Source organism: Chiloscyllium punctatum, chromosome 2 (assembly GCF_047496795.1).
Source record: "Chiloscyllium punctatum isolate Juve2018m chromosome 2, sChiPun1.3, whole genome shotgun sequence".
Taxonomy (NCBI): domain Eukaryota; kingdom Metazoa; phylum Chordata; class Chondrichthyes; order Orectolobiformes; family Hemiscylliidae; genus Chiloscyllium; species Chiloscyllium punctatum.
In genome coordinates, this window is record NC_092740.1 from 139,539,056 (window position 1) to 139,611,144 (window position 72,089).

Here is a 72,089-nt window from a genome sequence, read left to right on the forward strand (position 1 = left end):
TGGGCCGGCATGACACCAGTTGTTAAAGTTCACTTGAGAATGTAAGTCTTAAATGTTCTGTGATTTACATATGGAAGAACTGAAACAAACATGTTCATTCTAAAAGATGAGAGATTTAACAAACAATCCAAGTCTTTTTCAATATATAATTTCAGTTACATCACACTGTAAACTTTTGCTACAAATTTTGTGTCTTACGATCTTATACTCCACAACCACCTGATGAAGGAGCTGCGCTCTGAAAGCTAGTGCTTCCAAATAAACCTGTTGGACTATAACCTGGTGTTGTGTGATTTTTAACTTTGTACACCCCAGTCCAACACCAGCATCTCCAAATCATATCTCTAGACTGACATTGTGAGACCTGCTGCATATTTCCAGCATTTTATTTATATTTCAGATTTTCAGTATTCACTCAGCACCTTACTTTTCTAAGGTAATGAATGTCTTTGGACAATCAACCAGCTCTCTAACATTAGGCTGTACATTACTGGGCACAGTGTAAAACTCCAGTTGTTCTATCACGATCATGAAGATTTCTGATGTTGACTCACTACTTTATGTTTCTAAGATTGATAGTCCTCAGGTTTGTGTGGGTAACATTGCTAATTCATGCTAAATTGTACTTTAGGTCTATGTCCACCTGAAAAATGGGAATTCAGAAAAAGAGAAACACAATCTTAAGGTATTTAGGAATGAAATCAGTAAATACATTTTTCAGCGAGAGGTTAGTACAAGTTTTCAACTCCCTTCTGCTCAGCCTGAGAAAACTGGGCTAAGGTTGAGCCATAATCTAGTTAAATGTTGGAACATACTTGAGAGAAGGAATGTTTTATTCCTGTATCCATGAAGTGAAGATGTTAAGTAATATCTTTGAGTAGGTCATTACATGTAACATACAGGGCAGTCACACCAGCAGTTTGAGTTGAACTTGAACCCATGGTATGTCTAATATCTATGCCACTGCATTACGTGGTTGTATTTATTCAACACAAAGTTCTGACACGCAGTATAGGATATTAATTTACTTCGCAGCTGTACTTTTAATGTTATGGACATTTATAGCATTTTTGTGTTTTTTGATGCATGAAACTTCCAAGAAAAACATCAAATTCTGCACATTTGTGAATCATCAATAAATAATCCACAGATACTGTATTTTAGAGGATTCTAAATGCTGATCAAGTAATAGAAAACAATTGTGGAATAAATGGTTGTTATCCATTATACCTTCTTTAATAAGGAAAAATCCCTTCAGAAGCTTTATTTTTATTTATTCAGTTTGGGCACAAAGGGGTAATATTGACTTCTCACGTTGGTGCAAAGTGGGTGAGATAATATTGACCACCTAATTAGACTCCTTTCCTGGTTTTCCATATTCCTTTTTCATTTTATGTAAACAGCAACTAATTTGATTTGACCCAAAGTCAAAAGGATTCCATGCAGATATTCTTCAAATCAAAAATATAACAGCTTGGAGCCAGGCCCAGGTCTGATAGCAGGTATTTGATCTGAAGTATTAAATCTGTATTTCTCCCAGCTACTGCTTAATCAGCTGAGTAATTTCAGTATTTTTGGCTTTATTCAGAATCCCTCAATCATGGTGTCAGGGACACTCATGGCCTGCATAACTTCTGCTGGCTCACTAAATTGAAACACAAATCTGTTGTAAATCACATAAAGAAATGAGTCTTTAAAAACTGTTTTACTAAAGCAGGAAATAATAATCAGAATATATTTCACTTAAATTGATTGAGCATTCATGGAACTTTTCTGATTTATGATGAATTTTGCCTGAAGCAACATATTCAGCTGGGGTCCCTGGACCATGACTCTATCAGCCCCATGTACTGTTCAACTGTATTTATATTGCGAGTTCTGCTCCTGGATCATATTCATGAACCAATAATGGAATTGAATGTCTACTGCTATCAGATCATGCTGCCTTCTTCTCACTCTCCTGCTCTGAAAACAAATGGGATGAACGGAGCCACTCCATTTGTGGCTTTTTTGACGTCATTGTTCATTCAGTAGTTACATCTTGGAAAATAAGCTCCCTCTACAATCCAGTTTCCTGCTTCACCCAGTCTCTAAGAGCAGTAACACGAGTATACACTCCAGGGATATTTGGTTTCGCACAGTCAATACCAAAGCTCACGATCCCAGCTAGAAACCAAGTATTATTGGATCTCCGACAGACCAGCGGACCTCCTGAATCACCCTGGAATAAAGGAGAGTACACAATAATTATAATTGTGTAATGTGATGTTCACCTATTGTATAATAAAATAGCATGTGCTTCTCTTAGCAATAGGACATTCATCAGAAATATGGATACAGGAAGGAGACGCCTTGCATGCGCAAAATAGTTTTCAGGACATTTATGTTCTCTCTTGTGACATTTCAAATTCCTTGGACCAAACTAATTGGTGCCAGCAGTAGCTATCTAGATTTAAGCTTGCATCATGAATTCTTCATCAGTCACTGACCCCCAGACACAGGTGTAAGCTGCAGGAGGAGAGGAACAAAACAAGATTTGGAGGAAAGCACTGGAGGGAACAGAAAGCCAGGGTAAAGAAGACACAAAGCAAAATATTTCGCAAAAAAAAGAGAATCAAAGAACAAAATAATATTAGTATGAAAATAAGCAAGTATAATACATATTATAAGAATAATATAATAGGGTGTGCGACGAAAATAAAGAAAGCAGGAAAAAACCCCCAGCAATGAATTAGGAGATCAAAAGGGGGCCCTTGAAATGACCTTGGTAATAGGCTTAAAGAGAATCCCAAGGCATTCTATCCATACATTAAAACCAAGAGGGTAACTAAGGGAAAGGTAGGACTGCTCAAGGAAAGAATTTGTTCTTGGAGCCGAGGATGTGGTTGAGCTCCTAAATGAATGCTTTGTGTCAGTATTCATGCAGGGAAAGGATATGGAGGATAGTGAGATTAGTGTGAAGTGTACTAATACAGCTAAGGCATTTTGAGGTCAAGAAAGAAGTGGTGCTCGGTCTCATGAAGAGCATTAAAGGTGGACAAGTCCCCTGTGCCCAATGGTATATATCCCAGATTATTGAGAGAGGCAAGAGAAGAGATTGTTGGAGCCTTGACCAAGATCTTTGTAGTCATTGGAGAGGTTCCAGAGGACTGGCGAGTAGCTAATGTTGTTCCTCTATTCAAGAAGGGAAATAAGGATAATCCAGAATACTATAGAGCAGTGAGTCTCACATCGGTGGCTGGGAAGCTATTGGAGAGAATCCTTAGGGATAGAATTTACACGTATTTGGAAAAGCATGGCCTAATTAGGGACAGTCAGCATGGCTTTGTATGGGGCAGGTCATGTCTTACCAACCCATTTGAATTTTTTTGAGGAGGTGACGAAGGTCATCGATGAGGGTAGAGTAGTGAGTATTGTCTACACGGATTTTAGTAAGGCTTTTGACAAGGTTCCTCATAATAGGGTCATGCAGAAGATTAAGATGCATAGGATCCATAGTGACTTGGCCACATGGATTCAGAATTAGCTTGCCCATAGAAGCCAGAAGGTAGAGGTGGAAGGGTGTTTTTCTGGCTGGAATCTATGACTGGCAGTGTTCAGCAGGGATCCGTACTGGGACCTCTGCTGTTTGTGATATGTATAAATGACTTTGATGAAAATGTATACGGGTGGGTTAGTAGGTCTGCAGACGATACAAAGGCCAGTGGAGTTGCGGATAGTGAAGGCTATCAAAGGATATAGGTCAGTTGCAGATATGGGTGGAGAAATGGCAGATGGAGTTTAATCCAGTGAAGTGTGAGGTGCTGCACTTTGGGAGATATAATGTTAAGGAAAAGTATACAGGTAATGGCAGGATCTTCAACAGCATTGATGTACTGGGGGATCATGGAGTTCAAGTCCATAGCTCCCTGACAGTGGCCACGCAAGTAGATAGGGTGGCAAAGAAGGCACATCCCATGCTTGCTTTTATTGGTTGGGGAATGGAGTACAAGAATCAGTTTGTCATGTTGTGGCTTTGCAAAACATTGGTTAGGTAAATACAATGACTGCAGATGCTGGAAACCAGAGTCTAGATTAGAGTGGTGCTGGAAAAAGAGCCTTCCACATCCATTAAAGTTTTACCTGCATATCCACCAATATCATTTATTGTATCCGTTGCTCCTGATGCGGTCTCCTCTACTTTGGGGAGACTGGACACTTCCTAGCAGAGCGCTTTAGGGAACATCTCTGGGACACCCGCACCAATCAACCACACTGCTCTGTGGCCCAACATTTCAACTCTCCCTCCCACTCTGCCAAGGACAAAGAGGTCCTGGGCCTCCTTCACCACTGCTCCCTCACCACCATATGCCGGGAGGAAGAATGCCTCATTTTTCGCCTCGGAACACTTCAACCCCAGGGCATCAATGTGGACTTCAACAGTTTCCTCATTTCCCCTTCCCCCACCTCACCCCAGTTCCAAACTTCCAGCTCAGCACTGTCCTCATGACTTGTCCTACCTGCCTATCTTCTTTTCACCCTATCCACACCCCCCCCCACCTAACTTATCACCTTCATCCCCTCCCCCACTCACCTATTGTACTCTATGCTACTTTCTCCCCACCCCCACTCTCCTCTCACCTATCTCTCCACCAGTTAGGCTCTCTGCCTGTATTCCTGATGAAGGGCTTTTGCCCGAAACGTCGATTTTACTGCTCCTCGGATGCTGCCAAAACATTGGTTAGGCCACACAAAATACTGCGTTCAAGTCTGGTTGCCACATTACAGGAAGCATGTGGAGGCTTTGGAGAGGGTACAGAAGAACTTTACCTGGATGCTACCTGGATTAGAGGGTTTGAGCTATGAGGAGTGGCAGAGGTTGAGGAGAAACTTGGTAGAAGTCTATAAAATAATGAGATGCATTGATAGGGTTGATGGTCAGACTCTGTTTGCCAGAGTTGAAATGTCTAAAACTAAGGGGCATACATTTAAGGTGAGAGGGGGCAAGTTCAAAGGAGATGTGAGGGGCAGGTTTATTTTTTTGCACAGAGTCATAGGGATGTACATCATGGAAACAGACCCTTTGGTCCAACTCATCCATATCGACTTGATATTCTAAATTAATCTAATCCCATTTGCCAGCACTTGGCCCATATCTCTCAAAACCCTTCCTATTCTATACCCATCCAGATGCCTTTTAAATGCTGTAATTATGCTGACCTCCACCACTTCCCCAGTAGCTCATTCCATACATGTACCAGCCTGTGTGAAAAAAATTGCCCCTTAGGACCCTTTTAGATCTTTCCCCTCTCACCTTAAACCTATGCCCTCTTGTTCAGGACTCCCCCACCCCTGGGAAAATACCTTAGCTCTTCACCCTATCCATGCCCCTCATGATTTTATAAACATCTATAAAGGTCACCTCTTAGCCTCTGATGCTCCAGAGAAAAATAGCCACAGCCTATTAAGTCTCTCCCTTTTGTTCAAACGCTTCAACTATAACAGCATTCTTGTCATTTTTTTCTGCACCTTTTCAAGTTTTTCCTATGACAGGAAGACCAGAATTGAATGGAGTATTCCTAAAGTGGTCTAACCAATATCCTGTACAGCTGCAACATGATCTCCCGACTCCTATACTCAGTGTGTTGACCCAATAAAGGCAAGTGTACCACATGCCTTTTTTCACTACCCTGTCTATCTGACACTCCACTTTCAAAGAATTATGAACTAGTACTCCAAAGTCTCTTTGTTCGGCAGCACTCTTCGGGTTCCTACCATTAAGTGTGTAAGTCCTACCCTGATTTGCCCTACCAAGTCTGGAATGCGCTGCCGTGGTGGTACTGGAGGCAGATGCGATAGGAGTATTTAAGGAACTTTTAGATAAGCACATGAATATGCAAGGAATGGGCGAATATGGACCAAGGGCAGGCAGAAGAGAGTAGTTTAATTTGGCTTCATGTTCAGCGCAACATCATGGGCTGAAGGGCCTGTTCCTGTGCTGTACTGCGCTATGTTCTATGTTCTAAAAGATAGAAGAAAAACAGTAAAAGTTGAAGCACATGATCTGGATCTAGCTTTTTGAACAAAGTGAGTGCATGGATGAAAATGTTTAATTTTGGTGCCCAAACAGGCATGCGTTTCCAGAACAAGACAGTAGATGGGGCTATATCAGTTTATCCAAAACAACGGGCAGAATCTTATACTGTAGTGCTCAGAGTTTTGTAAGCTATGGCAAGATGTATGACAGAATCAGACTAGAAGTCTCGACTGCTGGAGCATCTTGCTGCACCTTTTATGCCTTTTGCTGAGCAGTGAAACAGATTTCTCACAAGGTAGTGAGGAGTTGCCAGTTAAGTGGGATGATATCTCATTGTATGGGATTCTATAAGGGTGGCACAGTGGCTCGGTGGTTGGCACTGCTGCATCACAGTGCCAAGGACCTGGGCTCATTTCCAGGCTCGGGCGACTGTGTGGAGTTTGCACGTTCTCCCTGTGTCTGTGTGTGTTTCCTCCAGGTACTCCAATTTCCTCCCACAATCCAAAGATGTGCAGGTTAGGTGAATTGGCCATGTAAAATTGCCCAGAGTGTTCAGGGATGTATGAATTAGGGGTTTAGAATCGGTTTAACTCAGTTGGCTGGGTCATTGGTTTACAGAGCAGTGTGATGCCAACAGTGTGGGTTCAATTCCCATCACCGGTTTGAGGTTACCATGAAGGACTCTCCTTTTCAACCTCTCTTCCCTTGCCTGAGGTCTGGTGGTCCTCAGGTTTAATCACCATCAGTCACTTTTCTCTCTAATGAGAGCAGCCCTGATAGTCTAGTAAGACAATAGTGACACAACAGCTAGGGGTAAATGTAAAGTAATAGGGTAGGGGAATGGATTTGCGTGGGATACTCTTCAGAGGGTCGGTGTGGACTTTTTGGGCCGAAGGGCCTGTTTCCACACTGTAGGGATTCTATGATCTATGATGATAGCAAGGCAAACACTGTATTAATGTCACAACTCACCTCACTAAGATTCAGCTCCCGATCTTAACAGACATGCTAAAAAAAGCTAGACGTCAAGGCATCTTGACGTTGAAATCAGAGCAGTGCTTGGCAACTTTGGTTTACTGTTTGTTTGAAAGTTCCTCCATGTTGCACACCAGCAGCTCAGGGCATGCGCCAGCTCGTGGGCTGGACCAGGCCGTATCTGCAGGCTCTTTGCTCACTCAGTCACTCTGAACCTACCTGTATGCTCACACCATTCCTGCCTTGGCCTTGCCTTTGCGCACTTAGCTCTAGCTGAATGGGGCAATCAGGCTTGTATTACTTCAGTCTTGCCTTGCCATTTTGCATAGGAACACAGGAAGGAAGCCTCAGTCAAAATTAAGGTCAGGGGAGAGCCTTCACTGAGGGTGGTCAAAGGCAGCCTCCGATACTGGTCCGGGGGCTTGGAGATGGTCAGTCATCAAGCCACTTGTGTGGTCAGAGTCAGGATGCCTTTTACAAAAGGAGGAATGAAATAAATACGGGGTAGCCTGCTATCCTTCTTGAATCCTTTTGTCCACTGTGGGCTGCATTCCTCCTGGAATGAGGCGGAGGTGGGTACTAAAGGAGAGAAAGTGGGTGACAGAGGACAGTTGTCCCAAAAGAATGAGTAGTCAGTGGAGAGTATATGATGTAGGGGGTGACAGTGAGTGAGGGAGGATACCTCAATCAATCAATACTGCGAGTGATATGGCATCAGCTTGTTGGGAGATGAGTCTGGTAGCAGGAGATAGAAAAAGAGTTTGAGGGAGTGGAAAAGAGATGGTGACACTTGTGCTGGTGAAATGGAAAAGATCATTGACCTTTATCCTACAGGGCTGGGCATCCCGCCAGATTGCTGAGACTATACTGACCTGGGTGGCAACCTCAATCCAGACTGGCGTAGTCTGGGTTTTCTCACCTCCTGTGTGCCAGCAGTGGGGGAAAGAGGTCATGTGCATTGGCACCGCTCCGTCCAGCAGGACCCCCAGGTCCTTGCCCATAAAAGCGGCGCCAATTCCCCCCTAGTCTGTAACACAGAATCATTCAGGATAGTTTCAGACTGACAGGGGTTTTCTGGGTGCACAAGCTTATAAACATGGCATGTGCACCAGGTCATTTCCAGGCAACTTCAGGAGTGGTGCGTTGCCCTGGGAATGGCGCGATGGGAAGATAGGAATACGATTGAATGTGAAGGATGCCATCGGGGTGGGGTAAGTAGTTAATGAGGTGAGTTAGATAAGATATGGAGACAAATCTCACTAAGTCCCATGGTGAGAATCCTCCAAAAAAAACTTGCTATAACTCACACAAAGCCAAAGAAAAATTCACATGGCATTGGAATCAGGTATCTTCATCCCAAAATCCAAGCAATTTGAGCTTCCATTTCTTAGTCACTGGCCTGTTCCACCAGGAAGATAATTGCCTTATAGTATAAAAATCCCAGTTTAGAACCTCAAGGTCTATTTACACTGTCCTAAGATAGTTGCAAATTAATAGAAACATAGGAATTGTTAAATGAGAAAAGATCCAATCTATTTAGTTTAACTTATACCAAACTGGTAACCACATGATAATATTGGGGTGTTTGACTAATTGTTCTCAATTAGTCTACAACACTTTCCAAGCTAGCACGTAAAAAAAACCTGCTAGTTTTTTTTCAGCTGGAGGAGAGATGTGGGAACAATATATTCAAAGTCATCCATTCCTCTCAAGCTCTTTACGTTCACTACGTGATGTATTCAATTTCTTACATACAAATCAATGCTTGGATGAAAAGTGAACATGGACTTAAAAATGCCAGATCTTATCTTCAGCTATTGTAAGACTATAGTTTCAGTAGATTCCTGGCTGTGTACCAATTTGTATGTGGTTGAAGGAAGTCTCTGCTGATGACTGTTTCTTCATTCAGGAATTTCCAGTGAGGTGTGGCTCTCAACCGGAACAGTCAGCGTATCACTTTGGACTGAAGCCAGCTCTCCACTCCTTCCTGACACAGCAGGATTGGAGAATCAGAATGAATGGTCAAAGGTAATTTAATGGTCAATCCTAAATTGATATCTTCACTACTTAGTCAATAATCACCTGTCCTTTATAGGACATGTTCACTTCTTGTTTCACTGTCTTTAATACAGGTAGTTCTTCTATAACATGATAGTTGCATTCTTGCGCCACATCACATTATAGCAACATTGCGCTTTAGAAACAGTATTTAAAGTGTTGGCAACATAACTGCATTACAGTGTCCCCAGTTTGTCAATCACATTACAGCGAACTTGCGTCGACGAAATGAGTTATAGCAGAACGACCTGTAATTGATAATGACATGATAGTTGCTGCAGTGTATCTTTACGTAAGTATGTTGATAGTCTGCATACATTATCATACAGGATATGATGTTCAAATCTATCAATTGACAAAGCAAGATATACTTGGAAAAGATTTCAAAATACAAACGTCCCTGATTTAGAAACATCTGACTTATGAATGGTTGAACTTACAAGCACAGTCCCATATAGGGGTGTATTAATATTAATTTTAAAGATTCAACATTCAAATGTTTAATCTATTTATGGTTATTTTATAAAGTCCTGCATTGTGTTGCAACTTGCATACAAATTGACTAGTGAACGGACTCAAGAACCAAGCCTGTTCTCTTGGAGACTGCCAGTAGGGGTTCTGAAGAAGGGTCAGTAAACCTGAAACGTCAACTCTACTTTCTTTCCACAGATACTGCCATATCTGCTGAGTTTTTCCAGCAATTTCTGATTTTGGTACTGCCAGTAGCTTACCACTCTTATTTGAGCAATTGGTAAATTTGTGTTTGAAGCATAAAAGAAAATACAAAAGCAATAACTGGTATCTGTAATAGTTCTTTATCGACTCTATCAGAATAACATGGAATATGTGAATTTGCCCAATTGTATGGATTTAAGCATTGAATGAATGAAATTCATTGTTGTTGACGGCGAGATGTGAGAACAAGAAGCATTCTGTTCTAAGTAAGTTCTAAGTTCTACGCCTTAAAGTTGTTGAAATGACAGAAGGATCTGCTCCCTCTATAAAAGTAATTTAATTTTGTTCCCTATATTTTCAGAAGTATTAGAAATTACCCTGAAATTTTTTTACAATCTATAAAAGGGAGAGAGTGCTTATTCCTTGGTGTGACCATTATCCAGATTTAGTTTGAAGCTACTTGCGACCTGTAGTTTACAACAGTAAATCGACTTGTTGAATGTTAGTTCATGAATAAAAATATTGCCCATTGTAGTACATTCACACGAGCATGACTTAATACATTTTCTTCAAAACGTAAAACTAATATCTCAACAAAATATGAAAAAATTAACCTTCTGTTTAATTTGTCTATGTGAAAGGCAAGACTTCTACTGGCTGACTAGTAAACACTTTCCATTAACATTTTGTGAACAGTAATAACTTTCTACCAATCATGGAGCAAAAGCAGTTCAGCAGTGGGTGTTAAGAGAGTGCAAGCCAGGGAGCAGCCAGGAAGAAATTTTGATTAGGGTGGCACGGTGGCTTAGGGGCTAGCACTGTTGCCTCACAGCGCCAGGGACCTGGGTTCAATTCCTGCCTCGGGCAACTTTGTGTGTGGAGTTTGCACATTCTCCCCGTATCTGCGTGGGTTTCCTCTGGATGCTCTGGTTTCCTCCCACAGTCCAAAGGTGTGCAGGTTAGGTCAATTGGCCATGCTAAATTGCCCATTGTGTTAGGTGCATTTGTCAGGGGAGTGGGTCTGGGTGGGTTGCGCTTCGGAGGGTCGGTGTGGACTTGTTGAGCCGAAGGGCCTGTTTCCACACTGTAGGGAGTCTAATCTAATCTAAAAAAGTGAAAAGGTTACCTGACAAGCATCAACTCCTCCTGCCAAGATACCAGCACACAGCATCCTATCACTAATTTGGTTTCCAAAGGTACGTTTGCATCGTTTGTCGTTGATAATTTTCACTTCTGCTTTTTGAAGGATGGTTGCAGGTGGGCCTGGAGGTAAAAGATAATTAATTAGTTCTTCATTAATTTCTGAATTTGAACAGAAATGTCTGACATTCCAATGTGGCATTTGTTTTAACTCATTCATGGGATGTGGCTGTCACTGGCTGAAGCAGCATATATTGCAAATCCCTAGTTGCCCTTCAGGAGGTGGAACTGAGCTGCCTTCTTAAACTACTGCAGTTCATGTACTTTAGGTAGACCCACAGTGCCATTAAAGATGAAGTTCCAGGATTTCAATCCAGCGACACTGAATGAACTGTGATATATTCCCTAGTCAGGATGGACAATCATTTGGAGAAGAACATGGGGGTGGTGGAGATCCTATGTATACGTCCTTCTAGGTGGTAGTAGTTGTGGGTTTGGATGGTGCTAAATAAGGAGTCTTGGTGAATTTCTGCGGTACATCTTGTAAATGGTACACCTTGCTGCGAGGGTGCGGTGTCAATCGAGCGAGATGCTTTGACTCCTGATTTGTGCTTTGTAGATGATGGACAGGTTGTAGGGACCCAGGACCTGTCCTGCTTTCTGCAGGCTTCCTAGCCTCTGACCTGCTCATGCACCCACTGTATGTGTGTGGTAGTCCTGTTCAGTTTCTGGTTAATGCTAGCCCCCACTATGTTCATCGTGGGAGTTTCAGTGATTATGATGTCAATTAATGTCAAGAGGCAATGGTTTGATTCTCTTCTTTTTGGAGAATGGTCATTGCCTGGTACTTGCGTGGCACAAATATTACTTGCTACTTTTTGCTCAAACCTGGATATTTTCCAGGCTTTGCTGATTTGAATATGAACTGCTTTGGTACCTGAGAAATCATGAATGATACTGAACATTGTGCAATCATTGATGATCATTCACTCTTCTGACCTGATGACAGAGGGTTGGTCATTGATGAAGCAGCTAAAAATGGTTGGGCCTAGGACATTACACTGAGGATTGTCTGCTTTGTACTGTTTTTTTGTTGGGTAGATGCCAGTGTTGTCGTTGTGCTAGAACAAATTGGTAATGTATGCAGCATGCTCTAGAACACAAGTCTTCAGTACTATTACCGGAATATTGTCAGGGCTCAGAGCCTTTACAGCATCCAGTGACTACAACCATTTCTTGGTATGATGTGGAATGAATTGAATTGGCTGAAGACTGGCATCTGAGATGCTGAGGACTTCAGGAAGGGGCCAAGATGGATCATCCACTTGACATTTCTGGATGAAGATTGTTGTGAATGCTTCAAATTTATCTTTTGCCCTGAGGTGCCTAGCTCCCCTTTTATTATTGAAAATGAAAAATGAGTGAGGATCTACTTCCTCCAATGAGATGTTTAACTGTCCACCATCATTCACATTTTGATGGGCAAGGAATACACAGTTTAGATCTGTTGCACTGGTTGTGGAGTCGCTTAGCTCTATCAGTTGCTGCTAATGCACGTAGTATTGGAGGTTGATACATCATTTTTAGGTAAGCCCAGTGCTGCTCCTGATATGTCCTTCTTCACTCTTCATTGAACCTAAGTTGATGTTAGGGATTATACCAAACTATGAGGTTTTAGATTGTGTTGGTGTATGATTTATGCTACTGCTGATAGTGTACCTCAGAAATGCCTACTCTTGGAGTTGCTAGATCTGTTTGAAATCAATCCAGTTTAACAGTGATTGTCTTCAAAACTCCCAAGCACTATGTGAAACATATCAAGTGAGTCAGCATCAAATAAATCCAAAGCATCTTGCTAACTCAAAATGACATAATTAGATGCTGTGTGATAAACTAAATATATTTTAATGCAGTTATTTGATTATAAGGCTCTGTCCTTAAAAATAAGCAATCATTACATTGATAATTAAATTCACAAGCATTCTAAAATTGTTAAGATATATTGGAGTACTTTCTCCAGCAGATACATCACGCTTTTGCATTGAAAGCAGCCTCAAGAGATGGTGGAAGTGAATTTTTAAAGGTATAGATAGGATCTTGAGAAGCAAGGAGTTGAAGGATTATCTGAAGTTGATGAGAATATGGAAGAAAATATGGATGAGAGTATTGGAGCAGGTATGAGGGGTTGCATAGTCTACTCCTGCTCCTAATTCATATGTTAGTGTGGTGCCAGTGTCCTGAAAAAAACGATAGTCAATTGACCACACGCATCATCATAGATTGAAAACTGGTAAAACTAACATGGATAATGGATACACAAAAAACCATCAGGATGAGTATCTGACATTCAACATACTTAAAGAAATAAACATTAAAATAGAAAATGACAGTTTTATTGACATTGCAGGGAAGACAAATCATTCAATTAAAATTGGAATAATGCCAAAATCTAACCTTGAAAGGCAAGCGCTCCCCATCCCGTGATTGTACATTTTCGACCAGCAGAGATGACTTCACTACTCGATGGGAGGCAAATTGGCTGGATGAACTTATTGAAGATGAGAGGAGAAGAAAGCTCCAGTAGTGCGATGTCATTGTTAAAGTTCATTGGAATGCTATAGTTAGGATGGATGTGGATTCTACTGATGGTTCTCGATATACCACGCCGAACAAAGATTGATCCCATGTAAGCTTTCCAGTTTGAAGGGTTGGCGAATGCTCTTTAAGCAAACATGAATAAACATAATTTCAATCATTCTTAAAACATTTAGGTTAAATCTATAATTCTTGTTTAATACTAGCTTATTTTGTGACTCCATGTCTTCGCCATCACAGAGTCTGCTGTTACAGTCTCCACAAAAATTGTGCACCTCTTATCCTACTGAAAACCATTTGTTATTGAAACTCATTCAGCCCTTTGTTAGGACCACACTCCATTACTCCAGCATACCCCCACTTCTATGTTACATACATGCCAACTGTTCTATATTGGCTCCTGAGAATTACAGAATTTGACAGCATAGGAGGTCCTTCAGCTCATTTAAAAGAACAATCCCCAGTTTCCCCATAAACCTGTACATATTTCCAGATTTACATGCAATTTTCTTTTGAAAAATACAGTTCAAAATCTTCTGACATCCTTTCAAGAGTGCAACCCTATCTGTTATGGAAAAAGACATTTTACCCAAGAAAGGAGGCCATTCAACCCATTGTTGCATGTGCTAACCAAAAATAATTATTCAGCCTCATCCTATTTTCCAGATCTTGGTCCAGAACAATCGTGAATTTTTTTTTTGAAATGTTTTTGCTTCTTCTAGCCTTTCAGGTAGTGAATTCTGGATCATTATATTTCTTGAAGTAATTATCCTGTACACACCTCTAATTCTTCTAACAATTACTTTAAATCTACGTTCCTGATTGTTGACTTATCTGTTACTGAGATTATGTCCTTCGTGTACATGTTATTTAGGTGTTATAATATTATATACCTTAATTAAATCCCCTCTCAACCTCTTCTTTTCTAAAGGAAACAACTCCAGCTTATTTGACCTTTCCTTTATGATCAATAGACTATTTATTGTCTATTCTCTCACATTGTTTGCTCTCACCAAAAAGGTATACCTCACATTTTCAGGATTGAATTGTTTTACCACTTTCCTCTCATCTGTCTTCTGGTTCCAACCAGCCCTGCAGTTTTGCAACTTTTAAAATCTTTCCTCCCTCAATTTAATTTTTCAGCCTTGCATTTAAGTCATGGCTTAGCTGTACCTCTTCTACATCTGTCATGTCCTCTAGCCTTACAATTCCCTCCCTGGCCCCATTACTTTCACCTATCCATTCAGTCTCACCTCGAAACCAGGCTTCAGCTGCCCAGCAACTCACTAAGGCTCCTTGACAGCAACTTCTAAACCTGAGGCCTCTGCCTCCTAGAAGAACAAGGTTAGCATCTGCATAGGGAGAAAACGAAAAGCAAGTGCTTTGGCAAGCAGGAGGGAGGATGGTAAATGGTTTCTTGAAAACCAGATTTGTGAAATAGATAGAAGATGCAATTGATTTTTGTTAAGTGTGACATAACACAATGAGAACATGGAATGGAATGTTGCCCAGACTAAATGAAAAGAAGGGTGGCATGGTGACTCAGTGGTTAGCACTGCTGCCTCACAGCACCAGGGACCCGGGTTCAATGCCAGCCTTGAGTGTCTGTCTGTATGGAGTTTGCATATTCTCCCGGAGTCTGCTTGGGTTTCCTCCGGGTGCTCCGGTTTCCTCCCACAATCCAAAGATGCGCAGGTTAGGTGAATTGGCCATGCTAAATTGCCTGTAGTGTTCAGGGATGTGTAAGTTAGGTGCATTAGTCAGGGGTAAATGTAGAGTGACAGGGTAGGAGAATGGGTCTGGGTGGGTTATTGTTCGGAGGTTTTGTTTGGATGTGTAGGGCTGAAGGGCCTGTTTCAACACTGTAGGAACTCTATGAAGGGTATGGATGAACAAAGAGGCTTGGGATTTAAATATGATAATGTGGGCGCAGACAGATAATGGTATTTTCCGAAGTTGCATACGTCTCCCACCACAACCAATGGCACCTTGGGACAGACATTAGGTATAGGACTGAAATAATCATGATAAACTTACATAAAATATTGGTTATGCCACACATACTGGAATGTGCCCATAAAGAGTCCACTCTAGAAAAAAAAATCTAAGAATCTAAAAGGTCAGGGACGGAAAGCTAGGAGACTTGACACATTGGACTGCTCTTCACTTGAGCAAAGAAGGGGACCAGGAGATTTAATGATAAAAGATTTTGATGGGGGCGGCACGGTGGCTCAGTGGTTAGCACCGCTGCCTCACAGCACCAAGGTCAAATTCCAGTCTGTGTGGAGTTTGCACATTCTCCCCATGTCTGTGTGGGTTTCCTCCAGGTGCTCCAGTTCCCTCCCACAATCCAAAGATGTGCAGGTCAGGTGAATTGGCCATGCTAAATTACCCACAGTGTTAGGTGCATTAGTCAGAGGGGGGTGGGTTACTCTTCAGAGGGTCAGTGTGGACTTGTTGGACCGAAGGGCCTGTTTCCACACTATCGGGAATCTAATATAATCTAATTAGATTAGATTACTTACAGTGTGGAAACAGGCCCTTCGGCCCAACAAGTCCACACCGCCCCGCTGAAGCGTAACCCACCCATACCCCTACATCTACATCTACATCTACCCCTTACCTTACCCAATGAATAGGAAAGAATCATTGTCCGGTTAAGAGTTCATCAATTTAATGTGGCCAGTGTGAGTCTAAAGGAGTGAATTTATAGAAACAGGAGTAACCCACTGTATGGCTGATGAATGGAATGCTTTGCTGTTGTGTTACCGTTATGAGGTTTTAAAGCAAAAGGACTGTCTTTATACTTAGGTTACCTATGCTGTAACCTATGCTGAAGCATGCCTGTCGAGGTGATGAGACTATTAAAGATTTACTGAAGCCTAGATTGTTTTACTGAGAAGGTGCAAAATATTCATTCATGTAGACAATAGTGAAGGCAGCTGTGTTACTGGTGGAGAAAATGGGTCACCAATTATCTCAAGGAAGTATTGCCAACAATTGGGAACTAAAGAACAGTCAGTTAGCATCTACACTTGGAAACAAAACCAATGTGATTGACATTACCATGGGAAAGGCAGGAAAGGGAGCCATTGTAAAGTTTGCTTTGTAGGCTTGACTATAATATCACCAAATATCACAGATGGATGAGTTAGTCTACCACGAACTAGGATGAGAAAGAACAGCCAGAGACCAAGCTCCCAAAGGTGTACCATTCTGGAATATGTACAATTCAGATATAGGTTGAAAAGACCACATTTATTTGGCAATAAGTGAGGCTGGAAGATACGCCTAGCTCATGCTGACGAAGGATCATTAGGAACAGTCTCTCTGGGAAGGATAATTCTGGTATCAAAGCTACCAGGATGAGATGCAAGCAAACAAAAATAAACCATTGTGAGTTAAGAATCATTTTGGACTGGTTCAAGGAGAAGCCAATGTCTATTTAAAGCTGAGTGTAAAGTTTATCTATGAAATATGTTTTCTTTTGATTGGACTAGAAGTAAAAAGGGAACTGTTCTGCAAAGTATGAATAGCCTCCAGAGATAGACTTAACCAATAGTCTGTGTCTTTTGGCACAGTAAATGTCTTAAAATGTAATATCTCACTGTATAATTCTTTTGGCTATTAACTAAAGGTTCAAATTTCAATAAATATTTGAAAAAGAAGAATAGTAGAATGGAAGGCACTGCAATTATATTAGGATTGCTGCAAAAGTCACCTGCTAATGACAGCAGGGGAGGAATGGCCATTTTTTTATACTTTAATATTTAATAATTCTAAAAATCTGGATTGAGAGAAAAGCAGGAATGTTTAGTCTGAGGCTAAGAACTCTGCTGATATGTTAGCAAGCATTCAATTATTTGATTTGGATATTGGGACAATAAAATAATATAGGAGACTTTTTGTATGCAGGTCGTTCTGCTGTAATGAATGTTTCATTAATGTGAATTTGCTGTAAAACGATTGATGAATTGGGGACAGTGTTTCTAAAAGGCGAACTTTTAGATTACGTTGCCAATACTTTAAGCACTATTTCTAAAGTGCGATTTTTCTATAATGCAGGGTTGCACAAGAACACAACCACCGTGTTATAGGAGAACTACCTGTACCATACTTTATGACCTTATGAATTTACTATCAAAATTACCATGACATGCTTCCAATCTTAAAAGTTATATTCTTAGTCAAGATCACATGGGAGTCAGATACTTGAAAATTTAAATGAATGAGTTGAGGGGTACTTTGGATGAATGGGTCATAAAGCCAATTTTCTAATTTATCAGTATATCAACAATCCAAGATGAAAGCACTGGTTAGTTATGTAGTAGCTGAAGTTTTAGTTAATATTGCCACATGCTCAAAGCTAAACAGCCTGACTGCAACAGAAAACCAGTGGAAATGTATTTTCCCAAATCTGACGAAACCATTGTCTCAGTTCACTTGGACTCTATAGTTGATGACTCCCACCAAAAACAGCAAATCAGCACATTGACCTGGGAGTACTACAATGGAGTCTTCTGATTAAATATTCATCTATAAATGGGCGTTGACAGAATTGGCATGGCAGCAGTACAAATTACTTTATTTGTACACAGTTTTACCAACAATTTATTTTTATGCATTCATGGGAAGAGGTCATCACTAGCTAGGCCAGTATGTATTGCCCATGCTTCATTGCCCAGAGGGCAGGTAAGAGTATACCACATTGCTGTGAGTCTGGAGTCACACGTAAGTTAGACCAGATAAGGATGGCAGATTCCTTCTCTAAAGGACATGAGATAGATTTTTCTGACAATTGACAATGGATTTGTTTAATCATTAGACTCCTAATCCCAGATCTGTGTTGAATTCAAATGCCACCATCCATGGCAGGATTCAAACCAGGTTCCTAAACTTGGGTCTCTGGATTAATCTTCGAGGAAAAAGTGAGGACTGCAGACGTTGGAGCTCAGAGCTGAAAATGTGTTGCTGGAAAAGCGCAGCAGGTCAGGCAGCATCCAAGGAACAGGAGAATCGACGTTTTGGGCATCAGCCCTTCTTCAGGAATCCTGAAGAAGGGCTGATGCCCAAAACGTCGATTCTCTGGATTAATCATCCAGCGATAATACCACTAGCCCATTGCCTCCCCAATAGTCTATAAAATTATGGTATAATGCAACGAGAATTTCTTCAGAATTAAGACTAAGTTCCAGCCTGACGAGAAAATGTGTCCTTTTTACATTTGGCATGTATCAAAGACAAAGACAATCTTAATAATTACTTCTGAAAACAGTGAGCTGCAGAGATGAGCCATCTGTCAGAGATGATAGAGGCACCACAGACGTGTGATCCGATTTGGAGGCTAACCTGCCAAGGCCATTCACCATTCACAGAGTTTGTTCCACCAACAATCCTACTGGAGAATGCAGGTCTGGAGCCACAAGCTGTGTAACATACAGAAATGTTTAGAGAGTGACATGTATATTTGGAGGATTTTATGTAAGCATTCATATTCCAAAATATCAAATGAACGCAACCGTTGTACCATAAGGTTTAGGTTAGCTTCGATAAAGGATAAAGAAGCAACCAAGCCATCTATGTTTGAGTTGCATTACTTAAAGAGGGAGACTTATGGAAAACTTCAAGCTTCCTGGGATTTGGGGTTGTCTAGTGAAAAAAAAGATTGAGCAAGTTTGGCTTTACTAATTTTTACACTCTAAACAATGAGAGGTGTTCTTATTGAAACATGGAAAACCTTTGACAGGTAGATGCTGAGAAGATGTCTCCCCTCATGGGGGTAGGCTAGAACTTTGAGACAAAAGTTTAAGAATAAGAGGTTTCCCATTGAAGATAAAAGATAAAGGAGGAATTTCATTCCTCAGAGAATGGATAATCTTTGGAATAGTCTTCCCACAGAGCTGAATCATTGATCCGAGTCCAGCAGGAAAGTTGAGAGACAGCCATGCTCAGGTCAGCCATTCTTTAATTGAAGGGCAAGGCAGATATGAGGGGCCAAATGGCCTACCATTGCCCTGACTTATTGCAATCTTAAAATAAGGGGACCGATTTCCATGGGATGAGAGCATATCTGGCTCAGATAAATTGGAATCAAAGCTTAGCAGGCAAAATTGTAGGGGAACGATGGGCCATTTTTAAATAGGAGATGGGTTGGTGGGAGGGGCAGAAGGAAGGACAAGCAGAGCCAGATCTCACTTGCCAATGAAAGAGGGAGAGTAAAACATAGTAGAAAGAGTACACACAATAGACATCATATTGACAATGGGATGCAGGTGAATCTAAAAAATTTAAAGCGGAAATAAAACAATCTAAGGAAGGGAAAAGCATGAGAAGTGACTGGCAAATAATATAAAATGGAATCTAAATGTCCATGTACACAGAAAATGGGTGGTTAAAGAGAGGAATATGGCTAACCTGGGGAATAAAAAGACTTTCATAAAAGAAGTCCATAGTGATGTATTAAAATGAGAACTTTGCATCTGCTTTTACCGAGGAAGATGATGTTACCACCAGGTCCAAGTGAAATAGATAGCTGAAAAACTGCTGGACTAAAAACTGATATAAAAATAAAGAGGGACATTAGAAAGCTACCAGGGAAGGTGACTTGGTAAGTCACCAAGACCTGGCCAGATGTAATCACAGGGGCATGGACCATTATTGTTTATTCCTCCTTACATTCTGCAATGGTCCCAGAGAATTGGGAATTTGAAAGTATTACACCTTGGTCAACAAAGCAGTGAAGGGATAAGTCCAAGCAGGTTATATTTGGTGGTGCAAAAACTTTTGGAAATGATAATCTGTGGCAAAATCATTAGTCACTTGGACAAAAATAAATGAATTATAGAAAGTCAGTCTGGCTGTGTTAAGGGAAATTTTAACTAATTTGACTGAGGTTTTGGGCGAGGTAACAGAAATAGTTGATGAGAGCCCTATGTCGATGGGCTGTACTTGAACTTTCAAATAAGGCATCACATTACAGGTTTGTCAGCAACAAGCTGAAATATATAAGAGAGCCTGAAGCAGCGTAGATGTGAAGTTGGCCAAGTCATGAGAAACAGAGAGCAGTGGCAAATGGTTGTCTGTTTCAATGTAAAGGTGTTACAGTGAGGTTGTCCAAGGTTCATAATTAAGACCACTGCTTTTTATGATCTATGTTAATGATTTAGACTTTGGTGTGCAAGGGGCAATTTCAAAAATCACAGAATCGTAGACTAGGAAGTATTGTGAATAGTGAGGAGGAGGATAGAGATTAAAATCAAAAAAGGTGTGGATAGGATAATGGATTAAGGAACAGGCAGAAAGCGAAATTTATTAAAGAGAAGTGAGATGTGGTATATTTTGGCCAGAATAACAAGGTTAGGCAGTGTATATAACTCTTAACAAGGCACTACAATAGAGAGACTTGACAGTTTGTATGCACAATCATTGAACATAGCAAAGTAGGTTGAGAAAATGGTTAATAAAGCATCTAGACTTTAGAAGTAGGGGCATAGAGAACAGAAGCAAGACTGTATTGATAAAACTGGACTAAGCACTTGTTTGGCCAGGAATTAATGCAGTCAGTCAGCACAAAGATGATGAATCACTCATATTCTGCTATAAATAAAAATGTTATGAAAAGTTTCAACTTACTTCCATTTATCAAAGTCTGGTTTGTTGACCCATGATGCAGGTACTCTGAAGTTTCCTTTTTTAAATCACCTGAAAATTACAGAGATTGTAATGGAGCAAGGTTGTTGTAATCGGACTGGCAACAATTAATAACCACAGCAAAGGAGTGTTATTTTTCTTTAAATAAATAAAATAACTTGCACTTAAACAGAGATTGTCCCAAAATATCTCACTGCAAATTGATTTTGATGAGTAGCAAAAATAGCAGAACAGGGAGTGATGACCGAAGGTGGTGCATGTTTAACCTTGAATTCTAGAAGAGTAAGAAAGCTTATTGCTAAGTCAGAAACACAGTGTCTTGGAAACATCATCACCATGTCTGCCAAATTCCTATGTCTCAACTGGGAGACAGCAAGTATTTTCTCTGAGTTTAAGCTTTTCGTGCATTGAGAATTGTGGTTTATTGATTTGGCAGTGTCGGAATCAGACAAGCCAGCTGCAAGATGAAACCTGCAATAGATGAATAATAATTTCACAAATTAAACTTGTCTGGGCTATCAGAAGGAGAACAAAATGTTGTTATAGTTAATCAATTCGGAAGGATAAATGATGGAGACTGCACTAGGTTCCACCCAATCTGATGGTGTCATACAGTCTTGGGTGGAAGAATAACTCTGGATTTCAAAAGGGGATAGGTGACAGCAAATATCACTAGAAAAACCAAGTTCATAGACAGTTATAGCTTAGCAGGAGGCCACATGGTCCATTGTCTCTGCGCTATCCAACAAAGATCCGACTGCACTAATCCCATTTTCCAGTTCTTGGCCTCTATCCTGGAGGCAATGGCAACACAATTGAATATCTAAATATGGCAATCCCAGGTGGTGAAAAGGGTCCCTTTCTGAGTCCAGTTGCAATTCGATTTGTATGCAAGTCGGAACACATGACGGAACAATATAAAATAGCCAGTTGTAAGTACATGATACAATTGTATGTTGGATCTTCAAAATTACAGAGGAACCTCAATTATTCGAAGGACTCGGGTCGGGAGTATTTTGTTTGGTTAATTGGATTCTGGATTATCAAATGCTGAATAACATAGTTTAGCCGAACGTCGGAACCTTGTGAACGCCAGATAATCCGATATTCGGATAAGCAAATGCCGGGTAATCGAGGTTCCTCTGTACATCCCAACATGGGATCCTGTTCATAAGTATGACTATTCGTAAGTCATAGAACATAACAGCGCAGTATAGGCCCTTTGGCCCTTGATGTTGTGCCGACCTGTGGAACCCAATCTGAAGCCTATCTGTCCTACACTATTCCATTTTCATCTATATGTGTATTCGATAACCATTTAAATGCCCTTAAATTTGGCGAGTCTACTACTGTTGCAGGCAGTGTGTTCCACACCCTTACTGCACTTTGAGTAAAGAAACTACCTTTGACATCTGTCCTATATCTATCACCCCTCAATTTAAAGCTATGTCCTTTCATGCTAGACATCACCATCCAAGGAAAAAAGGCTGTCACTGTCCACCCTATCTAACCTTCTGATTATCTTGTATGTCTCAATTAAGTCACCTCACAACCTTCTTTAACGAAAACAGCCTCAAGTCCCTCAGCCTTTCCTCATAAGACCATCCCCCCATACCAGGCAACATCCTAGTAAATCTCTTTTGAACCCTTTCCAAAGCTTTCACATCCTTCCTATAATACAGTGATCAGAAATGTATGCAATACTCAGAGTGCAGCTGCACCAGAGTTTTGTACAGCTGCAGCATGACCTCGTGGCTCCAAAACTCAATCCCTTTACCAATAAAAGCTAACATACCGTATGCTTTCGTAAAACCCTATCAACCTGTGTGGCAATTCTCAAGGATCAATGTACATGGATACAGATCTCTCTGCTTATCTACACTACCAAGAATCTTACTATTAGCCCAGTACACTTTATTCCTTTTGGTCCTTTCAAAGTGAATCACCTCACACTTTTCTGCATTAAACTCCATTTGCCATCTCTCTGACCAGCTCTGCAGCTTGTCTACGTCTCTCTGTAACCTGCAACATCCTTCAACACTACCCACAACTCCACCAACCATTGTGTCATCCACAAATTTACTAAGCCATCCTTCTACATCCTCATCCAGGTAATTTATAAAAATGACAAACAGAAGTGGCCCCAAAATAGGGCCTTGTAGTGTACCACTAGTAACTGAACTCCAGGATGAGCATTTCCCATCAACCATCACCCTCTGTCTTCTTTCAGCTAGCCAATTTCTGATCCAAACCACTAAATCACCTTCAATCCCATGCCTCCGTATTTAGGGTTTTCCTTGATCCTATCCACCAACAACTTCTCATGGCCCCTCATGACTCTGCTTAACTCGCTCTTTAGGTCTTTCCTGGCTAACTTGTAATTCTCAAGCACCATAATTGAGCCTTCATGTCTCATCCTAACATAAGCCTTCTTCTTCCTCTTGACAAAAGATTCAACTTCTTTAGTAAACCACGGCTCCCTCACGCGACCACTTTCTCCCTGCCTGACAGGTACATACTTACCAAGGACATGCAGTAGCTGTTCCTTGAATAAGCTCCACATTTCAAATGTACCCATCCCCTGCAGTTTCTCCACCATCCTATGCATCCTAAATCTTGCCTAATCACGTCATGATTGCCTTTCTTCCAAGCAATAACTCTTGCCCTGCAGAATATACCTATCCTTTTCCATCACTAAAGTAAACATAACCAAATTGTGGTCACTATCACCAAAGTGCTCACCTCCCTCCAAATCTAACAGCTGCCAGATTCATTAGCCAGTACCAAATCCAATGTGACCTCACCCCTTGTTGCCCTGTCTACATACTGTGTCAGGAAACCCTCCTGCACACATTGGACAAAAACTGACTCATGTAAAGTACGCAAATATAGTATTTCCAGTTAATATTTGGAAAGTTAAAGTCCCCATAATAACTACCCTGTTACTCTCATTCCTATTGAGAATCATCTTTGCTATCTTCTCCTGTCCATGCTATAACTTCACCCACCTTATTCCAGATGCTCCTAGTGTTGAAGTAGACAAACTTCAAACCACCTTCCTGCTTGGAGATGAACTTGTGTGACCTTGAAACCTCATTTCTCACCTTACTACTCTCAACCTCCTGGAAACTGGAATTTCAATTTAGGTTCCTATCCCTGTTGAATTAGTTTAAACCCTCCCGAAGAGGGGTTTGTAAATCGGGGACCTCCTGTACTGCTTAAATGTTCTCATGGGCTCATATTTTATTGACCAGTTTAGCATGAGAGACTTTATCAAAAACCTTGCTAAAGTCCACATTGACTAATCAAATGCATTACCCTCATTAACACTCCTGCAGACATTCTTAACAAATTAACTTAAAAATTTGTCCAAAATGACCTTCCCTTATCAAATCACTGCTGACTATCTCTGAATAATGTGTGCCTCTCCAAGTGTAAATATATTTGTGTCCCTCAAAATGATTTCTGATGACTTCCTCTCCACTGAAGTTTGACTGACTGGTATATAATTTTGTGGTCTATCCCTTCCTCCCTTTTTCAAAATAATGGAGCAATGTTAGCAGTCCTCCAGTGCCTCACATGTGGCTCGATGGGATTTGAAAATTATTGACAGGACCCTTTGCCTCTTAGCAGGCTGGGATACATCTCATCCAGGCCTGACGATTAATCCATTTTTAAAGCCAAAACCTGCTCTGTCCTTAATTTCTTCTAATATTTCACAATCGTCCACCCTGATATCTATATCTGCATTGCCCTTTTCCATTGTGAAGAACAATATGTGCCAAATCTATTCATTGAGAAGACAGTCAGAAATTAACTAGTCCAGGATCAAACTGTTATCATTCAGCAAGTTAAGGGACAGCCTGTAGAAGATTCCACGGGGTTTCCTAGACATAGTGGAACTCAGAAAGGAAGAATATGAATGTATAACCCATTTTTTCATAAGGGAATCAGCTCATACTGTGAAGAGGAAGGGAATCTGTGTTTATACAGGACTGGTTGAAATGTTTGCCATTTCTATCATCATGGAAGAGCCTCTTGATGATAGAAGACAGCAAAGTTAGTGAGCAAAACCAAATACTGACAAAAACAATGAGCAATACTTCAACAAGCCTTTTGAATTCATTGAAGAATAGTTACCCGAAGTTGTTCAGAACCCGAAGCAAAGCAGTATGCAGGACATATTGTTATAGCAGATTTAAATTCAATAAATGACACAAGTTCATGAGGAACATTATCATTCCTTGTCTTCCAAAATAGAATTATTAGTATTAGTGGCAGAGCTAATTCTAAAAAAAAAGCTGCAAAGCTCCAGTGACATGACTGAGGATAGAAAATATCTAATGCACCAGTACAACAAAATCAAAGGGCAAATGGAAACAGCTAATCTAATCAATAACACTAATGTACATGTACTTCAGCATAACGGATTGCAAATAATTGCACAAGATGAAGATGAGATGCTCACAACTCCTATGGGAGTTAAACCAATTTCTACAAACTGGGGACAGGGTCAAAAATGAACTTGTCTTGCTTGGAAATCCAGAATACTGCAAGAGATAAAATTAATTCCAATGAGCAGCAACTTACTGCTGAACCAGATAGCTGTCCCATATCAACATCTGGAGGACTTTGAATTTTCATCGTGGAAGATGGCTGACATCAACTTGAGATGATAAAGGTCACCTTTTATGATGTTTGGGGTCATTGAACCTTCTTTCTCCATTCTCAACTTGACACAAAGTGCAATCTCTTCAGGAAAGAAGGGCCTTTTCGAACACATGCAGACAGCCAACTTGAGTTCAAGAATTTGCTCTTCAAGGAAACTTTCTCATTACAGTTCAATGATCTGAGAGGTCTGAAGGGCTGCACGGTGGCTCAGTGGTTAGCACTGCTGCCTCACAGCACCAGGGTCCCAGGTTCGATTCCAGCCTCGGGCAACTGTCTGTGTGGAGTTTGTACATTCTTCCAGTGTCTGCATGGGTTTCCTCCAGGTGCTCCGGTTTCCTCCCACAGTCCAAATATGTGCAGGTTAGGTGAATTGGCTATGCTAAATTGCCCATAGTATTAGGTGCATTAGGGAAATGGGTCTGGGTGGGTTACTCTTCGGAGGATTGGTGTGGACTGGTTGGGCCGAAGGGCCTGTTTCCACACTGTAGGGAATCTAATCTAAAGATGGCTGACTGATAGAAAACAGAGTATATATTAATGGATCTTTTATTGATTAGCAGCATCTGATGAGTGGGGATCTGAGGAGTCTCAACCTTTCACAATTTGAGACAATGACTTCAATAAGGGGAGCAAAGGCATGGCCATGAAATTTTCGGTTGAGACAAAGATAGGTTATGAAGATGACATAAGGAGGTTGCAAACCAATGTAGATAGGTTGAGTAAGTGGACAAAGATCTGGCAGATGGACTGTAGTGTGAAAAAATATGGAATTGTTCATTTAGGCAGAGAAAATAAGAAAAAGCAGAACATTATGTAAATAAGGAATGACTGTAGGGTTCTGTAATACAGAATTCTTTGTGTTCTTATATACAAGTCACTAAAAGTCAATATGCAGCTACAGCAAATCATTAAGGTGGTTGATGGAACTCTATGCTTTATTAGAAAAATTGAAAATGAAAACAAGGATGTTATACTTCACAGGACATTAGTGATCTCGAACAATGTGTGCAGTTTTGGATCCCTTATTTACAAAGTTTTAGTGAAATTATCTTCTCCAACAGAGATGATAGAATAACATTATTGGTTATTGGGAAAATTACCATTACATGTCCACCTAATAAAATCATTCAATGGAGCAGTTTGATTCAGAATGATATAATGTAAAAATTATATTGAAAGTGCTGTAATTTAGTTATAGATCTAATTTGATTACCTTGATGTCGTAGTTGACCCTGAGCTGAACTTTTGACCCATGTTCTCTCCATCACAGAGAATGCCTAATTCTAGAGATGTAATATTAATCTTGTTCATCCTACCTTCAATTTACCTTCTCTGAAATCTTTATCTCTTCTTTTGTTACCTCCACAATAAACTGTTCCAAAGATCCTCAGGTGAGCATCTCATCGTCCAGAAACTTGAACAGATAAATTCTGTCTTTATTTAATCCACTAAAAAATCCAAATGATCAATAACCCCTGTGCTTGCTGGAACAAAATGTTCCCATCAAACAAAATCACAAATTTAAAAATCCCAATTTTACTGTTCAAATATCTCCTTTTGCTTTCAGGTTCAAGTGCCATACTTTCTCCAGATTTATAATACTCAAAGAGCTTTGTGTTCCTCCAAATTCGATCTCTTGTGCAACCCTACTGCTTTTACTGCAGCATAGTTATCGGTGTCTTCAACTGTCTGGATCGTAAACTCTGGATTTCCTCCATAAACCTTTCTAACTCGCTCTCTTTCTTACGAAGTGTTTTGCTAACCAAGTCTCTAGCCATCCATCCTAATATCTCCTTTTTGGGTTCACGGTCACTTTTTGTCAAACTATACACTACGAATCACATCAGGAAATTTTACTCAATTGAAAGCACCATATAAATGTCAGATTTTATTGAACCCAAACACATTTCATTCCCTTCATGATTGACCTTTAATTTCAAGTCCCTTCAAGTCTAAGCAGCATGAAGCAAACATATTTTCCTCTTACCTTCTGTCAGAAGTTTTGCTAGAATAATAGCTGCTGATGTCAAAAGAATCAGAATAAGGCCCACGATTGCAGACACTAACAGTAATCCTTTTGAAAATTTCATTTTCCAGAGTAAATTTTAAATTCTTATACTTCTCACCTTCTCTGTGAAGAAATAAGAAGGGATATGTGATGATCTATAAATACAATACTCGGAAAATTATCAGTATATATGTTCTGTTCCCAAATTTTACATTGTCATGCATTAACGCTTATCTTTATATTTTGTGGAGCAGTCTGTTTGATGGGAATAGGCCAAACTCTACAAAGTGAAGCAGGTCTTGTTTTCCTCTTCGGTGGTTTCAAACTAAGGAAGTTTATTTTTTGCAAAGCCCATTTATGTTTCCTATCTTTAGTTAGAAAGTTGAGTTCACAACTCAATCCAGAATTTTTATTATATAACCTGGACCGACAATTTGGCAGTGTTGAAGGAGCACTGCATGTCAGAGGTGTCAAAAGACATTTTAAAGCAAAGGCCTGTCAGTCCTATCAGGCAGTTTTAAAGGATCCGATGACGCTACTTTGAAGGAGAAGAGAAGGGTTTGTCAAGTATCGTCAATGTTTATTTTATCCACTAAACATCTAGACCAAACCATCTGGTCATTTATTTCACAGCTGTTTCTGGGATTTTTCTGTGTATACAAACTTACTGTTTATATTACAACAGTGACTACAAAAATACTTCACTGGGTGTAGAATGTTTCAGGGCCTGCCACATTCACAGAAGTCTAAGACTACATTTGAATTAGGTTTTATTGTCACGTGTACTCAAGCACAGAAGTACAGTGAAAAGTTTATAATGTCATCATACATGGCACTATCTTAGGTACAAAGTACCAAGTTACACATCTTAGATACTAAAATAGATTAGGTACAAAAGTAGACAAATAAAGAAAAAAAAGTTACATTACAATTCTTCATAGTGTAAATTAGGAGAATAAAGACTCATTTGCCGGAGGGACTTGTCAATTTAATTAGTCAAATATCATGGCTTCCATATTCTTGGGAAAGTGTATAAAAAGTGATGTCAAACTTCCTGTAGAGCGGTGAGGTGGGCAGAATTTTAAGATTAGATTAGATTAGATTCCCTACAGTGTGGAAACAGGCCCTTTGGCCCAACCAGTCCACACCAACCCTCCAAAGAGTAACCCACCCAGACCCATTTCCCTAATGCACCTAACACTATGGGCAATTTAGCATGGCCAATTCACCTGACCTGCACATCTTTGGACTGTGGGAGGAAACCCATGCAGACACAGGGAGAATGTGCAAACTCCACGCAGACAGTCAATGTTTCAATCTTTCCTAGGAGTTGGAACTGTATGGATTACGAATGGTCAAGACAAATTAAGGGAAGTCAGATTACATTGATAAAGTTAATGTAGAAACCTGTTGGAATAAACATGACCAAGGTAGTTTCAATTAATCGCAAGTTTCACCGTTTTGCACACATTCCACAATTCTGAACCTCCGCCTCAAAACAGGTTTCAGTCTGAAATACCACAAAATAAAATTGTATTCCAGGTTGAAAAATGAATCTTTTGATTGCAAAATCTGTCTTACAGGTGTGACTCAGAGGAGACAGGCTGCTACTCATACCCGGCTGACATTGAACATAATGTACGTTTAAAATTAATTTTCCCAGTGATAAACATAAAGGTTGTCAGGGCCAGGAGCTGAAATAAAAATGAGTGCTGGAGACAGCTTGGTCCCAATGAAAGTTGATATCATTTTAGAATTTAGCCCCGGTCATGAAAGTTACAGCAAAGGAGAGATGCCACAAAGCTTTGTAAAGGGTGCCTTGGTGTAATACAGGGTGATCAATAAATTATCATTGCAATTTTGATCAGAAAATCTATGGTAGAGTTGACTGGTGCAATCTAATCAAGCCATGTCAAGGGGTTTGTTGGAAGTTCAGGGGGCATTTTTGGGTGAGAATAGTCAGGTCAGGGAGGACTTTGATAATCAGGAGTTTAGAAGGGGGGTGGGGGAGGGGGCGGTGTGGGGGAAGGTTGTGAGGGGAAGTACCCGGGAGGCAAAACTAAGATTCATTGACTAACATTTTCTGGGTCACCGTTTTTATTACATAGCTATAAACAAGAATATTGCAATAAATATTACTTTTGTAGAATCATATTTATGTTGACTAGTTTGTATTTACTTAGTATAGATTGTAATATTCTGGAGTCTACATGGAAAGTCAAGTCTGGCCTCATGAGATTGAAGCATGTGCAGTGTTTAATTAATAGCTTTCAAAACTAAAAAATTACTTTAAAAGCTAGTAAGTTTCACATTCTGGCAGGGGCTTCTTGTCTATTGAAAGTCCACACAAACTCCGCACGTGTAGAGTCTATTGTACTTAAATCAATGATGACAGCATAAAGGTCAGGAAAAGTAATTCTTATATCAGCATAACAAGCTAAATTTACAATAGAATTCACTGACCTATAAGCGCTGTCTTCTGACCTGCTATTCAATATGGACATAAAAGAAATCCATATGTGATGCAAATTCTTTGTGCACTGTATATGCACAGAGTCTATGTGTATTTCACATATGCCTCTCTCTCTCTCTCCACCGGGGATATATTTCCCTCCCCACCCCTTTCTGCCTTCCGCAAAGACCGTTCCCTCCGTGATTACCTGGTCAGGTCCACGCCCCTCTACAACCACCCTCCCATCCTGGCACCTTCCCCTGCCACCGCAGGGACTGTAAAACCTGAGCCCACACCTTTCCCTCACCTCTATCCAAGGCCCTAAAGGAGCCTTCCACATCCAAAGTTTTAAATGCACATCCACTAATATCATTTATTGTATCCATTGCTCCCGATGCGGTCTCCTCTACATTGGGGAGACTGGACGTCTCCTAGCAGAGCGCTTTAGGGAACATCTCCGGGACACCCGCACCAATCAACCACACCGCCCTGTGGCCCAACATTTCAACTCCCCCTCCCACTCTGCCGAGGACATAGAGGTCCTGGGCCTCCTTCACCGCCGCTCCCTCACCACCAGACGCCTGGAGGAAGAACGCCTCATCTTCTGCCTCGGAACACTTCAACCCCAGGGTATCAATGTGGACTTCAACAGTTTCCTCATTTCCCCTTCCCCACCTCATCCTAGTTCCAAACTTCCAGCTCAGAACGGTCCCCATGACTTCTCCGGACTTGTCCTACCTGCCTATCTCCTTTTCCACCTATCCAATCCACCCTCTCCTCCCTGATCTATCACCTTCATCCCCTCCCCCACTCACCTATTGTACTCTATGCTACTTTCTCCCCATCCCCACCCTCCTCTAGCTTATCTCTCCATGCTTCAGGCTTTCTGCCTTTATTCCTAATAAAGGGCTTTTTTCCGAAACGTCGATTTTGCTGCTCCTTGGATGCTGCCTGAACTGCTGCGCTCTTCCAGCACCACTAATCCAGAATCTGGTTTCCAGCATCTGCAGTCATTGTTTTTACCTCTCTCTCTCTCGTCTGTCTAGATTGAAGTGAAATTTGTGGAGGTCTGTGAGCCCTACCTCCTATAATTTTGGTCTCTACCACATCCTTTAATTTCATAATTCAACATTTAGGGAAGTACCTTCAGCTGCCTGGAACCTAATCTCTGGAATTTCCCTATCATCCCAAGCATATCTTTCCAACTCTTGCCCTCTCTTTTAACAAACTCATTGAAACTTTCCTCTGACTCCCCTTAAAGTTACCAGTTTTAATATTTGCATAAGTGTGTTCAATTTTGTTTTACAGTATTCCTCTAATACACACACTCATTTTATTGCCTGAAGGTCACTGTTAAAAATGAAAACGTGGAAGCACTGGGTACCTGTGAACTTGTTGTCCTGAAATCTTAAGCTTGTTCATATAACTTGATAAAATTTTACTAGGAGATCTTTCAGTCAATAAATGATTCAGCCGCCAAATTGCAGGACATTTGAATACATTCTTTTTAAAAGAATGCTTGCACCAACTAACACTGCCAGCAATTATAGTTACAGAGTTTATACTTCAACCTCACTGAGCACTTCAGTCCAAAGTACATTTTTCTGAATGTTCATTGGTGATCCAGTGATTTTGAATCAGATAAAACCAAATTAGCAAAAATGCATCTGAATCCTGTGATACCTAGTTTGCTTTAAAGTTTAACCAAGTGTTGTTCACTTATTTAAAGCAGAGTCTAGGCAAAGAAGGTACAAATTAGAAGGTAAATAAGGGTACAACCTTACCTCACACAAAGTAATGTTGTATTAAGAGTGACGGTCCTTAACATCCGCATTCATTCTTTTACCCAGTCCGAAGAGCAAAAATTGGTGCATGTAAATAACCTAATGAAGCACGTAATCATGCATATTAACTTAGACACTGAGTCATTTCAGAGGCATCAGTTAACATGCCTATGTGTGTATGTGTATACACAAGATTGCATGACTGGAAGGGTCTAAAAAGTGGAAGAGATTTTGCATAAAATTGCAGCTGCTTATTCATCAACTGAGACAGTTTTGGTTGTGTGTTGCATTAGTAAGCAAGAGTTCAGTTTTCCACTAAGGGTTTAGTAATCATTGCCAGCCTATATGCTTACCATCATGCAAGACAGTTTTTGAGGATGGAAAACACTTTTAAAGCAGTTTTTAATTATTGAGGTTGAGGTGCAGTTCTGGAAAGGACAACTAGATTCCAAGGTCTCTGTAAATTATTGCCGATATTAAGATAATAATACTCAGTTGTGCTCAAAATAATAGGCTGCTGGACCTACTTTAAAGATTGAAAATGTATTGCAACTGTTGAATAGGATTACTATGCTCCATTACTGGGAGGTTACAAACATCGAAGAAGTTACACTTAATACTAACAAAGATTTGGCCAAAGATTTCAGAATTATTTTCTCTGTTCTGTAACAGACAAGACATCTATTTGCACAGTAAAACCAAAATCAGAATATCTGTAACTGAAACCACAATAAAGTGTTTGGAAAGATGGTCCAGCTCATTCCATACTAAATCAATTTTAATCTACAAAATGTTTTGTTTCACTCATTTAACAGTTAGAAATGTAAACTCTTGGGGATGTTAAAACAAAGAATGAAAAATTACAGAATGAATAAAACAGAAATGTGTCGAACTCCAAAACAATTAGTGGGCGGCACGGTGGCACAGTGGTTAGCACTGTTGCTTCACAGCGCCAGAGACCCGGGTTCAATTCCCGCCTCAGGCGACTCCCTGTGTGGAGTTTGCACATTCTCCCTGTGTCTGCGTGGGTTTCCTCCGGGTGCTCCGGTTTCCTCCCACACTCGAAAGATGTGCAGGTCAGGTGAATTGGCCATGCTAAATTGCCCGTAGTGTTAGGTAAGGGGTAGATATAGATATAGATGTAGGGGTATGGGTGGGTTACGCTTCGGCGGGGCAGTGTGGACTTGTTGGGCCAAAGGGCCTGTTTCCACACTGTAAGTAATCTAATCTAAATTCCTTCCAGGTACTTGATGCATTCTTTATGCATTCTTGGGATGTGGGCATCAGTGGCAAGTCCAACACGATTACTCTTAAACGGACTGCTTCCTCAGCCATTTAAAAGTGCAGTTAAAGGTCGGTCACATTGTCATAGCTCTGGAATCAGTCCAGATAAGGATGACAGAATAAAAGCCAGATGAGTCGTTTGCAAGAACCAATGATAATCTCACAGTGACAAGTTCTGAGACTCGTTTTCAATTTCAGATTTATGATTTACTTTAAATTCCAGAAGTTGCTTTGCTGGGATGTTTTTAATTAATTCACGGGATCAAGGGCGTTGCTGGTTAGGCCAGCATTCAGTGCCCATCCTTAATTGCCCGAGGCCAGTTAAGAGTCAACCACTTGCTGTGGATATAGAGTTACATGTAGGCCAGACCATGTAAGCGCAGCAGTTTCCTTCCCTAAAAAGGACATTAGTGAACCTGATGGGTTTTTCTCCAACAATGATTAAAGCTTTCATGGTCAACATTGGAACCTTCTTTTCAAATTTTATTCCTATTGCTGATACACTGTTACCCATTTTACACATTAGACAACTTCAAAACCTATCCTGGATCCTTCTTATATTTTATAATTACCAAGATGTTATGACATAACTTCGGTACAGGTGGGACTTGAACCTATTTTTCCTGGGCCAAAGGTAGGACACCACCACAACAATCTATATACCCTGGATCTTTAAATTTGGATGAGTCAATTGGGCTGCATAAGTGCTAACTAGCACAATAATGTGTTCAGGGCAAAGCAGCACATACTACTTCCAGTCACTGTTTCACATGTGGAATGAAGCGAAGGTGCCAGTGTTGGACTGAGGTGGACAAAGTTAGAAGTTATACGACACCAAGCTATGATCCAACAGATTTATTTGAAACCACAAGCTTGATGTGAAGCATGATAGTTCAGTTGATTGGACAGCTGGTTTGTGGTGCAGAGGGTTGCCAACTGTGCATGAGTTGAATCTGCATCGGGTGAGGTCACATTGAAGGTCTCTCTCCTGGCATGTTGACCCTCAGGTTAAGCCACCTCCAGTCAGTTCTACCTAATGAGAAAGCAGCCCTCTCTGACTATGATAGTTTTCACCATTAAGGTACAATGTCAGAGTTCAGAAGTCAAGGAGCTCAGTTGCAGGCGAAGTTTAATGAGGAGGATCTCCACATGGGATAATGAGCGGAAATCAGCTGCTGGGGTACTGTGAGGTTAAGGGGGACTTGGAGGCTCTGGGGCAGTACTCAATGATAAGACAGAACCCAATGTTGATGGTGTTCATGTGGGCTGCTGTCCCTCCCATCTGGCCAATTGCAGTGTTTTCATCATTGAACACATAAACAACTTACTTGTAGTCTATGTCAGATGCATTCATATGATAGCATGAATCTCAGCAAGTCATAGGAACTGAGCAACAGGATATAATTATGAAAAAGTAAGTAGTTTGGAAATACAAACATCCATTGCCTCAAATTGTGAAGAATCAGGCACAGCCTGGATTCTGCTTAATTTCCAATCTAAGGTTTATTGAACAGGAAAGATTGAAACCAAATGTAAGCTACTTTGATGAATATTTCTGTTTCTGAGTTTGTCACCATCCAAGTCAATCTGTGGCATTCTTACCCTCAATTCAATAGGTCTCCTAAGTCTCCGAAGCAGTTTGTTTTTATATACAACCATACCTGGACAATACCCAGGTCTGGGCTTATAAGTGGAAAGTATCAATCATAGTACACAAGCACCGGGCAATGACTATCTCAAATAGAGAGAATTTCACCATCACGTCATGACATTCAATGACTTTACCAATGTTGAATCCCCACCATCAACATCTTAGGGGTTTACTGTTGTCGAGAAACTGACATGGACCAGCCATACTAATACTGTGCTTCCAAGAGTAGGTCACAGAATCACAGAATTGTTATGGGGGTCATTTGGCCCATTATGCCAACACTGGCTCTTCAAATATGCTGGATCAGAGGCTGGGAATCTGTAGTGTAACTCAACTCCTGACTCCCAAATGTTTATGTACCACGTACAGGTCAGAAGTAAGGATAATGATGGAAAACTTTCCACTTACCTGGTAGATATAGCTCCAACAACACAAAAGAAATTCTAGGATAGTCTAAGATAAAATAACCCATTTGATTAAGACAACATCGACGCACATTCACTCCCTCCATCATCAGTGCACAGTGGCAACAGTGTGTACATTCTACAAAATGCACAACTTCCAAACCTGCGACCTTTACCATCTTGGAGGACGAGGGCAGCAGATGAATGGTAAAGCCATCACCTGCATGTTCCTCCACAAACCAGATACTACCCTGACTTGGAATATCATCACTTAGAAATCCCTCCTTAACACCATTCTGGGTGTCCCTAAACATCAAGCTTTGCAGTTTCTCAAGGAGGTCTCTCACCTTTTGAAAAACAACTGGGGATGAAAAATAAATGCTAAGCCAGCAATGTACACATTCCAGAAATTAATTAAAAACAAAAGGAGGCTAGAGAAAAACACAAATGGGAACTGGAATTTTGAAGGGTAGAAAAAAAAGGAAAGAGGTGGAGTAGCATTCATAATAAGTGACGAGATCAGTAAGTGGGGAGAAATCATCTTAGTTCAGTGGGTGGAAATAAAAATGTTGGAAAAGAAAGTGGTTTGCTCTTGCTGGAGAGCAAGATTATATGATTCCAGATTATTTCTGTTGCTTCATATCAGAGATGAGAAATGACAGAAAGAGTTCTGCTTAACTGCTTCTAATCATTAACCAAAAGCTTTGTTAAATCTTGGCTAGAAGGTTATTTTTATCAGCTTAACCAATGAACGTGTGCTGTTAAATCTGGTTTAAACCATGTTTTGATTACTGTGGATTAGGTATCACAGAAACTAGACTGCATTCAGCTGAAGGGCACAGTGACAGGTTGCAATAACATTTAGTCACGTAAAAAATAGAAATTATATTTTGCAGTCATTTGTTTTAGTTGCTCATTATGTTTGAAAATTAGAATCTCATCGAATTAGTCCGCAGAATATATCCAAATCCCACCATGACAGCTTGAGAGTAGCTGTGGAGAGAAAAGCAGCTAACATTTAGGTTGTAGATTGATAATCCTTTAACCAGAACTGGAAAAAGTAAACTAGCCTTAAATGACTGCAGAGGTAGTGAAAAAGCCTGGGAAAGCAGAAAAGGTCTGCATTAACATGAAAGGCAGGAGAGTTGGTGGACAGGGGAAGAGCTGAATGCCATGGGAGACCACACCACTAGACAGACAGACAGATAGTCTGCACACAAATTGTAGCCCAGGACAGTGCTTATACCAGGTGTAAAAAGACATCCTACAGGACAGGAAGATCAATGATCCTCAGCCTTCTGCAGTAAAGGGTGTTACCATCTTCTCACATTGTTAAGGGCAACACCCTCTCTAAATCTGTCCTGCACAAACATCTCACGCAGGCTCATTGACTACGTCTCTCACTATTGCATGCATCATGTCCACTCAAGGGCTGTGCCCCATCTCATATTCCCAAACTATTAACCTTTCTGCCCTTCCTACTTACTCACGTCACCACCTCTCCTGTTTACTAACTTCTCTTCTATCCACTTCCATTGTACTCAACCCCACCGCTCTGTCCCATTGCAGGACAAATTGTCTCACCCAACTCTGGTAACTTCTCAGAGAGAAGATGGTGACTCCACAGTACCCTTTCTGACGTAGTCCTGATTGGTTGCACTTGACCTACAGGACTGATCATGGTCCAATTCCCAGAATGCAAAGACAGTATTCAGTACAGGGTTGGGAGGTCATGTTGCGGCTGTACAGGACATTGGTTAGGCCCCTTTTGAAATACTGTGTGCAATTCTGGTCTCCTTCCTATCAGAAAGATGTTGTGAAACTTGAAAGGATTCAGAAAAGGTTTACAAGGATGTTGCCAGGATTGGAGGATTTGAGTTATAGGGAGAAGTTGAATAAGCTAAGGCTGTTTTCCCTTGAATGTCAGAGGCTGAGGGGTGACCTCATAGAAGTTTATAAAATCATGAGGGGCATGGATAGGGTAAATAGACGAAGTATTTTCCTTGGGCTGGGGAGGTGGGGATGGGGGGGGAGGGGGGGGGGGTGTGTGTGTGGGGGGGGGGGGGGGGTGATGTCCAGAACTAGAGAGCATAGGTTTAGGGTGAGAGAGGAAAGATATGAAAGAGCCCTCAGGGGCAACGTTTTCATGCAGAGTGTGGTATGTGTATGGAATGAGTTGCCAGAGGATGTAGTGGAGGCTGGTACAATTGCAACATTTAAAAGGCATTTGGGTGGGTATATGAATAGGAAAAGTTTGGAGGGATATGGACCGGCCGCTGGCAGGCGGGACTAGATTGGGTTGGGATATCTGGTCGGCATGGACGGGTTGGACTGAAGGGTCTGTTTCTGTGCTGTATATCTCTATGAAACGGCTCCTTGAATTCTGGTAGGTCAAAGTGCCTGACTGACTGTGGACAATCCCTTGAATTGCAATTGATCAAGCCCCTCAAGGCGATACTAGACCTCCTCGTTACCCCAGTAAGGATTGCTCCCTGTTGACTTTCATACATTGCCGTTTGCATGAAGCATATGCAGTGTGTTTACCATATAAACATACTGCAAATGTAATGAGGGAAACAGCCTTAGCTTATTCAACTTCTCCCTATAACTCAAATCCTCCAATCCTGGCAACATCCTTGTAAACCTTTTCTGAACCTCCCAAGCCTCATTTCACAATGTCCAGCATTACAGCAACATGTCCACCCTGTTAACTGGTCAGTACTCTCCACCATGACAAACTCCTGGCTTACCTTCTGTGCAAAACGTGATGGAATCCATAGAGCCTATGCCTAAATTGAGCACAAAATACCTTGTTTGTTATGAAAAATCATGTGACCCACACAAAGCCTGGCAGCCCATAGTCAATGCTGAAGTCAATCAGTGCGAGCTGAGAAAACAATATGAAGTAAACAGAGATGGGCAGCTTCCAAGTAAGTGCATGCTGAGTGCACACTAAGAAAACAAACTCAGAGTTGCAAGACACATCCAGTGCAGATGCATATATCAATGCAATTTGACAGAAACCTGCAAGTCCCAAGTGTTTCTGAGTTCCATAGTAAAGTTTTGGAGGCGACATGGTTGCTCAGTGGTTAGCACTGCTGCCACACAGCACTAGGGACCCAAGTTGGACTCCAGCCTTGAGCAATTGTCTGTGTGGAGTTTACACATTCTCCCCGTGTCTGCAGAGGGCTGAAGGAGCAAGCAGCAAGCTAAACTGCTTGCTCTGAATTTCATGTCTGAAATTGTACCCACCTAGTTTCTGTCCTGTGGATGGGAGAATGGGAAATTGCATATCAACAAGGTGCGATTAACTAATAATGATATTTTAATATATGTTAGTATGCGTACATTAGCCTCTTATTATGCACTTGGTTGAAAAATGGAACATTTTGCTCTCAACATCAGCAGTAAGAAGGGACCCAATCTCTGTAAATTTTCCCAATTTCTTTGCCAATGCCCTCATGATTCAGTAGCTGGGAAAATTCAGCCTTTTGTTTCTTGAAGCATCTCCACCACTAAGGTTAAACTGCCTTGCAGTTTCTGGATTTATCTTTTTTCCTCCCTTGATCAAAGATTCAAAACTAGCAATTCTTCAGGTGTTGCGGCATTACCCCCTGAGTCTAAGTAATTTGGATAATTATAGTCAGTGCCACAACAATTTCTGTCACATAGTTTGGTGCCTTTCCTTGGTCCTGATGTCTTCTCAATTTCAGTAACATAGCCTATTTGATAATCTTCTTTTCAAGTTTAAATTGCTTTAAACACCTAAATTACCTCCTCTTTCACATGACCTGTGCAGTACCTTCAACCATGGTAAAGACAGATGCAAAATATTTATTGAATACCTCAGCCCTGCCTACTAGCTTCCCTTTAATGTTAGCTACGAGTCTCTTATCACAAGCTCTATTTGTTTTTATTATTTACATTTTCCACTTCATTTTTGCTTCTTCTTTTTTCAGCCTGGTTCTAGGTTGCATTACCCATCTAACATCTGCCACTTGCATACTTTTTGTTCCTTCTCTTAATCGCAAATCTCTTCTATCATCCAGGGATCTCTGGACGTGCCCTATTTTTACCCTTTGCAAGAAGATACCTCAGACCTTTTATTGCATCAAAGATCATAAGAAATGATACGCAGTGGAAGAAGAATCTCAAACTATGTGCAAGGAATAAACAATCTCCCTACGTTTGAACATGCACACAAATAGGCTGTCATTTCAATGCAGTTCTGTTGGGAAATTTCATCCTTTAGATGAGACTTTCAGATAGATGAACTTGAGGACTGCAGATGCTGGAGATCAGAGTCAAGATTAGAGTGGTGCTGGAAATGCACAGCAGGTCAGGCAGCATCCGAGGAGCAGGAAAATCGCTGCTTCGGGCAGGAGTCCTTCTTCAGGAATGAAACGTCGATTTTCCTGCTCCTTGGATGCTGCCTGACCTGCTGTGCATTTCCAGCACCACTTTAATCCTGAGACTTCCAGTGTCCACCTTCTTAGGTAGACTTTAAGATTTCATAATATGATTTGGCAAAGGGTGCTGTAGCTTTTGCCCTGTCCTGATTTGTCTTTCAGCCAGCCACCTCAAAAAAAAAGCCTTACTGCACTTCTTGGCATTTTTCTGAATATATTTGAACTGCCAAGTGATTATATTTTGAAACAACAATGATATCTGAAAAATAAGTTTAAAGATGCCCTAAGGACATGAAAGATATGATACATATGCCAATAATTTCTTTTTCAATGCTCTGCGTGAACAATTCTGTAGATTTAAATCTTTCAGAACTCTACTGTTTAGTTAAGGAATTGATACAGCTCCCAAGAACTTTTTGACACATTTGGACAGGTATATGGATAGGAAAGGTTCAGAGGGATATGGGTCAAATGCAGGCAAATGGCATTAGCCCAGTGTAGGAAACCTGATCAGCAAGGATAAGTTGGGCTGAAGAGTCTGCCTCCATGCCGTAGGACTCTAATTGTTGCTAGGCCATGGTTAGTAGAAACATTACAGGCTGGTTAGTGGGTTTTAGAAATATATATCAATCATCACAAGCCTGCTAATGGAATACCAGATAGATAGCACAGATTGGAAAATGATAGCGTTCAATGGAGAGGCTCCTGTGACATAGTTGTTGTGTCCCTACCTCAGCAACTAGCTATGTGGAGTTTGTACATACTCCCTGTGTCTGTGTGCGTTTCCTTCAGGTGGCTCTGGTTTCTTTCCACAGACCGAAAATGCGTATTAAGTGCACCTTTCCTCGAGTGCTAATCTATTCATAGAATCATCAAATCCCTACAATGTGGAAACAGGCCATTTGGCCCATCGAGCACACACTGACCCTCCAGAGCAAGCCCATCCAAACACACCCCTGTACCCCTGCATTTCCCATTGCTTATTAACGTAGTCTGCACATCACTGGACACTATAGGCAATTTATCATAACCAATCCAGACAATCTGCGCATCTTTGGACTGTGGGAGGAATCCAGAGTACCTGGAGGAAGCCCATACAGCCATAGGGAGAATGTGCAAGTTCCAACAGATTGAAATCACCCATGCTTATAGCACTTTGTCACAAGTACCCAACACTACTTCTTTTGTACTTCAGCCTACATTTTGGATATCATTAAGGGCTTGTAAGCAAATTATGGCTTTTCTCTGCTAATATTCCTCATGTCCACCCAAACCATCTGCATCCTCAAAATTCAAGATCCAAACATTGTCATCATGCAGCTTTCTAGAATACTGGTCCCAGCATAGAATTGGTGACTGTCCCAATGGTATTTTCACTTTTCCTGGTACAGATGATAGTACCCATGAACTAAAACCTAATTGTCCATCAGCAGTCTTTGAGCCATGCATTCATTTCATTAATCATGTACCCTTCACAATTAGCACATGGCTCTGATAATAGTCCAAAAATTATTACCCTTGAGATTCCATTGTTCAGTTTTGTGCCTAGGTCCACATACTTCCTAAGCAGAAACCCTTTCCTTTTCCTATGTCATGGATACATTCATATACCTTGACAACTGAATTCTCCTCCAGCTCCAAGTCCTGGAGATGATGCTCTGAACCTTGGCACTGGGTTCACAACATTCCTTTCTGAATTCAAGTTCTTGGATAAACAGAGCAGTGTTTATCCCCTTCATTATATAGCCCCCTACTGCCACTACATTCCTTCTTGCTCTCCCCATTTCAAAGGCTTTGTGTACCATAATGCCATGGTCAGTTAGCTCACCAACCCCACAGTCCTTACTCTCATCCAAACAAGCTGAAAGAAGTTCAAACTTGCTGGACAATTGCAAAGGCTGAGACTAACGCACTCCTCACCTGTCTCATTTGCTGCCACCTCTTCTTGACCACTGATTAAATCAGAAGACATTCACACAAATCAGGAGCAAAAGTAGCTCATTCAGCTCTTCAACCGTACTCTGCCAATCAATAAGATCAAGGCTGATCTGATCACAGCTTCAAATCCACATTCCTGCCTTTCTTTGGTGATCTTTTAACCCTGGCTTCTTAAGAACCTTTCTGTCTCTGACTTAATCAAAGTATAAGTGAAAAGTCACATGAATAAAAATCAGTTCCAGCTCCAGAGTAACTGTATAACTACCTCTTTGCTAATCTCACCTTGACTGTTTCTTCTCCCTGACCTGAGTCTATTCCAGATATTAGAATTCCAACCCAGAAAATTGAAGCCATTGACTCTTGTTTAATTCACCACAGACTCTGCCTAAGCTGCTATGATTTTCCAACATTTTCTGTTTTTATTTGGAGCTGCAGCGCCTGCAGTAATTTTGCTAGAGAGAATTATTACTTTAGCTTCTGTCTGCTTGGAGGTGAGCAAAGTTGAACACTTTGTGTTTAACAGCTTCTAATCATCGGCTAAAAGCTTTGCTCGAACTTCGTGGCCTGAAAGATGTGTTTATTAGTTTACCTAATGGGAAGTGCTTCATTAAACCTTGGTTTAAAACATTGTTTTGATCACTGTGGTTTAAATGCCATGGAGACTGCATTGCATTCAGCTGGAGGGCACAATGACACGTTGCAATAACTCTTAGCCATGTGATGCTGGAACAACTTACCCAAATCCTCATTGTGACAGATGGAGAATTTGAATTCAGTTTAAAACTCTGGAAATAGACAAAACAGCACGAGTCAGCATTGATTCTAGTTAAATTGGTTCACTGTGGTCCCTTCATCCTTTCTTGATCTGGCCTACACGTGACTGCAGTCTGGTTTGGTAAGTCTCGAGCTGCAAATGAAAAATACCAAATGAACTGCAATGGTTGAAGAAGGACCATCACTATCACCTTCTCAGGGCAACCAGAGATGGACAATGACTATCACCTTTGTCAGCAACACTCCTCATCCAAAGAGTGAAGTAGGTTACATTCAACTACTTTAGCTTGGCTCAGAACTTTTCATAAATATTATTATGCTCATCATCATAAGAAAGACTTGCATTTACATAGTGCTTTACAGGCCAGAAGACATCTCAATTACTTTATAGCCAATAACAATTTTGGAAGTATAGTCGCTTTTGTAAGGTAGAAAACAAAAACCATTTTGCAAATTCCCACAAACGACAACGTAATTACTACCAGATAGTTTATTTCTTTGTTAGATGTTGATTGGGGGATAAATTTTGACTTGGATACTGGGACATCTTAAATAATATTGCAGATGCTGGAGAAACAAAGGATGCCTGGCAACACCTGCAAAGAGAGAAACAGATTATGTTTTGAATCTGACATGACTCTAATGCAACTTGCGTTTTGAAGGAGAGTTACCTTGGAGTTGAAATGTTAATTACCTATACAGATACTGACAGACCTATGGAGGTTTCTCCAGTGTTTACTGTATCTGTTCTAGATGTATCTACCGTGCTGTTCTTTGAAATCGTGCCATGGGATCTTTTACATCCTAGACAGCAGCTGGGATGCCCCACATTGGACCAAGAAAAATGACCAGAATGATTGCCCAACACCCAACCTGTCCACTCAAGTGCATTGGAAGGTTGATAAAGTTTACCTGACAGATTTCCCATGTAGCAACATGCCCTCCTGCCATTGGTCAAATACTGCAGATGATAAGAGGCTGTTAATTGGCTACTTAAGTGGCTCACCTGGGCTCTGTATATACTGGCCATCTGTCATCTTTTCTTTTTGCTGGTAAAATGGCATGAGAAAAGACAATAATTGTCAAGGCACCTGATGCCAGCCTGTACCATTTTGCCCACCTTTCATCTCCCAGCTTGTTCCCAAAGGCTCCATAGAATTCTGAGTAAGGAATTGAGACAACATCCCAGAACATACTTTGTGCCATGATAGTTCTAACTAGGCCATCATTGTGCATCAACTAAATGGCTAGCTTGAAAGATGTCAAATGGCTTTTACATTTATAACTAAAGTAATGATCTCAAGTCAGCTGATAGAGCAGAGTGGATATGGCCAAGTTACTAGTATATATAAAGAAAAAGAGGTTAGAACATTCAAACGATCTGGGCTAGCTTAACAGGTGAATTAACAATGATGTAAAGTGGATAAAAAGCTATTTTAATAGGAAAATGAACTATGTACGGCATGAATTAGAACAGATCAGAATTAATTTGGTCAGCATTTCTGGGATGATGCCAATACAGTACCAAACACACCTACCTGCAATTTGCCATCATCCAAACCAGTCCTTGTAACTTCATGCAAATTACTGACATGGAGACGTACCTGGGGACTTTGGTACATCACTTTTGAAACGACATAAGCATTTTCTTGTGTTGCCACAAACTCATTTGTGCTTAATAACGGGGATATCAAATACTGGTTATCTCACCTACTTACTGTTCCTTGAAGAGTTATAGACAGAACTCATATCAGCTCCATAGGGAGATGTAAATTTGTTTAAAAAAAAGAGCAATATGATGCCTGAATATGGTCATCTCCTGCTTTCCTGCTCAAAAGTCATAGGTGGTGCTAGTCAGGAGGCAGCCATGACTAAAGGAAACTTCACCTGTTGTTGGGATAAACTGCACAGACCTTCTGGAAATTTCTTTTGTCTGGTACGTGTGTACTTTGACCTTAAAAATATTTAAACTCATGAATGTTTTAGCAGCCTTTCAGTACTAAAATGAAGTGCCAATTTAGATTTTCTGCTCTCAAGTGTGTGGACTGGGATTTGGGCCCACAATTTTCTGTCCACCACCAAGCTGCATCTAGCACCCGATTTCTTCAATTGACTGCAAGGAGAATGAAGCCTGAGGGTCAGAGGTCAAGGACATTATGATGTTGTATGACTGTCTATTTGTGACAGCCCTGGAATTGAAGCCTTGAGACACCATTCTTATGATGTCATCCGATGTCATTAAATCAAGTCATCATTATTACATACTTTCCATGATTTAAATTATCTCCCATTTCTGCCCTAACACTGAGTGACTTGTCAGTCGCAGTAGATTTCCCACTGTATTTCAAAGGTCCACATTATTTTGCTGTTACTTTATTCCCATTTTATGTTTTCTAATGCCAAAGCTTTGTTTTATTTGACGGATTCATTCATTCTCTGCAGCCATGAAGACTCGCAAAGAACGCAAAGGCAGCAAAGGGCCATTATCTTCTCCAGCTTCTACTCTAACATCTGAGGCACCATCACATGAGGAGGAACAGGAGTTTAATTTACCTCATTCCACACCACATGGTGTGCATCCGTATTCTCGACCCCCTGCACAAACATGTACCAATAGAGAATTATCTGAGCCCAGGAATTGGTCTACTGCGAAGCTGAAGGCAGAATTAACAGTTCTAGGAATTCAGATACCTCAAGAGTATAAGAAAGAGCAGCTCTATGTCCTCTTTATGAACTCAAGAAAAGCTTCACAAGATTTTGCGCAAGAATCCGTGTCCATTGCAAATCAAATCCATTCTCTTGATGCTATCGCTGCCATGGTAGTAACGCCAGTTTCAGTCTCCAACAATGCAAATTCAATGCGCCAGCCTCGCCCTAATGTTAATTTGGACTTACCAGCTGAACCTCCTGTAAGTTTACACTGTGTGTCCTTCCTGGTTTGATTGTTTTAAGAGCTCCACTTCCTTTTGTAGCTCATTATCCCTCACCCAGCTTTTGATGTTTTTTTTCATTCCCAGACTAGTTCTGAAGCAATTCCACTTTTCCATACTTCTCCTTTGTGAGACGCTTTCACACACTGTAATCACTTTTCATAATAATTTTGTCTGAAGGCAATTCCTTTAACTTAGCTACACACAAACATTGCACATGGATGATCAGACACAAATCCTATTGGTCAGCTTATAAAAGATTATTCATTAACGAGAATAGAAGTCAGTTAATAATCAATTTGGTAATGTAAGCATAATAGAGGTTAATCTTAAATGCCCTATTCTGCTATCAATATTTTATAATTTGTCAAATCAACATATTGCCCATTTGCACTATACTTGTTAAATTTAAATAATTTTTTGTTTTGATTGGATTATGCTCATAATGCCAGTTTCTGATTATACTTCCTCAAAGATATAGGCCCCTCCATCCTTCTACTCCAAACAGTGAGTAAAAGGAAACATATAAAGAATACACATTTTTGTATAATTGGCAAAACGAATCTCATGAATTAACTGATCAGAGCACCATTGTTCTTGAACATTTACAGTTGTCCAGTTCACTCCTCAAAAAATGAATAGAAAGGCAGAGCCAAACTCTTCATCATTGCAGAGAGCAGCCACTGGCCTGGGGATTGTGAAGGTAGAAGCTGGTCCTGCCTGTCCTGGCCAACAGGAAGGACTATTATGAAGCCAGTTACTTTCTGTTAGAGGCTGTCCTCATTTTACTGCAATGCTCAGGATATCCAAAGGCTGACATATATGTATGTCAGATAGGAAAGGAAAAAAAGCTGCAAAAACTTAGAGTCATAGAGATGTACAGCACGGAAACAAACCCTTTGGTCCAACTCATCCATGCTGACCAGATATCCTAAATTAATCTAATCCCATTTGCCAGGCTTTGGCCCGTATCCCTCTAAACCTTCCTATTCATATACCCATCCAGATGCCTTTTAAATGTTATAATTGTACCCACCAACACCACCTCCTCTGGCAGCTCGTTCCATACACGCAACATCCTCTGCATGAAAATGTTGCCTCTTAGATCCCTTTTAAAATCTTTCCCCTCTCACCTTAAAGCTATGCTCTCCAGTTTTGGACTCCCATACACTGGGGAAAAGTCCTTGCCTATTTATCCTATACAAGCTCCTCCTGATTTTCTAAACCTCTATCAGGCCACCCCTTAGCCTCCGACACTCCGGGGAAAACAGCCCCAGCCTATTCAGCCTCTCTCTATAGCTCAAACCCTTCTACTCTGGCAACATCCTTGTAACTCTTTTCTGAACTCTTTCAAGTTCCTAAAGCAAGGAGACCAGAATTGAACACAGTATTCCAAAAATAACCTAACCAATGTCCTGTACAGCCACAACATGACCTCCCAACTGCTATACGCAATGCACTGACCAATAAAGGCAAGCGAACCAAATGCCTCTTCACTATCCTGTCTACCTGCTACTCCACTTCCAAGGAAATGTGAATTTGCATTCCAAGATCCATTTGTACAGCACACTCTCCAGGATATTACCATTAAATGTTCAAGTTCTGCCCTCATTTGCCCTACCAAAATGTAACCTCAAGTTTATCTAGATTAAACTCAAACTGCCACTCCTTGGTCCATAGGCGCATCTGATCAAGTTCTTCTTGTACTCTGAGCCAACCTTCCTCATTGTGCACTGCACCATCAATTTTGGTGTCATCTGCAAACTTACTAACCATACCTCCTGTATTCACATACAAATCATTTCTATAAATAACAAAAAGCAGTTGGACCCACCACCAATCCCTGTATCATATTGCTGGTCATCAGCCTCCAGTCTGAAAATCAACCCTCCATTACCATCCTCTGTCTCCTACCTTTGAGCCAGTTCTGAATCCATGTGACAGAGATTTCTAATGGCTTTTCACATGTAATTTTCATTCAAAAAATGTCAATGTCTTATACATTCATTGATGCTGTAAAAGCCAAATATTAAATTGAGTGAGGTAATAAGTAGGATCAATGAAATTACTATCAAAAGTGTTTTTTGAACAATTTGATTGACTGGTTTTGAGGCTCCTGATTGGAACTATTAGTTTGGAACTATTAGTTGGAACTATTAGTTAGGATTGATTGGAACTATTAGTTAGGAACTATTAGTTTCTTGATTAGTTACGTTTGTCATGCTTGCTGCTGCATATGTTTTTTAATCAACGAGGTAAAAACAATGACTGCAGATGATGGAATCCAGATTCTGGATTAGTGGTGCTGGAAGAGCACAGCAGTTCAGGCAGCATCCAAGGAGCTTCGAAATCGACGTTTTGGGCAAAAGCCCATTATCAGGAATAAAGGCAGTGAGCCTCCACGCTTCAGGCTCACTGCCTTTATTCCTGATGAAGGGCTTTTGCCTGAAACGTTGATTTTGAAGCTCCTTGGATGCTGCCTGAACTGCTGTGCTCTTCCAGCACCATTAATCCAGAATTTTTTTTTATCTCCAACTGCTGCCGTGATATTGACCACCTCCCTCACCCAGTCCAACCTCTCACCTTCATGAAGTGCAGCCCTCCACTCCAACCCCAACCTCGCCATTAAACCAGCGGATGGAGGAGGAGTGCAGGGGTGGCAGTGGTAGTTTGTCACACCGACCTCTACACAGCTGAAGCCAGGCGCCAACTTACGGACATCTCCTCTACTGCCCCCTCAACCACCACCTCACCTTTCATCACCAAACCATCATCTCCCAGTGCGTCCACAACCTCATCACCTCAGGGAATCTCCCACCCACACCCTCCAACCTCATAGTCCGGGAACCCCGCACCGCCCAGTTCTACCTCTTACCCAAAATCCACAAACCGGACAGCACCGGTCGACCTATCATCTCCACCTGCTCCTGCCCCACCGAATTTATTTTCTTATATCTCGACACCCCTTGGTCCAGGAACTCCCCACATACATTCAGGACACTACCCATGTCCTCCACTTCCCTGGCCTCCAATGCCTCATCTTTACCAAGGACATTTAGTCCCTGTACACATCCATCCACCATAGCAAAGAACTCTAGGCCCTCAGTTTCTTCCTCTCCCGCCGATCAACCACTACCCCTCCACCGACACATTCAATTAGTTTGCCAAATTGGTCCTCATCCTCAACAATTTCTCCCTTGAATCCTCCTACTTTGTTCAGACCAAAAGGGGAGCCATGGGCACCCGCATGGGGCCCAGCTATGCCTTCCTTTTGTAGGATATGTGGAACAGTCCATCTTCTGCAGTTATACCAGCACCATTCTCCACCATTTCCTCCATTACATTGATGACTGTATCGACACCACCTTCTGCTCGCATGAGGAGGTTGAACAGTTCATCAACTTCACTAACACCTTCCACCCTGACCTTAAGCTCACCTGGACCATCTCAGACACCTCACTCCCCTTGCTGGACCTCTCAGTCTCCACCTCCAACAACTGACTCAACACGGGCATCTATTTCAAACCCACCGACTCCTACAGCTACCTGGACTACACCTCCTCCCACTCCCTCCTCCTGTAAAAACACTATCCCTTATCCCAATTCCTCTGCGTCCACCATATCTATTCCTAGGAGGAGCAATTCTACTACAGTACGTCCCAGCTGGCCTCCTTTTTCCAAGGACCTCAATATCCCCTCACACATGATCAACAATGCCCTCCAGCATATCTCCTCCACTTCCCGCACCTCCATACTCGAACTCCACCCCTCCAACCGCAACAAGGAAAGAAGCTCTCTGGACCTTACCTTCCACTCCACCAATGTCCAAATACAATGCATCATTCTCCACCATCTCTGCCATATACAGTCAGACCCCATCACCAGAGACATATTTCCCATCCCTATCTGCATTCTGCAGAGATCATTCCCTCCATGACTCCCTCATTAGGTCCACACCCCCCCACCAACCCACCATCCACACCCAGCACCTTCCCTGCTGCCACAAGGAGGTGTGAAACCTGCGCACACACCTCCCCCCTCACCTCTACCCAAGGATCTTTTCACATCTAGCAGAGACTTTCCTGCACATCAAAACACCTCATCTACTATGTCTGTTGACCTTGATGTGATGGTCTCTACATTGGGGAGACAGGATGCCAACTTGCGGAATGTTTCAGGGAACATCTCTGGGACACACGCACCAAACAACACCACCACCCTCAGGCCGAACACTTCAACTCTCCCTCCCACTCCGCCAAAGACATGGAAGTCCTGGGCCTCCTCCACCGCCAAATCCAAGCCACCCGACGATTGGAGAAAGAACACCTCATCTTTCGCTTTGAGACCCCACATAGCATCAATATTGATTTCACCAGTTTCCTCATCTCCCCTCACCCCACCTCATCCCATACCCAACCCTCCAACTCAGCACTGCCCTTTGAACTGTCCTACCTATCCATCTTCCTTTCCACCTTCCCCTCCAACCTATCACTATCACCCCCTAACTGCATCTACCTATCGCCTTCCCAGCTAACTTGCCCCACCCCCATATTTATCTCTCAGCATCCCACCCAACATTCCTGATGAAGGGCTTAAGCACGAAACGTCGATTCCCCTGCTCCTCGGATGTTGCTTGACCTGCTGTGCTTTTCCAATGCCACTCTTTTCAACTCTGATCTCCAGCATCTGCAGGTCTCATTTTCACCTAGTGTTTTTTATTTGCCTAGATCAGTGTTTTATTTTCATCATTGGAAGCAATCTTTATGACAACTAGCTTACAGGGTTTGCTAAATGTTTGCAATTGTTTGCTCGATATGACGTCTTATTATCACTGATCATATTAAAATTATAAAGGTCCTTTAAATGTTGGCGTTAGATGAGCTTCATTCTTCTCTGAGCCATTTCCTCTCTGCTTCCCCCTACCCCCAGTGGAATTCTTAGCCATACCTTTGTTAACTCAGAGCCAACTTATTTTGGTTAGCTGCAAAGCTTCTATCCTCTATAAAAATCGAAATCATTCAATGCTTTGGGCTCATATTTGATCTCATTCTAAGTTCCTATCACCTCTCATCAGTTCAATGTTTCCTGACCTACTTTGAAATCTGATCTATCATTGTTTCTTATGCTCAAATTGCTCCGTTTCAAAATCTCTCTGTAAAGTGTAATTGTCTCCAGCCTTGCCATCATCTAACCTGCAATTCTTTATAATCTTAACCATAAGTACATCCCTGACTGTTTCACTGGTTGCTTTACCTTCAGCCATCCATTCCCTAACCATTCCCACAAAAGTTCAGTATCTCTTTGCGTCATTCATGGTTTTTAAGCTCCTTAACTTATCGACCAAGTTCTTTCTTTCACTCATCATCACTCCTCGTCTGATTTTTCTCTTATGAAGCATCGTAGGATTTTTTAATATAATTAAATGCGCTACATAAATGTGCATTGTCATAGGAATGGTGCACTTCAAAAGGAGGGAGTGCAAAGATGAGCAACAGAGTCCTCCCAAGTATAAGGCGATGATTTATAAAGGACAGGTCGAGACTTAGGCTCCTTTGTCTCGAAGACAAAAGGTTAAGAAGCGAGATCGGAATTTTAGTAAGTGAATCCACAATATTACCTTAAGTTCCAACAAACCAGCTGAAAAAGTCAAATTGTGAGCAGAATATTTAAAACAAATCAAAAACTAAAGAAAAACAAAATAGAAACTAAAAAAAGTAGGAGAAACTTAGGTTCATGGTAAGAAGTTCCATAGGCTGGCAGAAAACAGGGGAAATGCATAAATGGTTCTTTTTGAAATTGGCGTGATGTGACTACTGGGCTTGTATAGGGGGTTGGATCTTAAATAATTGAATACAAATGATGAAAAATTGGTGCAAGGGTAACAAAGCAATTGTGGGTACGTTGGCAAATGTCAAAAAAGAGTTAGGAAAATATGTTGTAAGGATGACATAAAAAGAATGCAGACTGATACAGACGGATTATGTGAGTGAGGAACTGTCTATTAAATGGAGCACAATGTGGAAAAATGTTGAGCTGTTGACTATGGCAAGAAGAACTTTGTTAAAAAGTAGATTATTATTTAAACAGAGAATAACGGCAGAACTCCAAGGTGCAAATGAATCACGATGTTCGACTGCACAAGTCACAAAACATTAGTCACAAAAGCAAGCAATTCCTGCAAGTGATTAAGACTAATGGAATGGTAACCTTTATTATGAGCAGTAAAGCATGGATCTTATGATTCAGTTATACAGGTCAATGTCGAGACACCTTGAATTCTGTGTTGTGGTCTCATTTGGAGTCATAGCGTCAGAGTTGTAAAACATGGAAATAGACCCTTCAGTCCAACTTCTTCATGCCAAGCAGATATCCTAACCTAATCTAGTCTTATTTGCCAGCATTTGGCTCATGCCTCTGAACCCTTCCTATTCGTAGAGTCATAGAATCGTGGAGATGTACAGCATGGAAACAGACCCTTTGGTCCAACCCATCCATGCTGACCAGATATCCCAACCCAATCTAGTCCCACCTGCCAGCACCCGGCCCATAGCCCTCCAAACCCTTCTTATTCATATACCCATCCAAATGCCTCTTAAATATTGCAATTGTACCAGCCTCCACCACATCCTCTGACAGCTCATTCCATACACGTACCACCCTCTGCGTGAAAAAAATTGTCCCGTAGGTCTTTTTTTTATATCTTTCCCTTCTCACCCTAAACCTATGCCCTCTAGTTCTGAACTCCCCGACCCCAGGGAAAAGACTGTCTATTTATCCTATCCATGCCCCTCATAATTTTGTAAACCACTATAAGGTCACTCCTCAGCCTCTCACGCTCCAGGGAAAACAGCCCCAGCCTGTTCAGCCTCTCCCTGTAGCTCAGATCCTCCAACCCTGGCAACATTCTTGTAAATCTTTTCTGAACCCTTTCAAGTTTCACAACATCTTTCCGATAGGAAGGAGACCAGAATTGCATGCAATATTCAAACAGTGGCCTCACCAATGTCCTGTACAGCTGCAACATGACCTCCCAACTCCTGTACTCAATACTCTGACCAATAAAGGAAAGCATACCCCACGCCTTCTTCACTATCCTATCTACCTGCGACTCCACTTTCAAGGAGCTATGAACCTGCACTCCACGGTCTCTTTGTTCAGCAACACTCCCTAGGACCTTACCATTAAGTGTATAAGTCCTGCATTTTGCATTCCCAAAATGCAGCACCTCGCATTTATCGGAATTAAACTCCATCTGCCACTTCTCAGCCCATTGGCCCTTCTGGTCCAGATCCTGTTGTAATCTGAGGTAACCCTCTTCGCTGTCCACTACACCTCCAATTTTGGTGTCATCTGCAAACTTACTAACTGTACCTCTTATGCTCGCATCCAAATCATTTATGTAAATGACAAAAAGTAGAGGGCCCAGCACCGATCCTTGTGGCACTCCACTGGTCACAGGCCTCCAGTCTGAAAAACAACCCTCCACCACCACCCTCTGTCTACCTTTGAGCCAGTTCTGTATCCAAATGGCTAGTTCTCACTGTATTCCATGAGATCTAAGCTTGCTAATCAGTCTCCCATAGGGAACCTTGTTGAAGGCCTTACTGAAGTCCATATAGATCACATCTACTGCTCTGCCCTGAATCTTCTTTGTTACTTCTTCAAAAAACTAAATCAAGTTTGTGTGACATTATTTCCCACACACAAAGCCATGTTGACTATCCCTAATCAGTCCTTGCCTTTCCAAATACATGTACATCCTGTCCCTCAGGATTCCCTCCAATAACTTGCCCACCGCCGAGGTCAGGCTCACCGATCTATAGTTCCCTGGCTTGTCTTTACCACCCTTCTTAAACAGTGGCACCACGTTTGCCAACCTCCAGTCTTCCGGCACCTCACCTGTGACTGTCAACGATACAAATATCTCAGCAAGAGGCCAATCAATCACTTCTCTAGCTTCCCACAGAGTTCTCGGGTACACCTGATCAGGTCCTGGGGATTTATCCATCTTTATGTGTTTCAAGGCATCCAGCACTTCCTCCTCTAATCTGGACATTTTGCAAGATGTCACCATCTATTTCCCTACAGTCTGTGTCTTCCATATTCTTTTCCACAGTAAATACTGATGCAAAATATTCATTTAGTATCTCCCCCATTTTCTGTGGCTCCACACAAAGGCCGCCTTGCTGATCTTTGAGGGGCCCTATTCTCTGAGGAGAAAGTGAGGACTGCAGATGTTGGAGATCAGAGCTGAAAATGTGTTGCTGGAGAAGCGCAGCAGGTCAGGCAGCATCCAAGGAGCAGGAGAATCGACGTTTTGGGCATAAGCCCTTCTTCAGGATTCCTGAAGAAGGGCTTATGCCTGAAACGTCGATTCTCCTGCTCCTTGGATGCTGCCTGACCTGCTGCACTTTTTCAGCAACACATTTTTAGTTCGGGCCCTATTCTCTCCCTAGTTACCCTTTTGTCCTTAATATATATTTGTAAAAACCCTTTGGATTCTCCTTCATTCTATTTGCCAAAGCTATCTCAATTCTCCTTTTTGCCCTCCTGATTTCCCTCTTAAGTATACTCCTACTTCCTTAATACTCTAAGGATTCACTCGATCTATCCTGTCTATACCTGACATATACTTCCTTCTTTTTCTTCACCAAACCCTCAATTTCTTTAGTCATCCAATATTCCCTATACCTACCAGCCTTCCCTTTTACCCTGACAGGAATATACTTTCTCTGGATTCTTGTTATCTCATTTCTGAAGGCTTCCAATTTTCCAGCCATCCCTTTACCTGCGAACATCTGCCCCCAATCAGCTTTCGAAGGTTCTTGCCTAATCCCGTTAAAATTGGCCTTTCTCCAATTTAGAACTTCAACTTTTAGATCTGGTCTATCCTTTTCCATCACTACTTTAAAACGAATAGAAATATGGTCGCTGGCCCCAAAGTGCTCCCCCACTGATACCTCAGTCACCTGCCCTGCCTTATTTCCCAAGAGTAGGTCAAGTTTTGCACCTTCTCTAGTAGGTACATCCACATATTGAATCAGAAAATTGTCTTGTACACACTGAAGAAATTCCTCTCCATCTAATCCTTTAGCACTATGGCAGTCCCAGTCGATGCTTGGAAAGTTAAAATCCCCTACCATAACCACCCCATTATTCTTACAGATAGCTGAGATCTCCTTACAAGTTTGTTTCTCAATTTCCCTATGACTATTGGGGGCTCTATAATACAATCCCAATAAGGTATATATCTATCAGATGCCTTTTAAATGTTGTAATTGCGCCAGCCTCCACCAATTCCTCTGGTAGCTCATTCCATACACGCACCACCTTCTGTGTGAAATTGTTGCCCTTTAAGTCCCTTTTATATCTTTCCCCTCTCACCTTAAACCTTTGCTGTCTAGATTTGGACTCCACTAACCGAGGTGAAAAAGACCTTGACTATGTACCCTATCCATGCCCCTCATGACTTTTAAGGTTAACCCTCAGCCTCCAACACTGAGGAAAGTAGCACCAGCCAATTTAGAATCTCCCGATAGCCTAAACCCTCCATGACCTTGTGAATCGTTTCTGCACCATTTAACAACATTCTTCCTGTAGCAGGGAGACCAGAATTGAATCCAGTATTGCAAAAGTGGCCAAACCTCTGTCCTGTACAGCTGCAATATGACCTCCCAACTCTTAACATGCAATGGAGGTGCAGACCTTGAGCAGGTCCAGCACGCAGAACAAGCCCTTACTTACTTTTCTGGGGCAAACACAGGACCTGGCATCGGAATCAGCAGCTGGTACATCAATGGAGGCAATGATAACGAGGTCGGCCCATCATCGAAAGCTGGCACCTGAGGATCAGTAACGCTTTCATTGGCTGGGTCTGGTGCTGGTGGAAGGGCATCACAGCGTCAAGGCGGGCCCCAAGAGTGAGAGATACAACTCTGAAGTTAGTTGGTTGTGACACAGGAAGAATACCAGCCCAGCAGCAAAAAATAGCATCTGAGGATTGGCAACTTCTACATTGGTTGGGTCTGGTGTAGACCGATAAAGTGGGGTGGAGTAGGGATGACAGCACAGGTATCATTGGTGTTGATAAGGAGTAGAGGCCTCTCTAAGCAATCGATATCCTTCTTTTTCTTACCTCTCCACACTCTTTAATTAATCAAAATTGCATCAACTCATGGCAACAAATGAAAGATTTTCACTGTATTTTATTGTATTCATACAGTAAAGTACAGACGACCATAAAAAGCATTCATCCTCCTCCTAGAGGTGGCTCTGACCCAGGTGGCAATGTCCGACCAGGCTGCCAGGGTGTGGTGGAAAGGCACCCTTCGCCTGGCCTCTGGGAAGAGAACAGCGTTTACCCCATGACCAGGACCTCCAGTTTCCTGTCAGAGAAGTGTGGTACCATCTTGCTGTTCCCACACATCTTCATGAAATGTTCTTGAGTGAACAGAGGCTGCTTTGGAATGCCAATGTTCATCCAGGTGCACAGTGGCTTTTTAAAGATGGTGCAGGGGGTATTTGACAACTGGCAGTTACTCACTGTGTCATGAGTTATTCTGTTGTGAGGGATGCCATTGGGGTGTGGTAGGTAGTTAATGTAATGAGTTTGGTAAGACAAGGAAAGAGAACTTGTCAGTCCTTCATGGTGAAAATCTCTCCAGAAAACCTGATGTGATTTGGACTCAGCCAAAAAACCATAAGATTCAGCCCCTCATGTCTGTTTTCATAAAAGAGGGCAGCAGAGCCAATAGTATAGTTAAGGTGGAGGAGTGTGACACAGTGGAGGGGATAAACATGACGAAGGAAGAAATATTAAGCTGTCTTCAATCTTACAAGTGGATGTTTTGCCTGGAGGAGGCTTTGACTATCATTTTCCAATCCCCTTTAGCTTCTGGAGTAGTGCCAGAGATCTGGAGCAAGGCTAACATTGTCACATTGTTTAAGGGAGGAAAAGATGCCCAAGTAATTAACTAATGTCAGTCGTATGGGCTAAGTAGGGGAAACAAAATCTGAAAGACAGCATTAGTTGTCATTTAGCAAGGTGCAGATGAACGACGATTAACCACAGTCAGTATGCATTAGATACAGGAAGATTTTGTGTAACAAATACTATGTTTTGAAGAGGTCGTATGAAAGGTGGATGAGAGTGGCGTGCTTGACGTAGATTTGAGTTCATTAAGGAAATCTGACAGGGATTTGTAAAAGACAATGTGCGCTTAACTAAAATAATTGAATATTTTGATGAAGTGACAGATGGTTGATGAAGGGAATACAGTGGATGTTATCTGCATGTATTTTTAAAAAAGCAATTGACGAAATAACTCCTGAAAAAACTCATTAGCAAAGCATGAGGATTGTAAAATTGGAAGATCAGAGTCAGGTTAGAAAAAATTTTAGCTTGAAGATAGAAAGTAATAAGTCATAGTCAAGTGCTAGTTTTCTGACTGGAAGACATGTCTAAGACACAGTGAATAATGAAATTTTGTTTTTCTTTGCTTAAATTGCAGACCATAAGCTATGATTTACTTTGGCTATCTTCTCTCAATGAGCTGTAAAGAGTACAAACCATATTAAAACTGCAACTAACATTCTCAGCAAATACCCAGAAAAATTCAAGTCAGAAAACATCTCAAACCTCCATGATGATTATCATGCTTTGGATATTCCCGTATAGGCATTTATTTGAGCATGCAGTATTTAAAATTTCTTCTTCTTATCCAATGCAGGCGTGTGCTGGAACAGAGAGACGTTATGGTTCATGCGCGTAGATCTTTGCAAGTTTACCAAAGGCTTTTAAACTATTATATCTCACTTCCACAACAGACATATCTCCCAGGAATGCTTTTATTGCAAAGATTGCAAACCCCATGTCTCCTGTTCTTGCTGTCTTTGGTCTTACCATTCAAATGTTAACCTTGTAAGTCAACACAACTCCAATCTTGAAACTGTAATTGATTCCAAGCTTGTTTCAATAGCACTTGGTTTAAACAGCTTTTGCCAATTTGTCAAATAGTATCTATTTTTGACAGTTATAACAATTTCCAAAAACTAAAACTTATATGTTAAAACAATTGAAGCATGATGTAGTTATTTACAACATGGTTCTAAAGTGTGCAAGAATGGAGGGACCTTGTATTTCATCTGCGTAGATCTTTGAAAGTGGCAAGACACTTGACAAAATATTTAGGAAACCATATGGAGTCTTGAGCTTCCTAGGTAGAGGCATTACATACCAAAATAAGGAGGTTATGCCGAACATTTATAGAGCTCTGGTTAGGCCACTGTCATGATATTGCTTCCAGTTCTGTTCACCATATTTTAGTTAAAAATCACACAACACCAGGTTATAGTCTAACAGGTTTAATTGGAAACGAAGAGAGAGAGAGAGAGAGAGACAGACAGACAGAGAGAATGTACAACAGTTGGGCAGATGTTCCCAATAGCTGATCAAACAAGGACTTTGGGATGCAGGTTTAAGGTTTTGGGAAAGATGAGAGCTGGATAAGTTTGGGTTGTTTTATTTGGAAAGGAGAAAAAGGTTGAGGGGGACCTGAAAGGGCATGGATAGAGTGAACAGAAAGCAGCTTTTCTCCATAGTCAAAGGGTCAATAACAAGGGGACATAATTCTAAAGTGAAGGGAAGAGCTTTGGAGGAGATTTGTGGAAAATCCTTTTCATGCAGAGGTTAAAGGGCATCTGGAATGCATAGCCTGGTAGTGTAGTTGAGGTGGGAAACCTCATTTTTAAAAAGTACTTGGATGAACACTTGAACTGTTGTGACATTTAAGGCTATGGGCTACTGCAGGAAGGTAGGAGTGTAAGCAGTAGTTTTGACAGTACAGGCGCCATGGAGTGAAGGGGCTCTTCTGTAGTGTATATTCCGTGATTGTATGAAAGAGCTGCAAGGATAAGGTGAGGAAGAACCTGTTTTACACAGTTAGAGGGAAACTTCTGGAACAAAATATCTACAAGGGTGAATGAAGCTGAGACAACTATTGATTCTAACTCAATCAGTTATACAACTGTTATGGCTACAAAAGCAGATCAGAAGACAAGAATTCTGAGATGAATCAGTCATTTCCTGACTCATGAAAACCTGTTTACAAGATATAAGTCCGGAGTGCGTTGGGAAAGTCTCCATCTGTCTGATGGTACTACTTTAACACTCAAGAAGCTTCCACATTTCCTGCATTACAGTTGTGAATGTACATCAAACGTTTTTCTACCTGCGAGACTCAAGCCTGCATTGTTTAGAAAGACATTAGAGAATGATTATTTACTGCATTTCTTTTCTGTTGTAGGTGGAACTGATAAGGCAAAACAACACTGCTCCTTTCTCGGACCTTCAAAGATAAGCAGGCCAGCTTGTATCTGGAGATCTCCGGTGGGAAAGATTTTTACAAGTCCATTAAAAGAAATTTTAATACAACATGCAAACTAGCCCCCCTTTGTTTTTTAGCCAAATTCAGGGTTGAGCTGAATGGTTTGAATGGGAGTTAAAATGTGTAGTCTGAGCAGCATAAGTAAAAATATGAAGTCTTCACAGTATTAAAGAATGTGAGAAGACTAGTTCCAGTTCACCAAAATGAAACACACAGAGTCATACAGCACGGAAACAGACCCTTCAGTCTAACCAGTCCATGCTAAACATAATCCTAAACTAAACTAGTCCCACCTGCCTACTCTTAGCCCATATCCCTCCAAACCTTTCCTATTCATGTGTCTATCTGAATGTCTTTTAAAGGTTGTAATTGTACACACATCCACAACTCTCTCAGGAAAGTTATTGTGCTCCTATAGAGCTAGAGATGCAAATCCTTTATGGTCCTAGTCCCCATCTTCATCACTGTCAAATTTCCTCTCTCCAGGCTGGTGTTCAATGTCAGTAATGTATAGTTCATCTTGTGATCAACCATTAAAACTGGAACGTAGAAGGAAGATAAATGTTCCTTTATTGTGTTCTAATGTACTTTAACCACAACTATTGTAAAGCACATTCTGTTTAGCTCACAAATAAGCAACGATGTTTTTATTAATTACCTTCAACAGTTTTCTTAGCACCACCCCTCCAGCCCCAACCTCATCTTCAACAACAAAGAAAGCAGCTGATGGGAACCCTTAGCGGCTAAGACTAAAGTCATTGGGCTGAATTTTGCTGCTAGCATATTAGATCATGACATTGGGATGAGTTTTGGGAACTTTGGGAAAATGGAATAACAGAATGTTGGACACAAGCTTCCCAGAGGCCACCAATTAAAAATTCAGGAATCACATTCAATCACAGATAGTGGAAATTAACTTGACCAGTGGAGACGGTCACTGTGAATTTTCACATTGTGAGCATTGCCTTGCCTGTAGCAGGAAAGGAAGTGATGTACTGGAAGCATTTTCAGTGGGAGACTCCCCTGAAGTGGACAAACATTAGTGAAGACATTGGTCACTGCTTGAGGATGGGCACCCTTTGTGAATTTTTGCTGGAAATTAAGTGCAGACTCTTAATTGAGTCTAGCTCAGAGCTTCTACTGTTAAGTCAACTCCATTCATTGTGTGTCTCCTACCACAATAAGAGAAATGATAAGTTGAGATAAAATTGCCAGCTATTTTTACAAGTGTGGATTAATTAAGGAAAGTAAAAGAAAGTAGAGCATGAAAAGGACAGACAAGTTGGTGGAGTGGGCAAATAGCTGACAGATGGGGTTTAATTCAGAGAAATGTGTATTGACACAAACAAATTGCTGGAGAAATTGTGGAGAGAAAGCATGGCTAGCATTTTGGGTCTAGTGGCCCATGAACAGAATGTGGATTTCTTTCTGCAGATGCTGCAAACCCACCTGTGTTTTTCCAGCAGTATCTATTTGTGTTTGATTTCCAACATCTGCAGTGCTTTGGTTTATTTGAAGTGTGAGGTGTCATATTTTGGTAGGAAGAACATTCAAAGACAATATAAAATAGGGGCTGCATGAACAGAGGCACTTGGGTGTATATGTGCATGGAACTCTGAAGGTGACATGACAGGTTGAGAGAGCAAATGATGAAGCGTAAAATATCTTGGGCTTTATTAATAGAGGCATTAAGTACAAGACTCGCGAGGTGATGTGAAATTGTATTAGACACTTGTAGACCTCAGCTGGAGTATTGCGTACAGTGGTCACATCACTTTATAGGATGGATGTGAATGGATTGATATATGAGCCTGAGTTTTATAAACAACAGCATAGAGTACAAAGTAAGGAAGTTATAATGGACAGTTATAAACACTGGTCCAACAGCGACTGGAGTATTGTCCCAATCTTGTGCACTGTACGTTTAAAACAACATGGAGGCTTTAGAGAGGATTTCCAAAAGATTTATGAGAATTGTTCCATGACAACGAACCTCCATTACATGGATAGATATTTTCTTAGAGAAAATATGTTAACAGAAGGTTTGCATAGAGATGTTTCAAATCGTGAGTGTTCCACACAGAGTAGATAGGAAGAAACTACTTCCATTGCTTTAAGGGTTATCTACCAGAGGTCACTGATCCAAAGCACTAGTAGCATAGAATCTGGAATGAACTGCCTGAGGATTTGGAGAACTCAGATCCAATTGTAGTTTCAGAAGGCGATTGGATGAACACCTGAGGAGAAAGTATTTGCAGGGAAAGAGGAAAAGGTGGTGGCAAAAGACTACGTTTCATTTGCTCACATCCAGAAGAGACAAGACAGGTTGGGCGGTCTCATTCTGTGCTGATTCAAAATAGGTCAATTTTAGGGAAAATACTGTAATGATATGGAAGAATATTCAATTCTTCCCATAACTAATGGCAATGGGGTGCATCTTACTAGTGCAGGCTGTTGATTGAGCACTTACAGTGTGCCTTTGGCCTATCACAAATATATACTCCCACCCATTCTTGGCAATTACCCTCACTACCTACAGATACTCCATCTCAATGGCAACACAGAAAAAAAGAAGAGGAGGATCTTAGGTGAGGATAAGGATCAAGAACTTCTCAGAATTAGCAACTGAATTACATTGACCTCTTTCACGACAGCATCGTCCATACTGCAGTATGCCAGTGCTAAACTGGAGACATGAGATTTGCTCAGCAATGCCAACAAGACAGAATGGTGGTTGTATACCAAGAGTCAATTACTATGAAACAACATTCTCATCAATTCCATGGCCCTCCTGCAGAGCTGACCACCAGCACATGAGCATGGAACTTGTACTTAGATTATATTTAAACATCTTCATAATGGGATAGAGTTTTTGCTTAAGGTGCAACTGGACATACACAAGTATGAACATGTGGTTTAGGTGCAAGAGTATGTATGTATTCGGGCCCTTGTGTCTGCTCTGCCATTTTAATACAATCATGGCTAATCTGATTGTACCCACAACTCCAGATTTCTGACAATTCTCTTACCCCCTTGCGCCACAAGAAACCATGCACCTCAGCCTTAGAAATATTCAAAACCTCTGCTTCAATGATTCAGATAAAAAGTTCCAAAGACTCTGAATGAGCAAAAACCCCCACCTCATCCCCACCTTAAATGGGTAAACTGTTACTTTTTAAAGGTACTTTAAAATACAAATGGCATTTTTAGCCTTTAATTCCAAAATAGGTTCTGTTTTAAACAGAGGATTACAACAGTGACAAAATAACTGCAGATGAAACATATAGTAGCTGGCAGGCAAACAAAATGTGTTAGACCAGACTTCAACCCTAGACTATGCTGTCATTAGGCTGCTGTGGAAATCACAGCTTTAGAATAGCCAGTAAGCACCCCTGCACGACAGGTAAAGAAATAAAACTCTCTCTCATGGAGTGTTGCAAGCCAATAAATAAAATCAAGACAAAGGAACTTCAATCAGCCTACAGAACCAAGAATCTCAAAAAAAAATCAACTGTTCTACTACCAACATCAAAGCTATTGGTGCAATACAACAACCTCTTTAACATTTGCTTATCTGAACATCACATATAATTTAGCTACTGATCTATTTTTCACTTTTACCTTTTTGAACTAATGTTTTATTTCCAAGGTGTGAACATGTGTTGAGATATTATTTCTTATCATGTGTAGTAATTACGAAACTCACTCTTTTTGTTAGTTTAAAATCCCTGGTTAACTTTGCTCCTTTTATAACTTGAGTTCATACAGTCTCAGAGAAAAGGTATCCACAAGGGAAGACATCCTTTCTAAAGTAACCTTGATACAACCAAACAAGGGAATGGGTGAATAATGAAAGGTTACCAACTTGGGATAATAAATTGTAGAACTTCACTTTCCTAATCAACTTTGTATCACCAGCAAATTTTGGAACCAAACCTTTGGACACTTCACCTAAATCATCTGTATAAATTTTAAAACATTGAGGAATTGATACTGATATCTGGTAAACTACTGATTGGACCTTTTAAATTATGTGTTGGAAGTGGGCATTATTGGCTGGGCCAGCATTTATTGCTCATCCTAGAGACAAAGAGAGCAGGATAGGTTGCTAACAAGAAGTATAAGACATTGAAACTGGGTTCGATAAACACTTGAGAGGTAAATGTTTTTAGGGTTAAGGGGGGAGAGCAGTTAAGGGAAGAAGGGTTGAGAATTTTTTTGGAGCAAGCATCCAAAACTATGGTTTTGATGAGTGAATGGAGAGAGAAAAAAAAAACTGCCCCCACTGATAGAAGGATTGAGAATGAGAGGACATAGATTAAAGGAAATTGGCAAAAATGTAATGGAGAGCCATGAAGAGATGTTTTCATGTAAGATCTGGAATGGGTTGCCTGAGTGTGTAATGGAGGCATGTTCAATCATGGCTTTGAAGAGGGAACAGGATTAGTACTTTAACAGAAAAATAATGTGTAAGGTTATGTCAAGATGGTAGGAAAGAGTGGTAGTAGATGAGTTGCTCATTTGGAGAGCCAGTTAAGTCAGAACAGTCCAACTGTCCCACTTCTGATCTGTAACAATTCTATGCTGTCTCTTCCTATGATTCCACAACATTTCAGAAAGGACACAATTTCACTAATACATCCAAAAATTGGTTTATCACAAAATAACCAATTTCAATGTATCTGATTTTAAGTAACTGAAACTGATTTTTAAAAATTTACATTTTGCCACTTATTAGTTTCATTAAGGTTGAATAGTTTTCAATTTCTTCATATTTTTAATATTTAGAGTCACAGATGTACACCGCCGTAACAGGCTCTTCAGTCTAACTCAGCCATGCCGACTAGATATCCTAACCTAATCTAGTCCCATTTGCCAGCACTTGGCCCAGTTCCTGATGTAGAGCTTATGCCTAAAACATCAACTCTCCTGCTCCTCGGATGCTACTTGACCGCCTGTGCTTTTCCAGCACCACACTCTTTGAATTGCATCTATAAAGCGGTTAATTATGAGTACCAATTTAAAAGGGTACAACATTTTAGACTAAGGAGAAAGTGTTCACATCATTTGCAAAGTTCTTTGAATGTCTTCCAACACCACAAATGGGTACTATTAACAGAAACTCAACAGGTATACTATTTGACTCTAGATTCAAATAGACAATTTGAGAGCACACAACTTGTATCACACTTATTGTGTACAAATCTATGTGAAATAATTTATTTCTTCTCAATGTAATGTGCAATCAGAATGCCTTAACCTTCTGCACTGCTTTGAAAGATTTTGGACAAATTGTACTGATAAAACAGCAACAACCCAGCAGTATCTCTACTCTGGATTATTTTGTTTTCTTTAAGCATGATGTAGATTTTTAGTTTTTAATCTAATGTAAATATTGTTATTGTGGAATACTTGATGAGAATTAAACCAATTCCCTGAAATAGTTAATTTACATTTGTTTTCTCAAGCAATTGTACTCAAAGAATAGCAGGTCAATTCTTTTGGCTTCACTGCTGACATCCTGCAATCAAACACATTATTTATCACATTTCAGTATGTGAGATTTTGTTGCTTACAAAGAGACTTTCTCCCTGCTCTCCCAGGTTACAATAGTGATTGAAAGTAAATCAATGTCTGCAAGCATTTTGGGACTTACTAAAATTGTGAACTATTCAAATGCAGTTACTATCTACAGGAACTTACAGACCAATGCCATTAACTTTCTCTTATCTGTTCTCTGTTCCATTGTAGATGAATTTTCTTCTGCAGTTTAAGATTTTCTTTATCTTGTTACTGAGCCAGTTAGTAGCCATGTTCCAACTTGGTTGCGTTAATGTCCAAGTGTTAATATAAATTCCACCTGGTAAAGGTGCCTGCACTGCAAATCAAATGCTCTGGAAATGTCACAACCAAAGAATTTACAGATGAAGCTCAGTTTGGTATCCAATTGAACTCTGTAATACATTAACAGGTACTCTTGAAAATTGAAGAGAAAACGAACAATCAAACTCTTCATTTAATGTCTATGTTTAGAAATACAAAACCTTTGCATTTATATCAGGCAATATGACCCTTGCATTTGAAGTAATTGCTGCAGGTATATCAGGTAACAAGCAACATATGGAAGAACCTTCATTTAGGTACACTTAATTCTTTTAAATATCTATTGCATAGGGAGTGGAGTGAGACCATTATGTCTATTAAATGAATTAGTTATGAAGGTTTCATCAGCCTGCCAAAAGCTGAGAATTGAGCCTCATTGACTCAATTAAATTAAGTTAGTCATACTTGTGGACTGATTTTCAAGTACCATTCATAAGTTTCTTGTTTGAAGACAGTAGGCAATTGAAAATTGAGGGTCTGGTATCTTCAATGGATGTTGGATCAATCATTTTTTGACAAATTTGTGGGAGGTAAAAATATTAAGAGATGTAGCAAATAGACTGGCATTCAGCCATGATACAGCTGAATGATGGAGAAAGTTCAAAGTATTCAATTGACTACTCCTCTTCCTATCTATCCTTGCTCCGAAGATCCACATGATCGAATGTCAAGCTGGGTGAGTAACCCACATGCCTGATTACAGTGGGATATTAGTTGAACATAGAGATTGTGATCCTGTAGAATGCTATTTGTAGCTGTTATGAAGTGAGTGGATTTCATGCTGCATGCGTTTTACCCATTTACATCCAGCCTCATGTGAGCTGGCAAGACCACCCAGAAGGGACAGAGAAACAAATCTATTAAAAATAACCTTATTGGACTGCTTTGTGGGCTAGTAGCACTCTGTACCTAGTAACACAAAAGTACTGCCAACTTCTTCTCAATCCCTTCCGGGATTTATTTACTTCTTGATAAAGTGCAAGTTGACACAAGTAACAAAATGGATAGTTAACCACAATAATCTATTTTCCTATTGATTACAGCACTTAGAATCACCACAACATTAAAATGCAAGCTATTAAAATGTCTAGCTAATGATAGTGAATGTACTGGCCTGAACTTTGTTGTCAAGGGCAAAACATGTTGCTATCTTTGTCAGAACTTGCTCTTCTAGCTGTAACACAAATGCCTTTGAGTGTCATTGGAGAGACCACTGCACAATTCAAATTAAAACACCACCCCTTTTTAGCATCACAAGCTGAAGATGTGCTCCGCAGGGTCTACCTTCAGTTCAATAACAGATTCTCTGTTTGCCCCCTCACCACCCTCATTCCCACATCCTCAATCCCACTGATTTTGTAAACCCCCCTAGTTGTTGCAAGGGTGACTGTGATGGTGAGCAGAGAAAGGGATTTTAGAATGTTGGAGGTATTTTGAAATTCTTGATTTAAAGGCTCCTGGAGCATTCTTTATGCCTATTGCACACTGAGTCAAATATCGAATGCACCTGGAGGACTATCAACTCTGTGAAAGAAGCTCTTTGGTCTGTCTGAAATATGGTCTTCCAGAACAAGAAGTTGACCTTGACTGAGTGTTACAGACTGGCACAGTCCAAGGTTCAGGACTACACGCTGAGGGACACACTAAAGCTTGGTACGGCTACAGCCAAGGTTAATGGTAGGGTTCTTGGTCAGGTGGAGGAACAGAGGGATCTTGGGGTCTATGTACATAGATCTTTGAAGGTTGCCACTCAGGTGGATAGAGTTTGTAAGAAGGCCTATGGAGTATTATCGTTCATTAGCAGAGGGATTGAATTCAAGAGTCGTGAGGTGATGTTGCAGCTGTACAGGACTTTGGTTAGGCCACATTTGGAGTACTGTGTGCAGTTCTGGTCGCCTCACTTTAGGAAAGATGTGGAAGCTTTGGAGAGGGTGCAGAGAAGATTTACCAGGATGTTGCCTGGAATGGAGAGTAGGTCTTACGAGGATAGGTTGAGAGTTCTCGGCCTTTTCTCGTTGGAACGGCGAAGGATGAGGGGTGACTTGATCGAGGTTTATAAGATGATCAGAGGAATAGATAGAGTAGACAGTCAGAAACTTTTTCCCCGGGTACAACAGAGTGTTACAAGGGGACATAAATTTAAGGTGAAGGGTGGAAGGTATAGGGGAGATGTCAGGGGTGGGTTCTTTACCCAGAGAGTGGTGGGGGCATGGAATGCGCTGCCCGAGGGAGTGGTAGAGTCAGATTCATTGGCGACCTTTAAGCGGCATTTGGATAGGTACATGGATGGGTGCTTAATCTAGGATAGAAGTTCGGCACAACATCGTGGGCCGAAGGGCCTGTTCTGTGCTGTATTGTTCTATGTTCTATGTTCTATGCAGTGGGGAAAGACCATTATCTGATGTAATTTTGCTAAAGTTAAATGGAGGGGGGTCTATTCAATTAGCAGACCATCCTAGTGCCTCAAATGCATGCAAATATACTCTAGCTCAAGTAAGAGATGTCTTTTGGTTTGTTTGGATAGAGTCAAAGTCCAATGTTTATTTCCTTGATGTACTAATATACAGAACCCAACTGCGTTTGCAACTCTGCATGTATACAAATTTTTTTTTGAATAAAGCATATTTTTGAAATAAAAAGTCTTCATGCCTGTTATAAACAGCCCAAAACAAATCAGTCTAAAAACTTGCGTAAATTCCAAGCAAACCCAAATCCAAATTGTGTAGTGTTTGCCATGTTGGTTGAGAAATAGACATTGGCAAGACATTTGATAACACATCTCTACTCTGTCAAAATAGTGCAATGGGATCTTTCACATCTACCTGATAGGGCTAACTCTGCCTTGATTTAAAGTGCCATTAGAAAGACAGTACGATTAACAGTGTAGGGCTCCCTCAGCATTACATATGTATTTCCTTGTATTGTGTTTTCAAGGCACTATAATGGGAATAGAGACAAAATGTTCTGGGAAAAAGAATGTTACTAATGAACTAAGGCTAATCACTAAAATGTTTTTGTCTTGCGTGATAATATTAATGCTTCGGGTGAGTAATGTGAGAAATGAGAGCATCTGGGGGAGGTAGACATCGAGTCATGTGTCATGTAGAAAGCAGGGTCCTTAAAGATGCCTCCATTTCCTAACCTCTAACGGATTCTTTCAGGGTCAGAATTTGGCGGCATTGGGTAAACTTCCCTTGGCCCTAGACTGAGTGCAGGAGGAGAGGATTGGTGGCAATAAACTATCCAAACAAGAATATCACAGTCTGTCAGAGTGGTATCTGAAAACCTAACATAGTGGCAATGATGTAATTCATATGACCGTGAAGAAGGAAAGAGCATTTTTGAGAAACGAGATAAACACTCAAGAAAACAGATAGTGATTTAGTAGCTGAAAACCAAATAACAGCAGCAACCATAGCAACAGCAACTTAGCACTCCAAAAACAAACCTCTAGTAAGAAGTGCATAGGCAAGTGTCATTTAGGAAATGAGAATAAGCCTGAAGGCTTAGTGAAGGAATATCTGTATGTAGAGGGAGGAAGACTCAAAGAGTAAAATTAGATGTTCCATGGGCAAAAGGAGAAAACTACTTTCAAACAATGTCAAGACCAGAAAGGAAAGGGAGGAAGCAAACAGGACTCACCTCTCAAAACTGAATATTGTTGTTATGATTTATTGCTTTTATTATGGCTGCAATGTACAATGAAGGAGCCAGAGAAGTAATTTATACCAAAACTACATTATATGGAGCATGTTACTAACTACAATACATGTCACCATGCATGATGGCTGTTCTACTGGACCAAGGGCAATAAGTGTGGATAAGGGACCTCAACAGAAATAGATCAGTCATTTGAGAGTCAGCAGACCAACTTCAATCATGTATTCTCTGAACAGCTGAGTGAGTTGCTCAGAGGAATTGAGGAACCTTGTCTCATTACAGAACAATCATCAGATAATGCTTGATTGGAATGATCCTAATGAGAACCATCATGATGGTTCACATTTCAAGCAAGTTAATGGTTCTGAAATAGTAGTTGTTGAGGTATATTGAGCTTCATCCAATCTGCTAACATTGCACTGTCATTGGATGGAAACAGTTGAGTTCTGAATGAGCACCCATAGGAAACACATTATAATCTGAACAGCCTCTGAGATTTCTTACTAATTATGCCTAGCATAAGGCAGAAGAGGCAGTTAAAATACATAACAAGGTAGTTTAGTGCTTAGCAAGTTAATGTAAACTGTACTGATAGCTAGCATGCACTAAACTACCTTGTTATGTATGGTAACTGCCTCATCTGCTTAAACCAACCAATGGTTTGTCCTCCACCACTCATAATTAGTCAGGCACTAGACTATGTTTAATGAAAGTAAGATTGACAGCAGCGAATTTTCCAAACCTGAATAACATATTCTAGTGGCAACGATATCTGAAAGTACCACAAGGAAGACAGCAGATGTTTGAAAAGTTAAGACTTACTTCCACAGCTTTATACAGGATATTTCCAGCCGGGTTCATAATGGTGTCAAATTTGCTAAAAACTGCTACTATGGTCATGAAGGGAAATTTGTGGCAAAATTGATAATTCTTCAATCTCAATGCCAAAATTATGACACTGCCACTGAGCTGAACAAGAAATCTGAACAAATAAGAGAAACAATTCAGTTAATAGAAATGGGAAGAAGGGTGGCACGGTGGCACAGTGGTTAGCACTGCTGCCTCACAGCGCCAGAGACCTGGGTTCAATTCCCACCTCAGTTGACTGTCTGTGTGGAGTTTGCACATTCTCCCCGTGTCTGCGTGGGTTTCCTCAGGGTGCTCTGGTTTCCTCCCACAGTCCAAAGATGTGCAGGTCAGGTGAATTGGCCATTCTAAATTGCCCGTAGTGTTAGGTTAGGGGTATGGGTGGGTTGCGCTTTGGCAGGTCGGTGTGGACTTGTTGGGCCGAAGGGCCTGTTTCCACACTGTAAGTAATCTAAAAGTGCTACTAGCTGTATTGTACCCTCCATATCCTCAAACAAATTCAAGATATGAATGTGAAGCTGAAACTAATGTAACATATTATTGTAATGTGTTTAATATAAGAGGAAGAAAGGGAGAATATTCGTCATAAGTGATTATACTGAGGCATTTGTGAATATGGCCAATAGAAAAATAGTCTCATCAGACATACGGTAGTCTTAGAAACAACAGATCCTGCAGTAGGACCATCTCTGCTGAAAAAAGCAAATGCTATCATTAAGAAAACTAATTGGTATTTGCAGAAGCTCGAAGATGCTAATCAAGAACTGAATAATATTACTATGGGAATTGACAGAGCCATATACTATATTGAAATGCAGTTCCAGCCTGCAAGCCTTCAATAATGAAAAGAAATGAATACTTTTAAAAAGGCCAGCAGAAAGATCAAAGCTCAAGTAATAGATGCAAATACGGTGGAGGATATTACAAAAAGGAAACAGAAGGCTACCATAGTGGGCTGAGCATTACCTTAACTGCAAGCGGCTGAAGCACTTCAGCTGCAAGGTTTTTGCTGGAAGGTAAGCCTAGAAAAATCATTGCTTGAAAGATGTTGGACAATAATTCTGAAGAATAAATCTATATTGTAGAACATTGGCACTGTTAAGTCCTGGAACAAATAAAAATGTTCATATATATTGAGTGGATTATCACCGAAATGGGGAGATTTGATCAAAGAAATGTCCATTCACCAACAACTTGAGGATTCTAGAAATTCTTCACTAGTGCTGAGGATACAAGTTATCAACTAAAGAGCCATGGTCTTGGTACAACTGTAAAAACCCAAGGACTGGGAGAACTTTTTAAATTGTGTATTCTTTATCTTCCTGAATGAGACAATCTCCCCTTTTTCAACTTTTGTATGTGTGTTTGTATATACACTTGCTGTCACATTTATCATTTCCCTTGAGGCTTATAAATAATAAAACTTTCCTTCCTTCCACTCAGAAAAGCCATGTAAGTATCATCTTAATTTTAACCAGTGAGTTGTATTTAACATGAAGTATGATAGCTGTGTGCTAAAAAGAAATGAAAAATATTTGTTGAAACCAACAATCTAAAGGAGTATAAAGAGAGAGAGGAGTTGATTTACCCCTCATCAACTGGTCATAAAAGTGTTGCAATTTGAAAGGTTAAAGTAAGAGCTCACAGATTAAGCAGAATGAATTCTTGCTTTTTAACATGTACAATTATGAATCACTCTGTCATTAATTTGTGACCACTCTTTTCATTCAATCACATAGATTAATTCTTCAATAGAGTTGTATTGCTTGCAGTGCCATCTTTCTGTTGAGACCTGTCATCTCTGCTAGACCAAGAAATTCTGCTGTTTGCAGAGAGCTGGGTTACCCAAGTGTCCATAGCTAATATTGACGTCTTAACCAACATCACCAAGACAGATTAGCTGGTGATTTGTCCCATGTGTTTTCTTTTGGAACTTACTATGTACAAACTGACTGTTGTGTTTTCTTGCATAGCAACAGAGACTAATAGTCCCCTTATCCAAGGAAAAGTATACTGTTATTAGAGGTAGTCCAGAGAATGTTCACCAGGTTGGAGCTATGAAGGGATTTCTTATGAGTACAAGGTTGGGCTTGTATACATTGACATTTAGAGAGGCAACTTTAGTGAACCATATAATATCCTCATGGGATGTCCGTGGTGAGGAAATTGTTGGAGACTAAATAAAGAATAGTGTGACTAGTGTGATTCACTAGAAAAAAAAGTTTATCAGAGAGCATCAGTATGAATTCATGATGGGTAGATCATGCCTGAAAAAACCTTCAGAGGTTTTTGAAGAGGTTACAAAGGTGGTTGATAGATTTTGTTTAAATGGACTTTGAGAAGTCTTATGATAAAGTCTCACACAAGAGATTATTAGCTAACATGGAAGTCCATGGAAAGAGGGAAAATTACTGACATGGATTAGAAATTGGTTGAGTGACAGGCAACAGAGAATTTGAATAATGGGTAAGTTTTCAAATTGCCGTTGAAGAAGGGCTCATGCCCGAAACGTCGATTCTCCTGCTCCTTGGATGCTGCCTGACCTGCTGCGCTTTTCCAGCAACACATTTTCAGCTCTGATCTCCAGCATCTGCAGTCCTCACTTTCTCCTAAGTTTTCAAATTGTCAGGATGTGACTAATGGTAGCCCACATGGATCTGTCTTGGAGCATCAATTATTCACAATATTCATTAACAACTTAGATGATGGCATAAAGAGTCAAATATCCAAATTTGTTGATGACACAAACTTGGGCAACATTGTAGACAGTGTTAATAACAGCATCAAATTACAACAGGATATTGATCGTCTTGGTGAATAGGAAAAACTGTGGCAGATGGATTTTAAAATATGTAAGTGTGAAGTTTTCTATTTCAATCG

The 72,089-nt window shown here is 40.8% G+C and overlaps 1 protein-coding gene across 4 annotated transcripts; it reads right to left on the reverse strand.

The window, feature by feature from the left end:
- Positions 1 to 1,690: 1,690 nt before the first annotated feature.
- On the reverse strand, positions 1,691 to 45,543 carry LOC140490855 (transmembrane protease serine 11C-like). 4 transcript variants are annotated; one of them, XM_072589144.1, is made up of 8 exons: positions 45,380 to 45,543; positions 42,448 to 42,617; positions 27,768 to 27,911; positions 21,092 to 21,160; positions 18,723 to 18,885; positions 13,319 to 13,584; positions 10,851 to 10,987; positions 1,691 to 2,221 (listed from the first exon to the last, which is right to left on the reverse strand). In XM_072589144.1, exons 3-8 carry the CDS (start codon positions 27,868 to 27,870, stop codon positions 2,060 to 2,062), a joined length of 900 nt encoding a protein of 299 aa, XP_072445245.1. In that variant the 5' UTR covers positions 27,871 to 27,911; positions 42,448 to 42,617; positions 45,380 to 45,543; the 3' UTR covers positions 1,691 to 2,059. The 4 variants fall into 4 exon arrangements, with proteins under 4 accessions (XP_072445245.1, XP_072445248.1, XP_072445247.1 ...); XM_072589147.1 differs by lacking the exon at positions 42,448 to 42,617; XM_072589146.1 differs by lacking the exons at positions 42,448 to 42,617; positions 45,380 to 45,543 and adding an exon at positions 32,025 to 32,129.
- Positions 45,544 to 72,089: the final 26,546 nt, after the last annotated feature.

Bases quoted from the DNA above. Each gene is read 5' to 3' on its own strand.
- LOC140490855 (XM_072589147.1), bottom strand. From the start codon at position 27,870: ATGAAATTTTCAAAAGGATTACTGTTAGTGTCTGCAATCGTGGGCCTT. The intron at 13,585-18,722 runs GTAATTATTAAG...GTTTGCTTAAAG, and splicing joins GCAGCTCACTGTTTTCAGAA to AGCATTCGCCAACCCTTCAA. The intron at 2,222-10,850 runs GTAACCTTTTCA...CCTTTATTCCAG, and splicing joins GAGGAGTTGATGCTTGTCAG to GGTGATTCAGGAGGTCCGCT.